The following is a 72,089-nucleotide window of genomic DNA, read 5'->3' as shown; positions in this document are numbered from 1 at the left end:
TGTGCTTGGGTCGGTTGTACAAATTTAGAAATGGCTGAGTCAACAACCATTGGCTCTGGAGTATTATTTTGCGGTGCAGAATGCACTTGGGCCTTATGTGGTTTGCTAAAGTGCGGGTTTTTACCGGCACCAAACTGCTGATTAGGCTGCGGGAAGGGCTTGTTCTGTTGACGATCTTGTGGCTTTGGATTTTGCCGACGATCTTTGTCCTCCTGGCTTCTTGCAAACGTAGTTGCGAAAATATACCTGGCATGGCATGTCTTTCGGCTTTGCCGAGAAAAGCACATCCGTGAGGTTTCGCTTGAGGCCTGAAATGAACACACGTAAAGCGTCCTCGCGGAATTTGGCACACAAAATTGTTGCCATTGACGTGTCGTACGACATATTGACTTTATTTGTCAATAAGGTGAGTTTTTCTCAACCTCATCGTAATACTGTAGAAGGGTCATGCCGCCCTGTCTTAGGGTTCCCAGCTCTTGTTCAATGACATGCATTGGTCGCTTTTCACTGAACGTGAAGTCAAGACGACTTATTATCGCGTCGAAATTAAGTACCGTGCCGAATGAGGACAGCACGGCGTCGGCAGGGCCCCTAATCTTACTTCTAATGATGATAACTGCCTGGTAGTGGCGCGAGCTACCATCATACCGTCCGAAAATATGGTAAGCGGCCGTGGCCGCCTGTCGCCAGGAGACGTATGTTTCCTGTGCACCCGCAAATTCGGGCAAGCATTTTACAGCATCTAAAGGTTCGCTACATTGTATATTATCATCTATTTGAATAGCCGTGTATGTTTTTATTTCTGCGGCCGTTGCTGGTGAAGTATTTATTGCTGCTACCCTGCCAGCCAACTCCTCGATTTGTTGTCTTAAACCCTGCTTTCTTATGTGGTTCTGAGCGGCCTGTTCTGTTAGGGCATTATTAACCGCTGCCTGTATAACGGACCTAAGTTGCTTGGGATCCATGACGTCTGTAGGAGGGAGTGGAGGCTTGCGTTTTGGGGTTGAGGCGTGGACTTGCCCTATACTCTCGGACTCTGAGTCGCTTGAGTATTGTTAAGTATACTTAAAGCTAACATAATTGAACTTCATAGCGGCCACTCCAATGGGCAGTGCTTGCCGGCTATGCACGAGCATCCGTCCAGACGCTGTGTCAGCAGTTTGGCCGGCGCGATGTTTACGTAAACTGTGGTCAACAACTTTGGTTTTGCTGGCCACAGTTAACTTGTACGCAGATTACGTGTATTTTTGAATATGTACGCAGATCAAGTTTGAAAACTGCTGGGACATCTATATCCTGCCAAATCATCATCTATATCCTGAAACAACTGGTCAAAACGTTAAATTTCCCTGGTTTCTATAGTATACAGCCCTGTCCAGTTTTTACTTCCGAAATATTCACACGGATTCGAATTTCAAAGACCTGTTTTAATTTTTACTCCCGAAAGATATGCACGGAATCTAAGTTCCTCTGTTATTTCTCTGTTAACTTCCGAAAAATCGCACGGAAACTTTTCGACCAGCATTTGGCTGACAAATTTAGATCCGCAATAACAGAAATTAATTCTTTTAAAATACATTGCGATAACTTAAAGTGCAAATTAAATTTGTACCTTATTCTTTGATGCTTTGAGAACATTGTTGCATAACAAATTTGGTTAATAGTTATATATATGACTTTTTGAAAATTATTTTGTGATGGCACCTCAGTATCGCTTCGATTGTAACCTACTGGAGTTCTGAACACTGGTTCCGAACACTACTTGTAAAAAGTTTGCAACATTGGTGCCAAGCAGCTGATTCCCGCACAACATTTAAAATACAAAATGTACGACCCGGGTGCCAGAAAACGAAGGACTTCAGCAAGCTGGGTAACATGGGCAATCAAGGGTTGGCCTAAGTCGGGTCCAATTTTCCCAGTAAGGAAAATAAATAGATCTTTGTCAATCCGGTAAGATTGAAAAAACCTGCAAAACTTTCAGTTATTAAAGTAATTTCAAAATAATGGTCACTTACTGGCGATCTGGCAAATTTAAAGTGTTAGCATTGCATCTTAAATTTCGGTTATTGCGTTTAATGTCTAACAGTTGTTGTCTTGTCAACTTGTTTTTGGTCAAAAGTTGCACAAACATTGTTTAAATCAAAGCAACAACCTTTGAGTTATTTCGGGCAGCACAGCTGATTTCCAAACGAATTGTTCAACACTTTTGTTGGTCAGTTCCATCACTGCCTTTAAAATAAGTAGAATTTGTTATTTTTGGCTATTAATGATTTTTTGACTGATTTTATACATTAAATGTGAGCACCAATAATCCACAAAGATAAGAAACAGCAGCGGGCCAAATGTTGATCAGGGATTTGCCTGGAAAACTTAGGCAAATCACAACATTTTGTTAAGAGCAGTAGCGCAGTCAGCTGTTTTATTTCCAACGGGGGTCAGGGCTTCGCTGTCGTTCGGCACGGCCTCCACGTTAATGAGGAGAGTTCCAGGTTCCAGGAGGTCTTGGCCTACCATCGGAAGGAACAGGTGCTTTGCAGACTTTACACCTGCTCCCAAAGACCGCCGACTGCGGTGCTCTGGGCGGATGAATTGTAGTCAGAAAATTTTTGTTTTGGGTCCAGAAGGACGCCAAGGTCATAAAATTTGTCTAATTCTAGTCAATAATAACCACCCAAAGTATACGTGGCATACTGTGGATTGGCACGATAGAATGTCATTATTCTGCATTTAGCGCTATTTAAGTTCAACAGATTTTCACAACCCAATGTTTGTAAGGCGTCAAGATCCGTTTGTGAGTCAGAACTGCGAAAAGTATTGCAGTATTGCAGGCATAACTTAACGTCATCTGCGTGCATAAGGACGCGGGACTTTGTCAAGACTAAAGGGAAAATCTTAATAAAAAATGTGAAAATAAGTGGGCCAAGGTGGATTCCCTGTTTTACGCCTGAAGTAACTTCGATCAGCTTAGAGACCACTTACCACTTATATAACTCGAAATCCGTGTAAGAAGATCGTTTAAAAACCCTAATAAGTCTTGCAAATGGGGGAAAAAGGGGAATAACAAATGATTCCTTCAAAATAGGTGGGAAGTCAGTAGTTTCTAAAGATAGGGTAATCATTTTGTGAAGTGTTCTGCACAGGGTCTCTGCGCAGTAGGAACACCGTCTGGACCCGGTGAGTAGACTGGCTCTACCCGTTGCAGATCTACAAGAAGGGAGCTTTCACTCAGACTCGGTCAAAAGATTAAGTTAAACTTCGATATTCCTTCTGAATAGGACTGATTAGGACAGGACGTGATTGGTGTAGAATTGGCAAATGATGGCGTTAACAAAATTATAAAACTATTTTGGATCTTCTAAAAACTGGATCCTACAAGGAGTTAAATAAACCCTTTAGCTCTGAGCGTTGTTCACGGTAAATTAGACCGAGCACTTATGTACCTTGATAAGGCAATTGTGGTCCACAATTTAAAAGGTCTGGACCTAACATTTTTTAGGCGAGATAACTCCTTATTAAACCATGGAAATAAATTGGAGTACGATGACGCCTAATTAAAACCAGATATACAAGTATTTAAGCGATCAAAGTTAGTCTTGAGAAAGCAGTGGATTCGTGTAACAGGCTTTTCAGAATTTTCCTTAAGCTTTGATCCTGAATCAACAGTCAGCCCTAAAGTTGGGTGATAAGGATCCCCAGGTTTCGTATGTGGTGACATTCTTAATAAACGACCCAAAGAATTCTGAACATGGTTCACTTGAGATAGCGCAATGTCAAGACAGCCACCAACAAAGTCATGCTAACGCTAATGGAAGTAAGATACTTTATTTTTCATCTGTACCAAGTCGCATTCAGTACATTAAAATCACCTAAGACTATTAAAATGGACTGGATAACTGGAAAACTATCAGAATACAATTTAGAAGACTAGTCGGGCTTCGACTGGGAATACTAATTGGGGGGCTGCAGCGATCAGCTCGTGATTTGTGGGAGCGTTCTGCTGCTTGCTTGTTGATGACTGCCAATACCAAAAACAAAACTTCGGCGTGGACGGACAAATCACAAAATTTTTAATTTTTTTATTTATTTTTATTGATACGGTGTTTTGTTTATCGAATATTCTCTCTTAGAGACTAACGACAAGTGGGCAAATCTTAATATAATAAATTAATTTAGTTCATTACAATTGACTATAAGAAAAACGACCCTGAAGCTTGACCTTATTGTTATATCAGTCAATAAAGGTTCCGTGTGTTTTTAATTTTTTAAATAATCATTGATTTTCAAACTATATTCCTTGTGGCCTATATATTCTTAGCTTTAGCTTAGTCCTATGCTGCGCAGTCGGTCAAGACGGAAGCGACGCTTATGTTTATCTTTGATAAACAACGCAACTTATCCCTCGCTGAGGGCGTGTGTGGTCAAATTACGTTTGCACTTGAGTGCTGTTCCTGCAGATTTGGTTAGAATTTTTCCTGTTGGTACAGTGTGTACTCTGTATGTATGCACACTACATTATACTTAGCTTTCACTTTGTCGGTTTCGTATTTAACGGATCTCACATTTAAATCTTTGTGAATATTATCATTCCGTATGTACCACGGTGACCCAGTTATAGTTCAAAATTTATTTGATTGAGCTCTTTGAATTATTTCCAAATTACCAACGCTTGCGTTTCCCCATAGTTCGGGCCAATATGTCCAAATTGGTTTAAAGACTGCACTGTTCAAAAGCTTTAAATTTCAGTAAATTTTTTTTAGGTGGACTCCGGGTATGTTAATTCAGTTGCTTGTGGAATGTTGATGAATGACAGTGAAGGACAAGTGTTTAGGGTAAATGTCAGATTTTTACACTTTTGCTTGTTTACGTATATCCGCCAAATGGCAAGCCAGGACGATATGAGCTGATGAGTTTTGCGTTGCTGTTGCAGCGCATTAAGATCGACTTAGAATGACAGTATTATCAGCAAATGTCGATCTTGTTGTAAGACTGGTTGTCCGTATATCTGCTGTGTCATTGTGATTGGTTGTGTTTACCTTGTGCTCTGTGATTTTGTCAATTTTTAATAAATTTCTAAAAGTACTGGTGTTTTAAGAATCCTTTTGGAGTATTAAAACAACCCACAGTTAAGTAGTAAAAAACTACTAAGTGAGTCACCGTAAAAAAACCGATCCTATTGGAAAGGGTGCTTCTTTAAATTCAGGCTCAGAATAGGAATCTGCCCCAATTCCAATTTTAAATACTTGTAATGAGTCTTTACCGGCACAGGGATCTGACAGGGATCATTTGATGGTTTTGGGAGATTTGTATCTCCCAGATATATTTTGGTCATCTCCTACTGACTTCCTTGTTAGCAAGCCTTTGCGTAAAAGGTGTCTTAAAACTCCCCACAAATCCCGATGCAGGAGAGCTGCATAGCAACCACGAAGGAGCCGAAAATGCCGGAGGAGTCAATGGCAACAAGGTCAAACTGTAAGCAACGGACCTTAGACCCGGGAAAAGCGGAGACGCCGTGAACTAACGGTACCGCGCTGGACATTGGACCCTCACACAGCAAGGAAAACAAGGTCGAACGTTAAATTGGCGGATTTCGGACCTGCACAAAGAGGACCCACCGTGAACTAACAATGCGGCAGTGGACCTTGGACCCGGTCACGCGAGCTGGAGAAGAGGAATAACCCGAAAAATCGAAGCGAGTGCGTGTACGCGAAACCAGTAGTAAGTTAATCAAGTTCGGAGTGTCGCATCAAGATCGCAAAGTCGAAACGCCGAGCGACGACAAGTTTACAAGGCTGAGACTACAACGCTCGTTGTTAATCGAGTTCAGGGAGTTCTTGCGTGGCTGGGCGAAGAGGCAAAACCTAGTTCTACATGCTAGGCGAAACACCTTGCCGGTCCCGACAGTGAGGTTCGCATAACATCCAGAGTCTCGGTGGAGCCGTCACCAGCAAGCAGTCGACGACGAGGAGCAGCAGTAGCAGTAGCGGAAGAGCTAAGAGGCTATATTTAAGGAAAAACCTTTACGATCCCAACATAACCCTTGCGTTATCTTGTGGTAAAAGGCAATCACCCACCATAAATTTGGTGGAACTATCCCACAACCTCTCTGAGCTAGCCTCACGATTACGTAGCGAGCCAGATACTTAAGAAATCAGGTCGTTACATCTGGAGCCCATGAGTGATTGTCCGGACCAAGAAAACAAAAGATCCAAGATGGGAAAGTCCTGGATTTATAATCTTAGGAAGGCGGATTTCGCCAAGGTGAGCAATGTTCTGGGAAGAGATCTCGCGGGCTCAGTAGAGGCGATGAGGAAGACCCTGGCAGAGACGATTGACCATATAGCAGAAGACCCGGTCGTGGCAGAGTTGCTGTCAGGTCTGGAGATCAAATTCCATTCCGTCCCAAAATTTAAATTAACCACCGCGAATGCCGAAGGTCTGATATCAAGCCTGGATATTCAAAGCATGGTAAGCGACGGCAGGCAGCGAGAAGGCAGCCGAGAGAGGAGAGAAAGCGAACGGCCACATCCGCAGGACTACGCCAAGGCTGCCAAGCAAGTCCGAGAGTGGAATTTTCGACATGACGGCAACGATAAGCCGTTGGATTTCCTGGATCAGGTGGTGTGGTCAGCCATGACCTTTGGTCTGTATAAAAACCAGATTCCACGAGCAATGCCCGAGCTGCTGCAGGGCAGAGCCCTAAAGCGGTTCATAGCCAACAACCGGCAGTGGGACAACTGGGGAGATTTTATATACAGCTTTCAAACCTATTTCCTTCCTCGAGGATAGATGGAGTTCCAGGTCAGGTAAAGGAGGCAAACATACGGAAAAAATTTTAAAGACTTCATGGTGGACAAGCAGACGCTGATGCGGCCCTTGGGAATGTCTGCCAAGGAAGTCCTAAACTTGATCAAGTAGAACAGCACGCCGGCACTCCGAATGGTTATTTGGCAGTATGAGTGTCGGCAACTGGCCACCCTGATGGCGCTGGATGAGTTCGAGGAGCTGGACGAGCAACGGAAGAAGTTCGAACTGGAGAACAATTCCCAAAAACAAAGGATGCAGAACCACCCAGTTCCAAGGACAAGGCTATGATTTGGGAATATATGATTTTGGGAATGCCTAAGAAGGTCATTAGAAAACCAACATAGGTATGTACAAATGTTTTGAAACTCCACTTACATTTTGTTCTATGATTTTATAAATTTAAAATAAAAAATAAATCAAAGCAAATCAAATATTTTTTATTTATTTTTTTGTTATTTTTGTTATTATTACAACTATTAATGAAAAGTATTATTTAGCACTGTTTTTTTTACGAAAAATAATGAATGTTTTTTCTTTTAGCATTAACAGTTTCCATAAGTAATGAAATGTTAAATTATTAGCTTAAAAGTAGAGAAGTAAATTATTAGCATTACTTATGTTAAAAGTATTGAAATGTTAAATTTATAGCATTACTTTTTCCAAAAGTAATGAATTGTTATTTAAATGGCATTAATTTTGTCAAAAGTTACGAACTGTTTTTTCATTAGCATTACCTTTGTCAAAAGCAATGAATTTATTTTACATTGGCATTAATTTTTCAAAAGTAAATAATTATTAAGCATTACTTGTTTTAAGCATTATTTTTAAGAGAAAATTAAGCTTCCAACTAATTACAAAACAAATGCAATAGGGAAAACTCTAAGTAAGATCATCGTTTGATGGAGCATAACCTGGTAGAGTAGAACAACCTAGCCAAACTTTATTAAATTCAAAGAAGAGCACGATACTTGCTAAAGGGTACCGCACTGAGACCGCGCGCCGGAAACTGGCTACTATCCTTTAGACTCTCAACCACTTACCCAGCACGACCGACAGTGTCACTCGTTTCTTCAACTTTCCAAAATTATACAAGGTTTTTATTCCATCACGTACAGATTGGTACATCCTCCCACACCTGGTGTAGAATGCCATCAATACGAACGGGTCTTTACGACCAGGTCTAACCTGGTAGAGAAGAACAACCTAGCCAAACTTTATTAAATCCAAGGAAGCGCACAATACTTGCTAAAGGGTACCGCTCTGAGACCGCGCGCAATTTCGTGCCTGGCTATCAGGAACAAGGAAGCTGACTACTATCCTTTTGACCCTTAACCAGTTACCCAGCACGAGCGACAGTGTCACTCGTTTCTTCAACTTTACAAAACTGTACAAGTTCCTGATAGCAGGAACTCTATCACCACCTGCAAACTATCGAAGCTAACATGATCTTTAGGCAACCCCAAAAGAACAAGGGCACTCGTACAGTGCAACAAGAAGGATACATCCATCCTAATCGGAAATAAATAAACATGAAAAAAACGTTCGAGTATTTCTGGATTCCGGACCGCAAATCAATTTAATATTCAAAAGACTAGTTAAAAGGTTAAGATCAGCCTACCGAACGAGTAAAAATAAGTGATTAGAACAATATCATCGCTGATCATCATTTCGAAAGACCAGGAACATTTGATTTACTGCTTGGCGAAAGACATAATTTTTCCATCAGAAGACCACAACAAATAGCACCTTACCTTAAGATTAAGACCTTACCGATTCTCCAAAATACCGAGTTTGGTGGGATCTTTGCAGGGCTACAAAAATGTTTGTTGTTTCCGAAGGCGAGGAAGCAAAGTTCTGGTAGCTGAAAAACAGGACGACACTGCGGGGAACATTTTGTAGAAAATGGGGAAATCTTGAGAAACAAGGCGTTTTCTTTTGTTAAAAAGAACAACTAGCCATCTAGCGAATAGGCGTATGTACTTTGTGGTTATACGACCTGAAGAGAATTGTACGTTAAAGCTCCAAAGGACAATACTATCTCATTGGAAAAGAAAATCATGGTGGTCACACTGGCAAAAAATTCACACGGATAAGAAGTATATCGTATTAATCACGGAAACATTAAAATTGGCGCCTTTGGTTCGGGGCCAATTGTTATTATTATTTGTTTAATTTTATTTGAATTTATTTATATCGATATCATGATCCCTCAAATCAATACTACATTGCACCATCGCAAAAAGATCCGGCAAATTCTTTTGCGGCCTCTTCTCTTTCTCAATCTTATTTTATATAAGTTGTATATGAACATCAAAGGCGACAGCGCGTTTCAGAATAAAACGCAACATAACTAAGCAGAAAACGGCAGCGACTCTGGACTTTTAATTTGGGAAGGATTGAAGCTTTCTGACCGAGACATTGGGTCTAAAAAGCATCCTCCCCCTTGGCGACTGTTTGCTATCGCTTAAAAACCAAATCCTGTATAATCCTGTTTCCATTAGCGCATTAGAGGACTTTTTAAATGAGAAAGAAGAGACAGCCACAGTTTAATAAAAAGAGCGAAAATCCCTGTATATGGTGGAATTGTAATGCCAGAGGACCAGCAGCAACGCGCTTAGTGCTGCAACTCCGTTTGGTTTGTTTTTAGTCATCTTAATGCAAAGGAGTTTTTATATATTTTTGAAAGCATCAAAAAATTGCACCTCCCTTTTCAAAAAAGCTGTTTAAATGGTGGCACTAACAAAACACCGTTTACTATCGGTATTCGGGGCGAATGACTTCTATTCGCAATTATTTATTGCAATTATTCTAAAAGTGGCACTTAGTTTTATGGAAATAATTGCGTTAATGCGCCAGTGGAATCCGGCTTTAAGACATTTAAGAAGTTACGTAACGCATACAATAACGACTCTAATGTAAGTCAGTTGGCGCCGGCAAAAAGGACCAGGGCAGTCAAGCGTTCAATGAAATCGGTGGCCCCGTAGTGTTCACTGATCTTGCTGTCAGCGAGGAAGTGATCCCGCAAGGAGAGCACATCTCGAAGGCGAAAACGGGTGGAGCCCAAGCCCGGTGAGCTGAAGAAAAAAAAGGGAAATCAGGAAGAGGGAGTTTGGACAGGTTCCGACAACCTGCTGCGTCGCTCGCGTTGCGACGCTCTAGTTTTACGGGCCGAAGGAAAAACATTCTCGGAGATCCTCAGCATGGCCACGCGGAGTGACGACGGCAGACTGGAGGTTTTTAGTTCAAGCGTAAACATCAGACGGTGGCTTGCTAGTATTTAAGAGTCTACGCCCCAGCCTCGGCGAATCACAGACAAGAGTGGCTTGCCCACGAGCCTTGCTAACGCAGCAATGAAAGTGAGAAAAAAACGGAAAGACTGAAGCATGTGCTCACTCAGGGAGCGTTCGCTGGTATCGCGCTGCTTTAGGTGTTTAGAAGACGGCCACATAGCCAGAAAGTGCAGGAGCTAGGATCGGAGTTAGCTCAGCCAAGCAGGAAGGCTTATCGGCAGAACACCCTTCACCACCACCAGGCAGCATACGCCATGGAAGAAGGTCCCGTCTCCACTGCCAACGAGCTGGCCGACGATGTCATGCAATAAAGGGCCAACGTTCGGCAGCATCACGCTCTAGTTGATTGATGGAATCAGAGGATTACAGAGCTGAGGAAGATAAGCCTAAACGCAAGGGAGTTGCAGCAGCGGGCAAGAGGAACCAATGCATTTGAGGCAGGCCGAGCGAGCTTCACCGCTCATTAGAAAAAGCTTAAGATAGCCATTCGCACAAGCAAGAAAGAGTGCTTCCTGAAGCTGAGCGACTTAGTGGAGTCCGACCCGTAGAGTTCTGCCTATAAACTGTGGTGATAAAACGGCTCAATGCTGGCAGCCGCCCGCCGTCGGATCCACAGCAGTTGCGGCATAAAGTGGAGACATTGTTCCCCAGTGGAAGCCCAGTCACCCAGTCATTGGCAGAGCACTGCACTACAATAAAGCCCCAGATTCAGTACTAAGCAGGACACTGAAACTGGTGCTGTCTGTACACGGCGCTGATCAACGAAGGTGGAAGGTGCAGACGTTCCATTTGCTCCAAAAGCCATGAAAACCCCCAGGTGAGCCTCATATATTCCGAGGACTATTCAGCCAAAAGTTTGGATTTAGAAAGTGCACGTCCACAGTAGAGGCTGTCCTAGCTGTAATTGTTACTGCCAAGAAGATTATCGCCGGCACAAGATGAAGAGGAGACTCCAAAAATTACTGATTAGTAGTTACGCTTGACATTGGCAACGCCTTTAACTCGGCCGACTCGAACCGTTCGGTGGATGCTCTGGAGTCGTTAATAATGGATAATACCTGAGGCTTCGAAGTAATGGTCAAAAAGAAAAAGCACGCGCAGAAATGAAGGCTGTGAACCTTGGCCTTCGGTGGTAGGCCTAGAGCTGGCCCCTTGCACGACTGAGGCACGATATTGACTCGCAGAGAGCGGGCGTCATAATCGACTCCGTCGAATCGTGTCGTGATATTTTTGAAGACCCGCAGCACGACTTCTTTGAGTGTCGCAGGTTTGCCAGAGGGCAACACGTGCTTTAAGAAACTGTGCAATCTACACTCTCGGAAGGCTTGCTCCCGTACCGCTCGTCGTTGGACCTTCAGGGTTGCCTTCTATTCTCCCGCAAACCAGATAATGTTTATGAATTGAATACAAAAAAAAAAATCTCAGTGATTTCGCGATTTGTGGGCGTTAAGGTGGGAGTGACTTCGATTTAAATTAAACTTGCGCTGCGTAAAAATTACCACAGACAGTCAGACGGATATGTCTCGATCGACTGGGCTATTGATCCCGATCAAGAATTTATATACTTTATAGGGTCGAAAAACGCTTCCTTCTACTTTCTTTTCAATAAATAACGTTTCTACGCAAACTAGTCCCTCAGTTTTAAAGCTATCTGCATGAAACTTTTGTGAGGAGTTGAATAACTCCCCACAGGTTAAGAAGCAAGCAGAGTAAGCGCATGCGAGGAGTGGCCTACCAGTTACCAGTTACGCGGCGAATTCGCCCGTACTAACGGTAGTGCGGCGAGAGAGAGAGTGGTGCACGGAGCACCAGACAAGGACAAGGAGAGTCCGAGAGGGACAGCAATAGAAGAGAGCGGGGGCCGTGGGCAGAAGGAAGTAACAGGACGGCACCGGACTTTGGACCCTGATATTGGTGCCGTGCGCAGAGGACGAAAGGGCAAACGGTAAAACCGTGGACTTTGGACCAGGAGGCAAGGAGACGCCGATAACTAGCGGTAAATGGAGGCCTATATAAACCGGCCGAGCGCAGTAAGCTGGATCAGTCGATTCTACAAAGTCAACAAGTAACAGTCATCAAGTGAACAAGTAACCAGTGAAACAACGTGAAGGAGCAAGTAAAGCCGTGCGGAGTCATCAAGGAAACAAGATCGCTACGTCGAGACGTTCGGGACTTAGAGCTAAAGTCTCCGAATTGAGACACAGGTAGCTGAGGTCTTTACGGCATCACACGGCTAAGTCCAGGCGCTTTGTTACAACTTCTGTCGCGATTTGAGCTTGGCATCCCACCCGGCGTGTCGGACAAAGTGAACAAATAGAGTCCTTCGACGAAGAACCGTGGGCTCAGAAGGAAAGTTGTCTAGAACTAGCTGCCTGCCTACAAGGACTGCATTGGCGAACTCCGGCGTATGCCTGATCGTCCTGCAGGAGCTGTACAAGGTCCTGGTGCGACTGGCCCGGAAGGACGCGCGTTTGTTCAGCTGGTGTCTCGAAAGGCGTATGCGTTAAGAGCCCAGCAGTCCACCGCTAGAGTCCCAGAACGGCAGCTTACCGAGTCGCCAACAAGGAGGGGAGCATGCCTACAAGGACTGCATTGGCGAACTCCGGCGTATGCCTGATCGTCCTGCAGGAGCTGTGCAAGGTCCTGGTGCGACTGGCCCGGAAGGACGCGCGTTTGTTCAGCTGGTGTCTCGAAAGGCGTATGCGTTAAGAGCACAGCAGTCCACCGCTAGAGTCCCAGAACGGCAGCTTACCGAGTCGCCAACAAGGAGGGGAGCCTGCCTACAAGGACTGCATTGGCGAACTCCGGCGTATGCCTGATCGTCCTGCAGGAACTGTACAAGGTCCTGCTGCGAATAGCCCGAAAGGACGCGCGTTTGTTCAGCTGGTGTCTCGAAAGGCGTATGCGTTAAGAGCACAGCAGTCCACCGCTAGAGTCCCAGAACGGCAGCTTACCGAGGCGCCAACAAGGAGCGGAGCTGGTCGAGATACCCGGAGGCAGAACAAGGACAACGAGGACCCCAGGACGACGAAAACGAGCGTCGAGCGAGCAGCCTATCCTTTGTATTCTTAAGCCTGCGGCAGAGAGGGTAGGGTGGAAGCGTTCGTCTAGAACCTGGCGTTTGACCCAGGGACTGCGTTGGCGGCTTCCGGCGTACGCCTGAACCGTCAGGTAGAAACTGAGCCGACGTCCGGTGCGACCGGCCGGGACAGAGTAAGGGACAGGGACTGCGGCTGCGAAAGGCGTACACCTTGAGAGCACAGTGCCTGTTCACCCTAGTCTGGGAACGGTGACGCATCCCTAATCCCTGTAACCCAGCCGAGCCAAGGGCAGCAGATGACATCGCAAGCGAAACCGGCGAGGGAGACACCACTTCGCAGTCAGCACGATCCAGCGAGGCGTTCAACGTGGGAAGGAGACGACGGAAGAACGTAGTTCTACATTATCATTACACCACCCCGGCCGAGGGTCAAGTCGGCGAATAAAAGATCACTGTGTACTCCCAATCTTCTGTGCGTTTTTCACTGATCAACAGGGCGTTCACGTAAATATAAATTTGGTGGGACGAACACTTACATCTTCTGAGCTAGCCGTACGACATTCGTAGCGAGCAGATAACAAAGAAAATCAGTTCGTTCTTTGTCATATAGTAATAGTTAAATATTTCAGAATTACGGTTTAAATTTCGTCAAAATAACATAAAGCTCCTATGGGAACAATTAGAATTAAAAAAAAAAAATTTTTTAAATGTAACTTTTGTATTTATTGTAATTTTTTTAAAAATTCTTTTTGTTTATTTAATTATTTGACAGTTCAGAATTACGCTTTTAATTTTATTAAAATCGGTAAACGATATCATATAGCTGCCATAGGAGCTCAAATAATTGAACTGCAAATCATCATAGCTTCAATGCTTTTAAACATACAGGCAAGTTAATCATAATTTTAATGTCTTCAAGAATATTTAATTTTTGCAATAGCTGCGAGGGTATATGAACTTCGGCTTGCCGAAGTTTGCTTCCTTTCTTGTTTCAAACATTCTTAAATACATAATAATGCCTAAATATTTTAATTTATTATTATTATTATTTAGCGGTTCCCATCTGTATGAACGCCGAAATATCAGAAACTATACAAGCTAGAGATTTGGGTCAAATCCTACTCCAAAGGCTCGAAGCCCGTCCAGATGAGACTACGGCACCTAGACGCCCTCGACTTGGAGGCAAACATTTTTTTGGCAATCTCTGTGCAATGTTCGGGGTATGCCAGGTCGGTAGTAATCAAGAGTCTGCGGCCCAGCGGTGTTATTATTACTGGAGCCACATGGAGTTTCATCAGCAGAGAACTATCAAACAGAGTACCAAGACACTGGAGAAGAAATTGAGTAACCGAAGTCATTAGACTAGCAGGCGGCACAAACTGGGCAGTCATAGAGGCGCTGGAAGTACCAACACAGCTTGGGAACCAGACAAGCACAACCACGCTGCTAGTCTTCAGTAACGAGTTTTCCTAGAGTGCGCCGCGTTTTTCCCGAGGTTCTCCCGGTTACGGGCTTAAACGGCGCGGCTCTACTGCGATGGACCGCCACATCGGCAAGGCCAGGTGGTACTTACCCTAGATAGTCTCTGCGCTAGGGCAGGCGCTCCGAGGGCTTTAGCCATCAGGGCAAGAGGCGTGTGGGCTCCTTCCTCCCCTCTCCATTCATTATCACACCTCTTCCCTCTCCTCTAGTTATCATGAGTTTCCCGATGTAGCGGGGTCGCCCACGTAAATACTAGCCAGTCACGACATCTGAAGCGGTATAGCCGATATTCCCCGTGGGGCCGACCAATGGCCCCCTCGTTCTGCACCAAGTTGCAACCGACAGAGGGCACAGCATAGTGAAGACGTAGCCGTATGACCCAAGCTTATTGTTATGACGTGCACTTGTCGCCGGCGATCAGCACGTAGCAAAACTTGGCGGGCTGCTGCCTTTCATCAAAGTCGGAATATTCTGAAGAAATGTTAAAGGACAGAGAGTAGACCAACTCCCAACCACTCCGGTTTCGCGGAGCACCTTAAATGGGGTCCTGGCGACCGAGTAGTTTACTACACGAGTAACGGATATAACAATTTAGATCTTCTCTTTATTTTTAAATATTCTTTAAGATATGGTATAGCTAAAATATTTCAAATCGACTAAGCCATGTCCGTCTGTATGAACGCCGAGATATCAGAATTATGCCGGTTCTGGTTATGCCTACGCAGCGCATGTTAAATTCGAAATATGATCACGTCCACTCTCACTTCCGCAAAGATGGATTTACTTGTTGGGGTTTGTGTGTTAATTGGGTCAATATCCGATTGTTCCTATGGGAGCTATAGGATATAGACGTTGGATCGACACGCGCTTTTACCCTGATCAAGGTATGCATAAAAAATACGAATTGGAACGATTCATGTCAATAGCTTATATACTGCGCGAAATATGCTGAAAAGATTAAATTTAAACCGATTTCACCATTTTGATCGGGAGTTATAGAACATTGACGTCCGATCTGCACGCGATCTTACCCTGATCAAGGTGTGCATAAAAATACGATTTGGAAAGACTCATGTCAAAAGCATTTATACTTCACGATTTTATGCGATTTCACCCTTTAGTTCCTATAGGTGTTATAGACGTCCGATCTGCAAGCACTTTTAACCTGATCAAGGTATGCATAAAAAATCCGATTGCGAAAGATTCATGTCAAAAGCTTTTACTCTGCTCGAAATATCTTCAGTTCTTCAGTTGGGATAAAGACGTTCGATCGCTTTTTAAACTTGATCTGCGTCCACATTTTTTAGGACGACTGAAAAAGTTTCAAATCGCTAGCTTTTAAACTGAGCTCGCAAACGGTATTGAAACAGATAGACAGACGGACATTGCTATATCGACTCCCCTATTGATCCTGATCAAGAATATATACGTCTATTTCACTGCGTTACAAACTTCTGACCAAAATTATAGTACCCTCTGCAAGAGTATAAAAAACACAAGCGTCAAAAATGACATTTTTCATTGGGTTAGTTTCAATGAATATTAAACAATATTTAGAATTTAATGCTTTTATGTTTTACAATTAGCTATTAGAAAAGTAATTCTGAAAGTTTGTATCAAAGTATATTCAAATCAGTTGAAAAACAGCCAAGTTATCAGTTTTTCATATGTTTTCGCTATTGTTAAAATATGAGGGTTTGGAATGAGTCCTTCTGACTGAAATTAGAATAAAAATTTGAACAACTTCGTTGTTTTTAAGATATTTGGTTACTTCGTGCTCATTTTTTTTTTGCCATTTATCTGTTTTCAAATAAGTTTGCTTAAATTAAGATTAGTTTTAAATTTAAATTTAAAACAATAATTAATATTTCACAATTATTTAACGAAAATTTTTCTTCCTTTAACCTGAAACAATTTTGTATAGCATTTTCCTCACCAAATTGGATGTGGGTATTTTTAGGAGGAAAGTCTAGATTAAGCAGCGTTAACTTCTCCAAACTTGCAGTTTTCGTTGCATATACCAAAAGTTGAGGAATCTCAAAGGCTCTAAACGTAAAAAAATAAACAAAATTCGAATCTAACAATTTTTAAAAATATGCAATAAAGGGAAAAAAAAAATTATTTATAAATTTATTTATTTTGAGCAATTATTTAAAGGCAACGTGATTAGCATTTGACAATACCTTTTTAATGATATACAGCACTTAGCTTAGCTAGTTTAGAAGTTATAGCCGTAAAAAGTTCAGCTGTTTTCAGCAATTTACCGCTAATAAGCTAGTTTTTAAATCAAAATTTTTTTGTAACGACTGCCCAACACAAAAAATTTTATTCTAGAATTCTAAAACAAGTCCTTAAAATTATTTTAAATTGAGAAATGATGTAGAAAACTTTTGTATTTAAATCCTATTTTTTGAATATGTTTTGATCGGAGCATTGGATCCAAGAAAATTTGGTGTCATTCGACTCGTATTTTGAATTAAATTTAAACTGTGTTAAAAAAAAGTAATATTTTAACATGGCTTTATGTAAGTCTTTTTCACCGCCCTTTCTCCTCAACGAATCAATTTTTCTAAGTTCTTGCATTCAAGAATTCTTATATATTTAGCGATACCTTTCGATTGGTGTATTACTCGTCAAGATCAGACCATCACACCAGATTTTCAATTCTACGGCTATATAATAGTAGTCTCCTATGCACACGCTTTCGGTGCGCATCGTCACTACATGCATTGTCGTCCATAGTGATATTGTAACGAATAACGTTAGCCGCTATTTCTTCGGCTGTGCTCGTTGGCTAATGGAGGGTGTTATTTGGTTGCGTCGAAATTTGCCCTTAAACATATTATCTCAATTTAAAATTATGGTGCTGCGACAAAACATATCTCAATTACACATAGATATGCAAGGAAACGTATATTAAAACCGGACATAACAACAAGATCGAAAGGAGTACCCACCCTGCAGTTTTGGCTTTCATGGATTAAACCATCCAGGTGAAGAACTTTTCGAGATCGTCGCCGCTACCTTCGATTTGAGCAGAGAATTCGGCGCAGCGTCAACTGCAGCGAACAATCTTTCTCTTTCTTTGTCTTATATTCTTGTGTTATTTGGCTGCACTCAGGCGGTGGCAAACGCATAATTCGCCTCTTCCTTGATTCTCTCTTCTTTCCTAGCTTTTGCGTTCTGCCGGACCCAAGCGCCGTTATAGCATAAACTGTTTGGTGGCGCAACGATTCTTGTACGCCCTAGGAGCTTGAGAGCATTATTGTAATGTATTATGTTGGGCCTAAAAATTGCGGGGGAACGACAACGACAAGGTGTTTTCTTCAGATCCAACGAGCAACAACAACCAGAAAGCCGCAATCGGTATATATATGCCAAAAAAGGAAACAACAACAAGAGCAAGAGAGCGAGAGAGATGTTAATGCTGGCAGCTGGAGTTTACACTAATCTCATTTCAATAGATAACAATCGTTTGTTTAAATTTTAATTTAGCTATAAAGATTTGTCTGCTCCCAACATACTCCCCCCGTTGAAAGTGTCCCTTTCAACCTCCTCATCTACAGGCAAAAGGCACAGCTTGTTCACTGCTCTTCGAATGTTGCCGGTAGAAATCCTTAGGTCTGCCACGCTAGATACGCAATCCTTTCTGGAATAAGGCAGACCATTCGGGCTAGCGGCCAACGCGTTGGAGGAAGATTCTCATCCTTGACGAGGACCAGATCATCTGACTGAAGAGATCGAGTTGCGAGGCGTCATTTTGAGCGTTGTTGCAGCAGGGTCAAGCCAATGAGCACAAAAAATTTGCTGAAGATGGGTCACACGTTGCCAGCCGTCCAAACGATTAAAGTTTAAAGCTGTTAATTCAGGCTCTAACAGTGCCTCAGCAGGTCCACCAAGAAAAAAGTGAGCAGGAGTCAAAACGTCTAGAAAACCAGGGCTTTCTGAAATCGAAACTAAAGGCCGAAAATTAACGATTGCTGAAATCTGACACATTAAAGTCCGCAGTTCCTAAAATCTGAGCAACGAAGTTCCAACTGTGCGATAAAAAACATGCTTGGCCAATTTTACTGCTGCCTCACACAAACCTCCAAAATGGGGCGATCGAAGAGGAATGAAGCGCCAGTCAATATTTTCAGCCGGACAAAATTGGCTAACAGCAGCAAAATGAGTGTCACTCAAAAGTAATCGAATTAGCTCCTGCAATTCATTTTATGCGCCTAGAAAGTTAGTGGCGTTATCACACCAAATTTGATTAGGCTTGCCTCGCGTAGCGCACCGAGCTATTTGTTAGGTCTTGAACAAGCTCTAAATGCACAGCCTTGGTTGTAAAGCAAATAAAAACTGATATGTAGCACATTACTGGAGGCCTGTAGTAAAAGGGACCGCAGTAGTCGAATCCACTAACTTCAAATGCTCGGGATACCGCAAGTCGTTCCTTCGGAAGTCTACCCATGACATGTTCAATAAATTTTGGCTTAGCCCGGAAGCATTTAGTACTGACAGCTCTTGCGACGCTCTTCAACCCTTCAATAGTCCAAAACTGCGCAAATTAGAAAACAAGGCACGGGGTCCAGCGTGCAGCTGCCGTTCATGAAAGCTTTGAATGATAGCCATTGTGATAGGACGGTGCTTAGTCAAAATTTAATGCCGCCTACCCGCAAAGTGCCATAATCATCCAAAACGGTTGCAATTCGTTGTGTAATTTAAATAAGCAGAATTGACCAACAATACGTTCAGTGAATGGTTTTTGGAGGAAACAAGAAATCGAGATGATCCTCTAGTTTACCATTTGATACACAATCAGCCAAAGTTTTTGTATTAAAATGTTTTTGTCCTCCACCAGAAACGACACAACCAAGGCGAGTTTTCTGAAGAAACGGTAGCCCAAGGATCAGCTTAATCTGCCTAACACATAATAAATCATTAAGCATGCTAGCTCTAATTAATAAGTCTATTCGTTGAGGCTTGTGAAAAAAGGGATCAGCTAGTTGGATATTTGCTGGAATATTCCAATTCTCTATGATCAGGGCTATACTTGGTTGATTATCAGTGATAGTAGGCGTGATGATAGTAACGCCGAATAGTCAGATGCCTGAGATTTTAAGCAAATATCGACGGTATATCATTCACTTAATACCCTTGCCTCACCGAGTCCCGAAACCAGAGATGCTGAGCCAGTCCTTTTTAGCTGTAACAGCTATGCGAAACGAGAAGTTAGAAGATGCAGCTGGGAGCCTGAATAAACCGGAACGGCTTTTTACGAATACAACAGCAGTGGACAATAGCGTAATATCAGAAGCTGGGCCTTGAACGGCAAGAGAGGTAGTTGGCAGAGAACTGGAAGCGTTAATTTCAGAAATAATGACAGAATCAGTTTCAATTTTAGCTGCAAAGAGTTTGTATAATAATGCAATAATGTGTGGAGCCTATTTCCACAAACGCGGCAATTTCCGGTTGTACAAGCTCGAGTAGGGTGCCCACTTTTTAAGCAATTGAAGCATAGAGATATAAATGTTGAAGACGCATTGCAAAGTGCACATGATAAAATGGTTACTCTGGTAGGCAACAAACAATCTTCTGCTATTAATAGAGCTACTTCTTCTATTTGTTTCCCACTTGACAATTTGAGGTACAACTCCCCATGGCATGTTGAAGGTTCTCCAGTGTTCGGCACCGATTCTCCAAAAATTCATAAAATTCCGAGGTTATTTTGTCCATGGCGGTGGACTCTTCCTAACCAGTTTGCGTGGAAAAATCTAATTTTTGCAATAGCATGTAAATGATGAAGGAATCAGCAATCTCCTGAGCTGATCCTAACGAATCCAAAGCCCGCAAGATATCCAACCCGTGAAACCAAGCTGCTTATGGCTATTATAAACAATATTTTCAAAGTCTGCATTTGCCGTTGTCTTTGCATTTGGCTTTGAGGTCCGATTTTGGTTCCCCAGCTAAGTTAAGCAAATCAATATTAAAGTAAACATCAGCTTCCGTTCGAAGCCCAATCAATTGCGCCTTTTGCGTTTCAAGTTCCCACCAAATTTTATCGGTCAGCATAATCTAATCAGCTTTTGATCTAAACATTAATTGAAGTTATAAAGTTCAAAAGGAAAAGCTCATGGCCGAGGTTCATTGGATCAGGTTAAGAAATGAAGAGGCAATATTATTTAGATCGAGACCGCGATGGTTTCTCTAGTATTAAAAGTGTCTCGTATTAATTGAGTCTTAAGAATAAAGTTTTATCAAATTATAAATTTTTTAAATCATCTTCGATCAACGAATTTAATTTACATACATACGAACAAACTTCAATGAGTTTGTTGATAAAACTAAACTGCTGAAGAAGTTTTCGTTCAGATAACTTTAAATTCCTTTTTGCCAAATATTTAATTTAACAAAATACAATAAAAATGTGCAATCCTGATTTACCTCTGCTGCCATCGGTTTCTGAGAAGATCGCTTTTCCGAAACGCAAGGCTTAGGTTTCTTTTGGTCGACTTAAGGTCACGGGCAGTAAACTAACTCTTGACAAAATTGGATCGATCAGTGCAGAGGGTATTATAATTGCAGTCAGAAGTTTACAACGCAGTGAAGGAGAAATGTCCGACCCTCTAAAGTATATATATTCTTGATCAGCATCACTAGGAGAGTCGATCTAGCAATGTCCGTCTGTCCGTCCGTCTGTCCATCTGTCCGTACGTTTCTACGCAAACTAGTCACTTATTTTTAAAGCTATCTGCATGAAACTTTAGACATATAGTAATGGGTAAATATTTTAGAATTACGGTTTAAATTTCATCAAAATCGAACGACTATAACATTAAGATGCCATGGGAACAATAAAAATATTAATAAAAATTAAATTTAAAAAAAAATGTTACTTTCTATTTTGTAATAATTTTAAAATTCTCTTTGACTTATTAATAATTTGACAGTTCAGAATTACGCTTTTAATTTTATTAAAATCGGAGAACGATATCATGTAGCTGCCATAGGAACTATCGAAAAATAGCTTCAATGTTTTTAAACATATACGGAAGTAAATAAGAATTTTAATTTTTTTAAGATTTATTTATTTTATTATTATATTTCCTTTTTGATTTAGTATTTTGGGTGCAAGCCATTGTTGTTCTTAAAGCTTGTAAGTGATCGGAGCATTGGATCCAAGAAAATTTGGTGTCATTCGACTCGTATTTTGAATTAAGTTTGAACAGTGTTAAAAAAGAGTAATATTTTAACATGGCTTTATGTATGTCTTTTTCACCGCCCTTTCTCCTCAACGAATCAATTTTCCTAAGTTTTTGCTATGCAATTCTTATATATTTAGCGATACCTTTCGATTGGTGTATTACTCGTCAAGAACAGACCACCACATCAGATTTTCAATTCTGCGGCTATATAATAGTAGTCTCCTATGCACACGCTCTTGGTGCGCATCGTCACTACATGTACTGTCGTCCATAGTGATATTGTAACGAATAATGTTAGCCGAATAACGTTAGCCGCTATTTTTTTAGGCACTATCGTTGGCTAATGGGGGGTGTTATTTGGTTGCGTCGAAATTTGCCCTTAACAATTATAAGCTCACTTTAAAATTATGGTGCTGCGAAAAAACATATTTCAATTACACATAGACATGCAAGGAAAAGTATATTTAAAGCGGACATAACAACAAGATCGGAAGGAGTACCCACCCTGCAGTTCTGGCTTTCATGGATGAAACCATTCAGGTGAAGAACTTTTCGAGGTCGTCGCCGCTACCTTCGATTTGAGCCGAAAAAAACTCTAGCGTCGTCGACGTCAGCAGAGAATTCGGCGCAGCGTCAACTGCAGCGAACAATCTTTCTCTTTCTTTCTCTTATATTCTTGTGTTATTTGGCTGCACTCAGGCGGTAGCAAACGCATAATTCGCCTCTTCCGTGATTCTCTCTCTTTTTTCCTAGCTTTCGCGTTCTGCCGGACCCAAGCGCCGTTATACCATAAACTGTTTGGTGGCGCAACGATTCTTGTACGCCCTAGGAGCTTGAGAACATTATTGTAATGTATTATGTTGGGCTTAAAAATTGCGGGGGAACGACAACGACAAGGTGTTTTCTTCAGATCCAACGAGCAACAACAACCAGAAACCCGCAATCTGTATATATATGCCAAAAAAGGGAAAAACGACAAGAGCAAGAGAGCGAGAGAGATGTTAATGCTGGCAGCTGGAGTTTACACTAATCTCATTTCAATAGATAACAATCGTTTTTTTAAATTTTAATTTAGCTATAAAGATTTGTCTGCTCCCAACATACTCCCCCCGTTGAAAATGTTCCTTTCAACCGCATCATCTATAGGCAAAAGGCACAGCTTGTTCACTGCTCTTCGAATGTTGCCGGTAGAAGTCCTTAGTCCTTAGGTCTGCCACGCGAGATACGCCATCCTTTCCTGGAATAAGGCAGACCATTCGGGCCAGCGGCCAACGCATTGGAGGAAGATTCTCATCCTTGAAGAGGACCAGATCATCTGACTGAAGAGATCGAATTGCGAGGCGCCATTTTGAGCGTTGTTGCAGCAGGGTCAGATACTCATCAAGCCAATGAGCACAAAAAATTTGCTGAAGATGAGTCACACGTTGACAGACGTCAAAACGATTATAGTTTAAAGCTGTTAATTCAGGCTCTAACAGTGCCTCAGCAGATCCACCAAGAAAAAAGTGAGCAGGAGTCAAAACGTCTAGATCGCCAGGGCTTTTTGAAATCGAAACTAAAGGCCGAAAATTAACGATTGCTGAAATCTGACACATTAAAGTCCGCAGTTCCTAAAATCTGAGCAACGAAGTTCCAACTGTGCGATAAAAACCATGCTTGGCCAATTTTACTGCTGCCTCCCACAAACCTCCTAAATGGGGCGATCGAAGAGGAATGAAGCGCCAGTCAATATTTTCAGCCGGACAAAATTGGCTAACAGCAGCAAAATGAGTGTCGCTCAAAAGTAACAGAATTAGCTCCTGCAATTCATTTTATGCGGCTAGAAAGTTAGTGGCGTTATCACACCAAATTTGATTAGGCTTGCCTCGCGTAGCAAGGAATCGCTTAAGCGCACCGAGAAACGAGTTTGTTAGGTCTTGAACAAGCTCTAAATGCACAGCCTTGGTTGTAAAGCAAATAAAAACTGATATGTAGCACATTACTGGAGGCCTGCGGCGAACAGAGGACCTATAGTAAAAGGGACCGCAGTAGTCGAATCCACTAACTTCAAATGCTCGGGATCCCTCAAGTCGTTCGGGAGTCTTCCCATGACATGTTCAATAAATTTTGGCTTAGCCCGGAAGCATTTAGTACTGACAGCTCTTGCGACGCTCTTCAACCCTTCAATAGTCCAAAACTGCTAGCGCAAATTGGAAACCAAGGCACGGAATCCGGCGTGCAGCTGCCGTTCATGGAAGCTTTGAATGATAGCCATTGTGATAGGATGGTGCTTAGTCAAAATAATTGGGTGTTGAGCGTCGTATGAAGGTGTAGAATTTTAATGTCTGCCGCCTACCCGCAAAGTGCCATAATCATCCAAAACGGTTGCAATTCGATGTGTAATTTAAATAAGCAGAATTGACCAGCAATACGATCATTCGAAGCTCAGTGGATTGTTTTTGGAGGAAACAAGAAATCGAGATGATCCTCTAGTTTATCATTTGAAACACAAGCAGCCAAAGTTTTTGTATTAAAATGTTTTTGTCCTCCACCAGAAACGACACAACCAAGGCGAGTTTTCTGAAGAAACGGTAGCCCAAGGATCAGCTTAATTTGCCCAACACATAATAAATCATAAAGCATGCTAGCTCTAATTAGTAAGTCTATTCGTTGAGGCTTGTGAAAAAAGGGATCAGCTAGTTGGATATTTGCTGGAATATTCCAATTCTCTATGATCAGGGCTATACTTGGTTGATTATCAGTGATAGTAGGCGTGATGATAGTAACGCCGAATAGTCAGATGCCTGAGATTTTAAGCAAATATCGACGGTATATCATTCACTTAATACCCTTGCCTCACCGAGTCCCGAAACCAGAGATGCTGAGCCAGTCCTTTTTAGCTGTAACAGCTATGCGAAACGAGAAGTTAGAAGATGCAGCTGGGAGCCTGAATAAACCGGAACGGCTTTTTACGAATACAACAGCAGTGGACAATAGCGTAATATCAGAAGCTGGGCCTTGAACGGCAAGAGAGGTAGTTGGCAGAGAACTGGAAGCGTTAATTTCAGAAATAATGACAGAATCAGTTTCAATTTTAGCTGCAAAGAGTTTTTATAATAATGCAATAATGTGTGGAGCCTATTTCCACAAACGCGGCAATTTCCGGTTGTACAAGCTCGAGTAGGGTGCCCACTTTTTAAGCAATTGAAGCATAGAGATATAAATGTTGAAGACGCATTGCAAAATGCACATGATAAAATGGTTACTCTGGTAGGCAACAAACAATCTTCTGCTATTAATAGAGCTACTTCTTCTATTTGTTTCCCACTTGACAATTTGAGGTACAACTCCCCATGGCATGTTGAAGGTTCTCCAGTGTTCGGCACCGATTCTCCAAAAATTCATAGAATTCCGAGGTTATTTTGTCCATGGCGGTGGTCTCTTCCTAACCAGTTTGCGTGGAAAAATCTAATTTTTGCAATAGCATGTAAATGATGAAGGAATCAGCAATCTCCTGAGCTGATCCTAACGAATCCAAAGCCCGCAAGATATCCAACCCGTGAAACCAAGCTGCTTATGGCTATTATAAACAATATTTTCAAAGTCTGCATTTGCCGTTGTCTTTGCATTTGGCTTTGAGGTCCGATTTTGGTTCCCCAGCTAAGTTAAGCAAATCAATATTAAAGTAAACATCAGCTTCCGTTCGAAGCCCAATCAATTGCGCCTTTTGCGTTTCAAGTTCCCACCAAATTTTATCGGTCAGCATAATCTAATCAGCTTTTGATCTAAACATTAATTGAAGTTATAAAGTTCAAAAAGAAAAGCTCATGGCCGAGGTTCATTGGATCAGGTTAAGAAATGAAGAGGCAATATTATTTTGATCGAGACCGCGATGGTTTCTCTAGTATTAAAAGTGTCTCGTATTAATTGAGTCTTAAGAATAAAGTTTTATCAAATTATAAATTTTTTAAATCATCTTCGATCAACGAATTTAATTTACATACATACGAACAAACTTCAATGAGTTTGTTGATAAAACTAAACTGCTGAAGAAGTTTTCGTTCAGATAACTTTAAATTCCTTTTTGCCAAATATTTAATTTAACAAAATACAATAAAAATGTGCAATCCTGATTTACCTCTGCTGCCATCGGTTTCTGAGAAGATCGCTTTTCCGAAACGCAAGGCTTAGGTTTCTTTTGGTCGACTTAAGGTCACGGGCAGTAAACTAACTCTTGACAAAATTGGATCGATCAGTGCAGAGGGTATTATAATTGCAGTCAGAAGTTTACAACGCAGTGAAGGAGAAATGTCCGACCCTCTAAAGTATATATATTCTTGATCAGCATCACTAGGAGAGTCGATCTAGCAATGTCCGTCTGTCCGTCCGTCTGTCCATCTGTCCGTACGTTTCTACGCAAACTAGTCACTTATTTTTAAAGCTATCTGCATGAAACTTTAGACATATAGTAATGGGTAAATATTTTAGAATTACGGTTTAAATTTCATCAAAATCGAACGACTATAACATTAAGATGCCATGGGAACAATAAAAATATTAATAAAAATTAAATTTAAAAAAAAAATGTTACTTTCTATTTTGTAATAATTTTAAAATTCTCTTTGACTTATTAATAATTTGACAGTTCAGAATTACGCTTTTAATTTTATTAAAATCGGAGAACGATATCATGTAGCTGCCATAGGAACTATCGAAAAATAGCTTCAATGTTTTTAAACATATACGGAAGTAAATAAGAATTTTAATTTTTTAAGATTTATTTATTTTATTATTATATTTCCTTTTTGATTTAGTATTTTGTGTGCAAGCCCTTGTTTTCCTTAATAGTGTTTCGGCATTGACTCCACTAATCCTTAAGCAACATCTACTTAAGCTCGTTCTTGGAAGATATCTTATGTTCCTGGACTTTTAACTTGAAGTGGGCCCAAAGATTTTCAATGGGAATTGACGTCTGGGCTCTCTGGAGGCGATGGAATCATTTTTGTATTGTGTAACAACCACATCTTGACCTTCCAAGCCGTGTGTTTTCCTGTTGGAAAATGAACCCATGTTGGTGGCACTGGAGTGTACATTTTTTTTAATATACATATTTGAATACACTTCAGCATTATTAGTTCCGTCTATAAAAACCAAGTCTCGAACTGAGCGAGCGAACATGCAGCCCCAAACTAAGACGGAACCTCCTCCATGCTTTACCGTTGGTTTAACATTTTTATACCCTTGCAGAGGGTATTATAATTTCAGAAGTTTGCAACGCAGTGAAGGAGACGTTTCCGACCCTATAAAGTATATATATTCTTGATCAGCATCACTAGTAGAGTCGATCTAGCCATGCCCGTCTGTCCGTCCGTCTGTCCGTCTGTCCGTCCGTTTATATGCAAACTAGTCTCTCAGTTTTAAAGCTATCTACATGAAACTTTCCCAAAAGTTGTCTTTCTATTGCAGGTAGTATATAAGTCGAAACGAGCCGGATCGGACGACTATAGCATATAGCTCCCATAGGAACAATCGGAAAAATAAATGAAAAAAAATTATAACTTTGCTGTTTTTTAATTTTTTGTTTAGTTCTTCGACATATAGTAATGGTAAAATATTTCCGATTTCCCATAGGAACAATCGGAAAAATAAATGAAAAAAAATTATAACTTTGCTGTTTTTTAATTTTTTGTTTAGTTCTTCGAGATATAGTAATGGTTTAATATTTCAGAATTACGGTTTTAATTTCATCAAAATCGGACGACTATAGCATATAGCTCCCGTAGGAACAATCGGAAAAATAAATGAAAAAAAATTATAACTTTTCTGTTTTTTAATTTTTTGTTTAGTTCTTCGACATATAGCAATGTTTAATTATTTCAGAATTATGGTATAAATTTTATCAAAATCGGACGTCTATAGCATATAGCTCCCATAGAAATAATAAAAATATATAAAATAACTATCTAATAATTGAGCTGCAAATCATCATAGTTTGAATGTTTTTTTTAGCACATACTCAAGTAAATCATAATTTAAATGTTTTCAAAAGTATTTAATTAATGCAATAGCTGCAAGGGTATATGAACTTCGGCTTGCCGAAGTTTGCTTTCCTTCTTGTTTTAGCTTCAGCTCTTCATTTGGCTTTCGTTACACTTTTTCTTCTCCATCAGACCCGAAAACACAAAATTTGCTTTCGTCACTAGGTATAACTTGCTCCCAGTACTCCAAATTCCGGTGTAAATAGGTTTCAGCAAAAGAAAGCCGATTTCTAAGCACTCTTCGGACGGTTTTTGTAGAAACTTTTGTTCCTAGGGATGTGGATATGGCGGTATTAATTTTTGGAGCCGATAAATGCGGGTTTTTCCTGCTTTCTTCAAGGATTTTCCTCTCTTCTCTGCTAGTCAATAATTTTGGACGGCCAGAACGGGGTACATTTTCCAGGAAATTTCTGGATTTCAGTCGTGAAATGATACTTCTTATGGTTGAATGACTTTTAACCTTCATTGTGTAGGTGTAAAAAAAAATTTTTTTGCGAATGTTTAACTCAGGACCCTTCGGTATTTTGTTACACCAAAAATGACGCCAAGAGTTTGGGTTTTTCCCCGAATCCCAAAAAAATAATGCGGTAGCCAAAAAAAAATACTGAACAAAAAGGATATTTGTTATGTGCAACGAACAATTTTGTGATTATCCAAAACCACAACTTATTGTAGGAAGCGTTTTCTGTTTGTGTGCTTTTTTTTCTTTTAGCCTTCATTGCAACGAATACTTTTGTGACTCGCTGTATTAGTTTAAAGTTGAATGAATGAATAATAATGGATGAATATTTTAATTAGTTAATTTTGCGATTGTACGAATATTATAGTTATTTGTTTTTGCAGAACCAGAATCCAGTCGTCGTGAAAACGCAGAAGCTTCAGTTTTAGGCAAAGAAAATTGTGCAAGAATGTTTAGTTTTATTTGTTTTTATGCAAAATTAGTTTACTTATATCTAATACTCTATGTTCTTAATAGATTGTTGAAAACGTCACGCTTTTAAATTTATACTAATTTATATTAATCTTTTCTGAATCCTTATAACCTTTTTGCTTCTGTTTTAGATCTTTTGAAATCGTTTTTGTCCTCAGTAAATTATTAAAGATAATATTTCAAATAAGGAAATTAAAACATTAAACAGGGATATCAATGAAAATTTTTCCAACCAAATAACACACAAATATAAAAACCGTATTTGGCTGGAAGAAATTTCTGTGAGAGCACCGATACAGCGGTGCCTCATAAATCTTTTTTGATTGGATAATATGGTACCTTTATTCAATATAACAAGGTGCGCTTCAATTGAACTTCCTTTTGGATTAAATTCCACAGATCCATCCTATTTAATAAGCTACACAGATATTTCTTTAAATAATACCGCGACATCTTAAAATTTGTATTATAAGCCGGATGTTCTTTTATACGACGTAAGAGACTTGAAGAGACTTGCACTGCCCTGGTAGTAGTCATAAAAAAGAATGGTCGTGCGAAAACTGGATTTGTGAAAAAGTACTGCAAGTGTTAAGAGATGACGAAATATCACAAAACTTACATTACGATGAGCTTATTCCGCCACAACAAACTTCAATATGATATGATTCGGGTGAATATGAGGTTGCTTAGCAGACTGGTCTTTGAATTAAAAACCAATTCTGACAAAATTCGAGAACTCAAAGACGCCATTTCACCAAAACATTTAGACGTACTTGTAAGTTGCATTCGTATTGTGCCCAAAGGGGATCCAATCACTCAATTTTAAAAACCCCTTTGGTAACGACCAACCTTACAACTTTAACAAAAAAAAAATGCGCCTACGGACTACTGTCACAAAAAATAAAAACGCAGAATAACAATAAAAAAATTAGTAAAAGATTTTTTAGTTTTATGGGAAACCGAAATTCCGATTTTTATAATCAAAAAAGCTTGTGAGGATCAGTCGGAAATCAAACGTTCAACACGAACTATTCTTCCAAGTTAAGAAGATATTAAAAAGCTTTTTGATTATGTCGAAAGCAAATCAGAAAAAGCTTTTTATGTATTAAAAGAAAAATTTGATTTAAATGCCTGCAACTCTTTTATTCAAAGTAAACTTATCGCCTTCAAAATTTTAATCGACGGCGATCTGGTGAAATTTAACGTCTCACAATTGAGAATTATAACACTGACGACGCCATTGAGGAATATATGGACCGGGAAAATTTCGCATCCCTATCAAAGGAATCACAAGATATTGCCAATAAATACACAAGATTAACGATTCGCGGAAAGCTGAACAGAACGGTTCCAGTGTTTCTTACGCCCTTTGATAAATATTGTACAGATATTATTTTAAAGTATAGAAAAAATCCTGGCGTAAAGGAAACAAACGTATATATTGCCCATTGTAAGCCTTTAGCAAAACCTTATGTAAGGGCGTGTCCAATTTTAAAAATGTTTGCTGAAAAGTGTGGAGCTAGGTGTCCAACGGCTTTAAGGGGTACGATGCTCATATGCATTTGGCTACGAGTACCTCTCTGTTAACGTAGAAAATATGCAAACAGAAAGACTTGCAAACTTTATGGCAGACAACAAGGATAAACATAAGAGCATATACCGGGTGCCTGTGTCCAAAATGGCGGCTGTGGGAAAGGACGATCCAGTAGATGAGTCCAGCCCTATCCTGTTTACAACTAGTGAGTAAACTTAACGGGTGCCAGATTTATATTATAAATAAATTTGATAATGATCACAATTTCGGCGTTACGATGATAACTCCACAATTTTTTCATCAAATGTGATTGTGCTGGCCCAACCATATATGATACAAACACAATTACTCAAGCACACTAGCCATGCACATTTTTTATAAAAAAAAAAAAACAACATACATAAATCAAAAAACAACTTTTAAAATATTCTATTTTGCCAAGACTTGGTTATTTTAATTGTATTATTTTAGTTCCCCATGAATTATTAACACTTATATAATAATTCGAGAGTATTAATAATAATATAAGTTGGTGTGAGGTGGAACCAGTGTAACTGAGAGAAATCTGTCATTTCAAATAAAGAGTTGAGAAAAAAAAGTGTGACCTTCTGAGACCGTTTAAAGGTTTCAAGAGCGTGGCTAGGTGGAAACTCACCTTAGCCGAGTGTGGCGCAATTGTTGTTGCGACAAGGAGAGTGAAATTATAAAATAGTAAAGTATAATTTTAAAAATGTGATTCCTTTGATAGGGACAACGGGCAACTAGTACAATTCCGACTCGCTGCGCATCTTACTAAGTAAAACTCAAGTGAAAGTAGCGAACTTTATAAGGCGATAAAACATAGAAGTTTCAAATAAGCCCGCTCGATCACACATTCGATATATCAATACTAGTCACTAGTTGTAGGGCGAGAGCAGGAGCTAATAAAGCTTTCGTCCGTTCGCTCTTGCGAATTCGCCCCGTCTCTTGCCACCTTAGCATAAGTTAGGTTCTAAGAGAAATTATTGGAATTTAGTGATCATTTGAACTTCATCGTAACCACTCCCTTTCGTCGTCGCATTTTCGCACAAGTTTTCCACAATTATCTCGAATCCTACTGCAGTCACAAGTTTCGCGTTTGTTATTAGAATATAGTATTAAATGTTCATGGTGACCCCGACATGATCGCAGTAGAGTTCGCGATTTGCTTAACAATTTTTTTCGGTGAAAAACTATAAAAATTACCAACAAACACACAAAACCAATTTATTCGTGTCGGTTCGAAAAAAAAATTAAATTCCGAAATAAATTTCGTCTCTGGAAATTTTCTGCCCTTCCTTGTGTTGCCCAAGACGTTTCTCCTGCCGCTGCAACTTTAATTGTTTAATTTGCTGTTGCCGCTGGATGGATGTAAAAAAGCATGTTGCAATTGTCGAGTCGGCCAACCACGTATAGAGTGCTAAAGGTTGAAATTGATTCTGTGGCGTTTTGTTAATTGTGTTTTGGCCCATCTTTCAACTTTTTGCATTCTTGTAAAAATGGTAGATAGTGAGCAAGAAATAAAAATTTGCATGTACTTACAACCAAAATTCTGCAATAAACATAATATATTTCGAATTATATGTGAATCGCTTTGGCCCATAAACAAGCAAATAAAATACTCGTCGCCGATCCAATTAGTGCAAACTTAATTCCCCCAATTTTCGTCGTAGTGAGCACCAATTTAGGGTATAAATAAAACAGCTGGAAAAAAAGTGCATCTGGTAAAAAGTGTAGTTCTCAAAAAATTAGCGGCAAAAACTTTCGCCGCAGTTTGTCTGAACATTTACCCGCGCTTTTACAATTTTCGGGGTATTATTCTCCGTTAGCATTTGCCTAGGTAGAGCCGCTAGCCGCGTACACACACACACGCACACCGACACCGATGCCGCTATTTCGAGTTATCTTTGGTCGTTTTCGTTCTTGATCGCTGCAGCAGTGCAATTTTGGGTCTGCTTAAACGTTTGTTCGTTTTTTTCGCTAAGTTTGAGCGTTAGCTCCCCTACAGTGCGTGCGTGCGGCGTATTACTGTCGCAGGGTTTATATAAAAAATATAAAAACCCTATTTAGATATTTTTCGCTGTACTTCTCTCGGCATTTGGCTCCCCTACACGTTGACTTTTTAAGATTATTTAACAAATAAATAATTTTATTAAAAATAAATATTTAACACCTCTTTGATACCAACAAAATAAATACAAATAAACGCAATGGCAACCAAGGATATCGAAGAGCTTAAACACCAACGATATGTTTGCATGAAAAGTATTAACCGAACGTATATGTGAATCCGATTGAGCTTGAGTATCGATTAGAGATTCTAAATACGCGAAGAGTTGGAAGAGAGGGCCGTAATGACAAAGTCATTGCTGATTTCGATTTTAAATAAGTGCAAACAAAATAATATCGAGAAATCCGCTCCTCCGGCAAATAGCCCGCCTCAATGCAATTTGCCGAGCGTTGCTCTTCCAACTTTTAGCGGAAAACACTCCGAATTTAAAATTTTCATAAGATTTTTTGAAACTTTCGTTGACAAAGACGACACCTTACAGGATATTGAAAAAATCAACCATTTAATTTCGTGTTTAGCTGGAGACGCTTTAGGAACAGTTAGGGCCTTTCAAGTTACTGCGGAAAATTATCCCAAATCCCTTGCTAGCCTAAAGCGGGTGTACGATAATGTTTGTCTTATTTTTTTTGACAACATATCGACACTTTTGAATTTGCAAAAAATTTGGCAGCCTTCAGCTACAGCCTTGAGAACCCTAATCGACACGGTCACTGCCTTGTATGACTCCTTGCTATCTATTGGGGATGATAGACGCATTACTAATGATATTTCAATACATCTGGTAATGAGCAAGGTCGATGCAGGAACTAAAAGAAAATGGGCAGAACAGTTAGATTATATTTCCACTTGGAGCGAATGTCAGGCGGCCCTCAACAGGCGATACCAACACATGGTAGCGGAAAAGGCTTCCAAGCCCAAAACTGTTCAGCAGACCCAATCTAACCCTAAGAAGAATGGAAATAGGATTTTTTCGTTTGTCGCTGCCAGGAACTCAGCTGAACATTAGATTGGAAACTGCGCTTCCTTCGCAGCCCTAACAGTTCAGCAAAGATTCGATTCCGATAAAAGAGCACCCTTATGCATTAACTGCTTAAGAAAGGGTCACACGTTAAAAAAATGCAAATCGAACAGATCTAGAGTGTGCAATTCCTCACATCACACTTTGCTTCACATATATTCCCCAAACACAAATCTTGCGTTGCAACCCGCTTCTCAGCTCACGCTCATGCAGGAGTCTCCATCCACTTCGCATGTTTTGCATGCGAATGCATCGGATCGAGTCATTCTTGCAACTGCTGTTGTGAGCGTTCCAACCAAAAGTGGCGAGTTTGTATTAGCTCGAGCGATGCTCGCTCAGAGGCTCAAAATTACAAGAGAGGACGTATGCATGAGCTTGCGAGGCATTGGTGGAACTAATGACCAAGCCACAAAAAAAATACACACGATTGAGAAGTCGCGAGTAGGGAACAGCCAGCTGTCGTCCGATTTTTGGATTATGAAAAATTTTTCTGATTATCATCCGGATCAAGCGGTGAACACCAGCGGGTGGAGTGTGCCTGAAAATATTCAGTTGGCAGATCCATTTTTCTTCAAGCCTCCATATATATATATATGCTTATCGGCGCTGATACGTTCTTTGAACTTTTATCTATTGGCCAGATAAAGCAGGGGCCTGAACTCCCCATCTTACAAAAGACAGTTCTCGGCTGGATAGTGTCAGGGAGATGTGCCTCTGAAAATAATGTAAAGGCTGAAAATGGTACATCTCAGCTGCCAGGAGGAAGCGTTGGAGTCAATTGACACAACCCTGCAGAAATTTTGGTCTGAGGAGGACTTGCCGCCCAAGGCTAAAGTCCATACTCCTGAGCAACAACTCTGTCAACAACACATCTTGACATCTTGATGGTAGGCCAAACTATCCAAGAGGAGCTGTACTCTACCCTGCTTCGGCTTTGAATGCATAAGTTTGCCTTCGCTGCCGTCGTCAAAAAGATGTATCGCCAGGTGATGGTGGACGAAGCTGATCAAAACTTCCAGCTAATAGTATGGAGACGAGACCCTTCTGAGTCCCGGAAAATCTTTCAGTTAAACACCGTTACATATGGAACTTCGCAAGCACCCTTTTTGGCGATTCGGTGTTTAATGCGGCTAGGAGAGATGGCGCAAGCAACTCAACATTATTCAGAATGATTTTTATGTAGACGATTTGTTGACTGGCGCCGGATGCGTTGAGGAACTGCAAAGTCTTCGCAAGAGGCAGGCTTTGAATTGGCAAAGTGGTTTTCACTGCCCAGAGTTATCCGCATCTGATAGCGCTGTAATGCCACTTATGGCAGAATCAGACGTAACCAAGACTCTTGGCGTGGTTTGGTTACCGGTGAAAGATTACTTTCAATTTCGGTTGGATGACTCATTCCTGGATCTTCGCGCGACAAAGCGAAATACCTTGTCGGTGCTGTAACGTACATACCTAGACGGTGTACGATACAATTATTAGTAGTATGTAAGGTTATAGGTGTAAGCGACGCATTATGGAGAATAAATATTAAGTTGAAAGTTCCAAACCTGAATGGCAACGCTAGCCGATATTTAGTAAGTTAATCGAAAATTCTAGAAAGTAAGGACAATACCAGAAATTCCGAACGTTGGGGAAGTTGGTCATACAACGATCGAGTTGGTGGTCTCTTGTGTCGGAATGGTAAGACGGGACGGACGTGCCTCCCGCAGTAATTTTCCGTGTAATCCGAAGTAACGCCTCGACCGCGCGACGGCACGCGGAATTTGGATAAGTGGGTTGATCACTGTTTTGAGGTTAGTGTACATAATATTCCTCTCCGTTAAGTAAAGACGGTGTAGCGGACTCTTAGGAGGGTATTAAAGAAATAAAACAGACTAGCAAAAAAAAATAAAGAAAAGAAGTGAAAGTGAAATCCCTCGTTTGTGATTTTTTATTCATAGTCGATCAGTAGCTTCTCTCCTCGTAGTGCATGTGACCTGTACGCGGACACCCGTCCCGTCTGGTCTAGTACCCTAGCTTCCCTCCCCGTAGTATCTGTGACCTGTACGTGGACACCCGGCCCGTCTGGTCTAGTATCCTAGCTTCCCTCCCCGCAGTATTTGTTTCCTGTACGCGGACACCCGGCCTGTCTGGTCTAGCATCCTAGCTTCCTTCCCCGTAGTATTTTGACCTGTACGCGGACACCCGGCCCGTCTGGTCTAGTATCTTAGCTTCCCTCCCCGCAGTATTTGTGACCTGTACGCGGACACCCGGCCCGACTGGTCTAACATCCTAGCTTCCCTCCCCGTAGTATTTGTGACATGTACGCGGACACCCGGCCCGTCTGGTCTAGTATCCTAGCTTCCCTCCCCGTAGTATTTGTGACCTGTACGTGGACACTTGCGCGCGGACATATTTTCCGACTGGTCAATCATACCGCCATTCTTTTCCCTTCAATCCCCCCACGTCCGACAAATTCTACACGGCTTGCGCGCCTGGATTACCGAAGCGATCAGTGACGTCACCCACCGGTCCCAATCTCGGAAAATAGTGTCCCGGCTTGGCCTCGCCCGAAGGTCCAGCTCGGTGGATTTTTGGCCTTCGCGGAAAACGACTTACGCGCCCCAATCGCGGAAGTGACCAGTGAGATCACCCGGCGTTCCCACCCTCGTGAAATCGTTCGCCTGGCTTGGCCTAGCCCAAGGTCCAGCCCGTTGGATTTTTAACTCCGGTGCAAGATACGACGCGATCAACCCCGACATCACTCTCTCTCCCGGCGTCCATGAGAACCTTCGGCGTGACCCCCGAAACGACTCATTCACTCGTTGAATGAAACTCTCTAGTCCGTTGTTTCGGTGACTTACAAATTTCTTGTAAAGGACTCCTGGATCTGACTGAGATCTGTACCCCGGCCAGAGAGCATCCTTACAAGTAGCGCCCGAGCAGGGACCCCCCAAACGACCCATTCACTCGTTGAATGAAACTCTCTAGTCCGGAGTTTGGGTGATTTGCAAATTTCCTGTAAAGGACTCCTGGACTGAGATCTGTACCCCGGCCAGAGAGCATCCTTACAAGTGGCGCCCGAGCAGGAACGCCGAGACTAGATAGAGAATCTTCCAAGTGGCTTAAAGACCCACTGAAGAGTCGGTTCGAAGACAAAACGAACCGCTCACATCCGATCTCCGGAAGGACCTAGAAGACTTGAGAAGGAAGTTAACACGAAAATTAAATCAAAGACGACAACAAACAATGAGTAACCCCAAGGAATCCGACGGTGAGTACGAAGAAGCCGATTTTATTAAGAATCCAGGTATAGGAGTCCGCTGGATATACGCTCGCCAAAAAGACGAACTCAAAGCCGACGGTACCGTCGAGGAGACCAGGAAAGCATTCGCCAGCTTCGTCAACACAGGGTCGTTCCCACAGGGTGTGCGGGACCGACTGGCTCAGTTGCAGGAGCAATATAGCAGCCCAAGTCCGAATCCTCCAGGAAGGAACGGTGAGACGGGACAAGTCACGGAATCCCTCACCATTCCCATGACTTCCGGGGTTACATCGATCGGGACTCCAGCCCGCCATCGAGGGATTCACCCAGAATCGACGGACGGCACATGGATACCGCCAGTAGACGACCGCTTACCCGCCGATCTGCAAGGGCGAGACACACGGAGCAGCACGGCTCCCACTCAACATCTGCTCCCCGAGAAGATGCATAAATGGAATTCACGGTTCGATGGGAGTTCGGATCCGTTGACTCTCATCGCCGCGCTTGAGGAAAAGATGACGACGTACAGGATAAATTCAGAGGACTTACCCCACGCTATGTCCAAGATCTTGGACATCTCGTTATTTCGAGCGGTTGGAAGATGAGATACGGACCCACGTGCAACGGAGAGGAGAGCCTTTCAAAACCTACTTGATCGAGCTCAGAACCAAGATGCAGCAAGCCGGCTATCGAGAAGAGGATGAATTGTACCGAGCATACGAAAACATGGCTCCAGAATACCGGCTATACATTAAACGCAGTGAATTCATGACTTTGACACAGTTGACCCATATGGCCACAGAATATGAGAGTGTCAAACAACTCGAGTCGACTCGACGCGAGCCAAGAATAACCATGGACAGGAACCAAGAAGAGCCTCTACTTCGCCGATCGCCGAACCCTTTCCGGAATCCGGTGAACACAATGCAGACAGCACACGTGACCCACAAGATGATCGGACAAGGAACCCACGTTGAGATTTCTGTTGGGACTGTGGGCGACCAGGAGTATTAACCATAGACTTTTACCGTCGAAATGCGTCGGAAAACAGGGAACGTCTTCGCCGGAACCCGGGTGCGGCGGAGACGAACGGAGCAGCAACTCGACCACAGTAAATCCCCCGTTAAAGTTACATGGCGGGCTTATCACAGCAGCGATAGTAGATTGATACAGGGGCATCGAGGAGTGCGATGTTGGCGAGCTACCCTCGACTTGCAATCTGAATCCCAAGCGGCAGGAGACCCTCTGGGAGAGGATTGTACCAATGGAAGGTCATGCCCTTTGGGCTGCATTCTGCCAGTGCCACGTTTCAACGCGCTCTGGATAGCGTAATTGGTGTGGAGGCCTTCGCCTACCTAAACGATATTATTATCATAAGAGCGAAAGAGGAACAGCACTTCACTCATTTCTCGGAAGTCTTCCGCAGATTGCGGGCGGCGAATTTAAGGATAAATTCAAAGAAGTTTTGCTTCTTCAAGCAGAAACTCGTTTACCTCGGCCATGTCATCTACAGTGACGGAATTCAGACTGATCCCGAGAAGGTGTCTGCGATCAACGGGCTGAAGGCCCCCGCTAACTTAAAGGAACTCCGTCAATGGATCGGGGTGGCCTCGTGGTATCGGAGATTTGTCCCTAGTTTCGCGACTATAGTGCAACCGGTGACAGGACGGAAAGGACAGGACGGTGACAGGACGGACCAGAACAGCAAGCCGCCTTCGAAGAAATTTAAAGATGCCTGACTACTGCCCTCGTATTAGGTTGTCCGGGCTTCGACCAGAAGTTCATTTTGCAAACAGACGTAGTTTTATCACAGGGATCCGAAAGTCAAGAAAAGGTCATCGCATTCGCTAGCCGCCGACTAATCCCCGCGGAACAGAACTACACGACCACGGAGAAAGAGTGTTTGGCCATAATCTGGGAAATCAGCAAGATGCGGTGTTACCTGGAAGGGTACAGATTCGACGTCGTTACCGACCATCTAGCTCTCAAGTGGCTAAATTCTATTGAGAGCCAGTTCCAATTCGACGTACGCTATCGACGAGGGAAATTGAACGTCGTGGCCGATACACTTTTTCGACAGCTTTGTGAGGTGCTACAAGGCGCTCTTGAACTCGAGGACCACTGCGACTGGATCAAAAAGAGGAAAGATCAAATACATGATGACCCCGAGAAATTCGCCGACTACATGATCGAAAACGGCCAGCTCTACAGGAACATGGGCTACCGAGCTGACTATGAGGACTACTCCCCGACGCTAAACGCCATGTTCGCCAGTGTGAATCTTGTCAAAAGTTTAAGACGGAACAGACCAAAGCGGCAGGTAAGATGCTAACCCGCGTCGTCAGTGAACCTTTCGACATTCTCTGTGCGGACTTTGTAGGCCCACTACCCCGGTCGAAACAAGGAAATACTATGCTGCTGGTGTTTCACGACGTATTCTCGAAATGGGTAGAATTGATCCCACTCCGGAAAGCCACCGCAGCTCAAGCGCAGCAAGCGTTTCGGGAACGCATACTTGGGCGAGTGGGCATCCCCCGGAAGTTCGTATGCGACAACGGAACCCAATTCACGAGCTGGGTCCTAAAAGACTATTTCACCAAGCTCGGCGTAGAAATCCAGTACACGGCTCCATATTGCCCACAGGAGAATCCCACAGAAAAAACCAACCGCACTGTGAAGACGCTGATATCCCAGCTGTCGGAAGGCGACCAGAGTTCGTGTGATAATTTGTTGCCAGAGATATCCCTCGCGATCAATAGCAATATAACGGATTCGACGGGGTAGAGCCCAGCGTTCCTAACTCAAGGACAGGAACCACGCTTGCCTGCGATGCTGTATGATGAACTCACCCCCGGATCGGCGGTCGTGCATACAGGTCCTGAAAACAAGGCGTCTCACCTCCAAGGAATCTTCGACGTCATACGAGCGAATCTTCAACGAGCGTCTCAAGACCAGGCGAGACATTACAACCTACGGAGGCGAGAATGGAGACCCACGCTCGGCAGTCAAGTCTGGCTGCGACAGCATCCCTTATCGAAAGCAGCCGAGGGATTCGCCGTCAAACTTGCTCCCAAGTATGACGGCCCTTACCCCGTTACGAAGTTCACATTTCCGCACTTGGTACGCCTGCAGCGTCCCGGAGATCGACGGCGGCAGATCGCCAACATATCCCAGCTCAAACCATACTACGCAGAAGCCACTCTAGACAGGATCGACGACAGCGTCGCCGGACTGAGTAACCCGACACAGTAAGCGGAATGCAGCCGCAGAATAGTCTAATAACCAGTCTAATTAATATTGTATAACCACTGCATAACCAGTCTAATAACCACTGTATAACAACTGTATAACCATTGTATGACCATGGTATAACCATTGTATAACCATTGTGTAATCATTGTAATAGATTAATCTATTAAGTTAATAGAAAATACTAGAAAGTACTGAATATACCAGAAATCCCGAACGCGAGAAAAAGGGATCGTGGGGAAGGTGGTCATACAACGATCGAGCTGGCGGTTGTGTCGGAATGATAAGACGGGACGGACGTGTCTCCCGCAGTAATTTTACGTGTAATCCGAAGTAACGCCTCGACCGCGCGTCGGCATGAGGAAGGATGATAAGTGGGTTGATCAGTGTTTTGAGGTTAGTGTACTTAATATTCCTCTCAGTTAAGTAAAGACGGTGTGGCGGACTCTTAGGAGGGTATTAGAGAAATAAAACAATCTGGTAAAAACATAAAGAAAAGAAGTGAAAGTGAAATCCCTCGTTTGTGATTTTTTATTCGTAGTCGATCAGTAGCTTCTCTAATCGTAATGCATGTGACCTGTACGCGGACACCCGTCCCGTCTGGTCTAGAACCCTAGCTTCCCTCCCCGTAGTATTTGTGACCTGTACGTGGACACCCGGCCCGTCTGGTCTAGCATCCTAGCTTCCCTCCTCGTAGCGCATGCGACCGGTACGGGGACACCCGGACCGTCTGGTCTAGTACCCTAGCTTTCCTCCTCGTAGTGCATGTGACTTGCGCGCGGACATCATTCCCGACTGGTCAATCATACCGCCATCCTTTTCCTTTCAATCCCCCCGTGTCCGACAAATTCTACCAGGCTTGGCCTCGCCCGAAGGTCCAGCCCGGTGGATTTTTGGCCTCCGATACGTGGAAAACGACTTGCGCGCCTGGATTACCGAAGCGATCAGTGACGTCACCCACCGGTCCCGACGCGATCAACTCCGACATCACTCTCTCTCCCGGCGTCCATGAGAACCTTCGGCGTGACCCCCCAAACGACTCATTTACTCATTGAATGAAACTCTCTAGTCCGGTGTTTCGGTAATTTACAAATTTCTTGTAAAGAACTCCTGGATCTGACTGAGATCTGTTCCCCGGCCAGAGAGCATCCTTACAAGTAGCGCCCGAGCAGGGACCCCCCGAACGACTCATTCACTCGGTGTTTGGGTGATCTGCAAATTTCCTGTAAAGGACTCCTGGATCTGACTTAGATCTGTACCCCGGCCAGAGAGCATCCTTACAGTGCCTGCTCGACTTTTCGACCCACTTGTGTCCTTTGGTCACAATTGCAAAGATGTTGTTACAGGAACTGTGGCTTCGAAAATTAGATTGCCAAAAATTAAGGTATCGCGATTCGTCAACACAGATCCAGAAGTCCGATTCAAATAAATGGTTTCGCTGAAGCTTCCATGCGAGCGTATGGAGCGTGCATCTATGTTCGTACTCAAACTGCTGAAGGTTTGAAAGTGTCTTTATTGACCGCCAAATCGAAAGTAGCTCCCCTCAAAACGAAAAACACCTCGCCTTGAGCTGTGTGCAGCTCACCTTTTAGCAGAGCTCTATAATAGTGTCAGGCCATTCCTAAATTGTCCCATTGAGAATGTATTCCTGTGGACAAACTCCGAGATCACTTTAAACTGGATCTAACCCATCCCTCGTCGTTTGTTTCGAACCGGGTTGCAGAAATTCAGGAGTGGTCGGAGAAAGCAATTCGGAGACACGTTCCCACGAAAGTCAACCCAGCAGACATAGTAACCCGAGGATGTGACGTAGAGGAGCTTACAACGTCCATTTGGTTCGTTGGGCCTTCGTTCTTGCTAGACTCAGAAAATAAATGGCCTGTAAATCAGTTTTTCGAACTGCCGGCTGATGTAATGTCGACGGAGCTACGCAAATCGGCAGTAACTCTCGTAGTCAGCCCTGAGCCAAATTATTTGCTTCAGAAAATAGATCCCTTTTCGTCGCACCTGAAGCTTCTGAGAGTGTTCGTGTGGGTTTTTCGTTTTATTCAAAGGTGCAGAAAGGTGTCGAACCCTTTTGAAAAAAGTATTTCGCCTGGATTTCGCTTTTGAGAAAATTGTCGAAGTTATCAGGGACGACATAAATAAAATTCGGAAAAATAAACCGGTAGCAACGAATATTCAAAAGGTAAACCCTTTTCTTCAGGAAAATAAATTTGATTGGTGTTCCTCGACATTGCTACGAGTTGGGGGTCGGATATTGAATGCTCCTATCCCGTACGAAGCCAAATTCCCGTTGTTGCTGTCGAAAAGCTCACAGTTCGTCAGATCCTATGTGTCATACCTGCACGTAACGAATTGTCACGCTGGCCCACGAGCTCTCGTAAGTCGTTTGCGCGAGAAAATATACCTAGTTAATGGTCAAGAAGTCTGCCGACGAACAGTTCGGTCGTGCATGCGCTGCTTTCGCTGCAAGCCGCAACTCTTGACGCAAATTATGGGGAATTTGCCATAATTTGGTAAAAACGACTTAACAATCGAATTAGGGGATCCAGCTAAAATTTCAAAATTACCTTCCTTAAAAAAATGCATTGACGTAGTCAACAGGTCTACGAGTCTTAAAAATAGAACACCTCAACAAGTTAAGTCCTGAAATGATAACCAAAGAAAAGCTGAAGTGGGCAAAAAAATATTTAAATTCTCTAAAAAACAAAAAACAAAAACAAATAGAATAGAAATAGAAAAATATTTGTTTTATGAATTTGTTATTTTTATGTTTATGAATTTAAAACTATGTAATAAATGAAAAGTAAATATGATTTTTGTTTTGTTTTAATAAATACAAACAAGATAGGAAGCAAACTTCGGCAAGCCGAAATTCATATACCCTTGCAGGTATTGCAAAACTAAATGTTCTTGAAAACATTAAAATTATGATTTACTTGCGTGTATGTTTAAAAACATTGAAGCTATGATAACGTGCAGCTTAATTATTCGATAGTTCCTATGGTATCTATTGTGACGACCCACCGTCACAAATATATAAAAATCAACGTTCACATTAAAGCTTAAAAAGAACATTCCAAATACTGGCCTTTTTTATTCAAACGCGCACCCAGAGCCAACAGCACCCGGTCACACTTATTCGACGTAGTTATCGATTGCCGATAATCATCGCCCAATAAACCCGATTACCCAAAGCGGTATTATCATCATCGTCCGATCTGGTCACACTAAGCAGCGACTATATAAGCGGAGACACAGCCCCAGACTAGGGACTTGCGTTCCGACGATTCTCGAGGAAACATCAACTAGGAGGAATACCCGGATAAGTGTTCTGGTAGTTAGTCTTGGTAGTGGTGGTGGATCCGTAAGAGATCGGTTTGAATTCGGCTCTACGACCTGGTGAGGATCACCGACGCCCGGTGTGGTTTAGGAATACGCACACAGGCTCGGTCGTGATCGCTGAGCCCGGCACGGTTTTCGTAACTCCGGCCCATCTCAGTGAGTTCCTACCAGAAGTCACGTTTCCGGCTTCCGACCCGGAAACGATACGGAATAAAACGGCAGATCGAAACTAACGACGCCCGGCAGCTCGAAACTATCGATGCCCCACATTCCCACATCCCACTAGAAAATCCAAGTAGTTCGTTCCCCTAAAACGACCCAGAGCACTACGAACCCGACGTACTCGAACGACGAGACACGACGACACCATATAACCATACTCTGTAGCGTTCGATTTGTGTTATTCTTTGGGGAAAGGGGGGTAAACCGATCAAAAGAGGAAATAAATTTCTGTCTCGAACCCTGGCCACGGCGAGCTATACCGCCTCCCAAAACAGAGTCGTTACAGTGGCGCCCGAGCGAATTGAACACAAAATGACAGTATCTTCAAATAAAAACACCAAAGATCGTTTACCCTCTTCCTCAACACAACACAAAATAATTCAATGGCAGACAAATTAACTCGAGGCTGGATAAGCCATGCCAATAAAGCCTGGAAGCGTATCTAATAGAATTCGAGGTCAAACCAGAAACACTGTGCGAGGACATGCAAAGACAAATGTCAGATTTTATAAAGAACGGCAACCACGGCGAGGAAACTATCAAACGCCTTTTAGAATTGGCTCAGAAACACGCAAGAAGCCCATCACCAGCACCTATTATTATTATTATCGGGGTGTTCAGTGTACCGCGACCTGTAAGATCTATTGTACCCCCATTCAGAGCCTACAGCTCAGATATCAACCCACTTCCTCGAATAAAGTCGAGGAGTTTTAATGGGTTGATTCTTCCTAGGAGCTCTGGTGTAAGAGTTCTGGTTCCTAAGATTGTACTTCTTATACTTGCTAACGCCGGACAGTCTGCGATGATGTGTTAAGTGGTTTCGTCCTCTATGTCGCAGAATCTGCAAGTTCTACTGCTGGTTATTCCCATCTTACCTAAGTGACTTTTCAGTCTACAGTGCCCGGTTAGTAGTCCGGTAATCCTAAGTGAATTTTTCCCTAGTTGAATAAGTTCCTTGAACCTCTTCTTGTTGTAGTTGTTTATTTGAGTTTTGTCTTGCCTTAGGCCTGGGGTAATTCTCCAGTGTTCTTGTCTCATGGCGCCTTCCTCTTTCCTAAGGTATTCTTTTATGGTGTGCCTCCCTATGCCACAGTAGGGCTCTGGGCCTATCAGGGGCTGTTCGGCTCCTAGTTTTGCCATGTTATCGGCAAGTTCATTTCCGGATATATCCTTATGTCCCGGAATCCATCTGAGGGCCAGCCTGTTTCGGTTGCCCAGTATATATAGCTTACTCTTCATCTCTAGGACTAGCTTCGAGGTGATTTTGTTACTATGTAAAGCAGTAATTGCTGCTCGGCTGTCCGAAAGGATCGATATGTCCTTTTCCTTGTATCCACGCTGTATGTTGAGCTCTGCACAACGTCCAATGGCACATACCTCAGCCTGGAATATGCTGGTGTATTGGCCAAGAGATTCGTGGTATTTTATGCGAGGCCCTACCACTCCAAGGCCCGTGCCTTGTTGTGTTAGGGATCCATCTGTGTACCATGCAATGGCGTGTTTAGCCATCGGGTGCATTTCAGACAATGTGGTCCAATCTTTCTTATTGCCTAGGTGTGCTGTGAAGTTCTGCTCGAAGATTAGTTCGGCTGTCATTTCATCCCTAGGGTGGAGTATTAGGTGCACCTCATCTAACAGATTAGTCGCATCCCTGTTATTTAGAATGAACCACTACATGTGCCCTCAGTGCTTATTCTCAGGAGTGTAGCTTTGCGTTGGATTTCAATCACACAGTGGAGTGGTGTTAGCTCCATCAGAATTTCTAAGGCAGTTGTAGGACAGGTCCTCATTGCCCCTGTCATGCATACGCAGGCAAGTCTTTGTAGCTTTCCTAGCTGGTTTTGCATGCTGGTGAGCTTAGCTCGTTTGCCCCATGCAAGTGCTCCGTAATTGAGGATTGGTCTCACGATCATTAAGTATAGTCATCGTATTATCTGAGGCCTGGTTCCCCAGGATTTCCCAGCAATTTTCCGACAGGTATAGAGTGCTCTGTAACACTTTTCCAATGTTTTTTGGACATGGGAAGCGAAGTTTAGCTTACTATCCAAGGTGATTCCTAGATATTTAACCTCTCGGCTAGTTTCTATAGGAGTTCCTAGCAGTGAGATTTGTCTCATTCTCTGTAGTTTGTACTTCCTTGTGAAAGGAACGATGACTGTCTTAGCAGGATTTAAGTTGAGTCCAACCTCCCTGCACCAGTCTAGCGTTGTCTTTAGTCCGAGTTGGATGATGTAGCAGACTGTCGCTTCAAATTTGGCTCTGGCGATTATCACGATGTCATCGGCGTATCCCTGACATTGGATTCCTTTTCCAGCAAGTCTCTCCACCACCGTCTATCACGGTAACCTCGGCTTCTTCGCAGCTGTCGTCCAGGAGTAGCTCCTGGGCCAGCTCTTGGGATGACATAGGGTGTCCATCCCCTTGGTCGTCCCCAATGTCCATGCTGGTGATGGATTGTCCATCCTGCTCCCCACTCTGCAGCTTCGGCTCCACATTCAGTGGTTCGAGGGTATCCTCGACAGCCTTACATATGCCGTCATTGGGCGTCTCTTCCGGAGCTTTTTTAGTCTTTTTCAGACCGCTCACGGTGACGTGGCCAAACCGGAAGTTGAGCTTGTGGTCACGCTCCACTATCTCGTCCCTTCCGGTCTGGTCCATCCCTACGACCAGGAGTGCACCAGCTCCGTCGTTCTTCCTGGAGATGACCTTCCAGGCGTCCGTCTCGACCCGGTTTTGGAAACCAATGAAGGCCAATATCTCCTCATTGGTCCGGTCGGAGCTCCTCGGGCAGAACAACGTGGCGTTGTAAGCTGCCGGGATGTCTGCTCCCGTGCGGGTTTCTAGGGGTACTCCCTTCCACGTCCGCAGCTGAGGTACGGCAATCTTGAGCCAATCAGCTGAGCCTTCATCTAGGCAGTCGATAATCAGGTAACCCACCCTGAAGTGGATTCCCCTGAACACGACGGGACCGCTCCACGCTGACGTGAGAATCTCGTCCATGACCGACTCCTGAAGCCCGGATAGTTCCTCTGCGGTCAGGCTGGCCGCCGGGAAACCCTCCGGGAGTATGGCCACCCTGATGAGCGTGGCTTTCTTGGCAGCCTCCGCGTAAGTCAGACGGAGTCCGATGACCGGTGGTGCCGAGCTAGAGGGTCGTCCTCCAGCGGTTGTCGACTTCTGGTTTTGGTGGGGCTGGGAAGGTATCTTCCTGGCCTGCACCTTTGCCTTTTCTGCCGCTGCTGCTGATGTGCTAGGCCCCTCTTGCTCAGGACGTCTCACTAGCCACCAGCACCTAACGGAACAGGAAACCAACCGAAAGGCATTAGTGGGACAACCGACACAGAGGAACACATCGAGGAAAAACATAAATATCTGCAAGTGCCGAGCCCGACGGAGTTTGTCGAAGGAAAACCTGGACCTAAGCCCACAAAGACAGAAGGAAATAAAGTGGCCACGATGGGAGTAATACGAAGATGGGGAGAAGAATACGACGGAACTGGAAGCCCGGAAGAGTTCATTAGTAGGTCAGAGGAATTAGCAGAGGCATACGGCATAGATCTAGATCATGCAGCAGGAGCAATGGTAATACTTCTCAGAGGCTGTGCCTTGGATTGGTGGCACACCCACCCAAACCCGATGCCGTCATGGAGCACCTTCCGGAAAGAATTCCTAGAGTATTACAGGCCAGCGGATCATGAGGAGAAAGCTATGGAAAGCATCACACATAAACACCAGGGCGAGAACGAGCCAGCGAAGGAATATGCGCTAGAACTCAGGAAAATCATGCTCACAGTAGAAAAAAAAACTGGAGTGGGTGTACCGAAACAGTCGAGTGGAGTTCAAGCGATATGCTAAGCGTGGAGAATGCCAAACCCTAGCGGAATACCTCCGACTAGCCGAGGAATTCGAGGCACTACAACCACATGGGTACACCGGAAACTCGCTTGGGACACCAACCACCAGGAAGTTACTGGAGACCACCAAGGAACCAGTGGAGACCCCAAGAAACACAGCAAATACTTAACAGAGGCGTCACAAGATCATGGGACATGAACAATAGATGCTCGCGGTGCACAGCAGTGGCACTGTTTTGCTGGGTATGCGGACAGGATGGAATACGAACAATTCATTGCTACCGCAGGAATGAAACGACGGGAAACGGAAGACGCCCATTAGATCAGAACGGGCACCCAGGGCACACACCACGTCCGCAACATCAATAAAGTTCAACGGTCGACGTCTACTAGCACAAGTCATCATAGGCAGCACAAGAATTCGCGGTGCAATTAACACAGGAGCTACACGGAGTTTTATCGGCCAAGAACTAGCCAGCAGGATAGCTAGACATTGAAAAAGAAAACAAGTAATTGAAGCCATAAGACTTGCAGACGGAACAAACAGAACGGTCACAGAGGCACTAGAAGTACCAATACAACTCGGGACACAAACAAACACAACAACACTATTAGTACTCGACGAGGTCATCGGAGACCTACTCTTGGGAATAGACTTCTTAGTACAATGCAACGCTACACTAGAATGCGGAGGCATCACAGCGAAAATTAAAAAGAAGAAGAGGAACCAACGCAGAAGCAAAAAATACAAAAGACACGGCATCGGGATTTAACAGACGCACAGATTCAAGAGACCCTCAAAAGGGAGTTAGAGATGAAGAGCCAAATCAAAGGAGTAAGTCACATTGCAAGCCACAAAATCTTCATGAAGCACGACCGCCCAATTAAACAGAGGCACTACCCTCGAAACCCAGCAATGCAGTCAATAATAAACAAATAAGTCGACGAACTCATAGCACAGAACCTCATATAACCCTCGCACTCCGCCTACAGTTCGCCAATGGTAATCGTGGAGAAGAAAAACAAGGAATGGAGGCTTTGCATAGACTATACAAAACTGAACGAGCACTCTGAGCGAGACGCATACCCAGTACCACAAATGGATCACATTCTCAACCAACTCCGCGAGGCAAAATACATAAGCACACTGAACCTGAAAAGTGGCTACTGGCAGACACCGATGTACGAAGACAGTAAACAGTACACTGCCTTTACGGTACCAGGACGCGGACTTTATCAGTGGAAAATAATGCCCTTCGGATTACACACAGCACCAGCGACACTCCAAAGAGCGCAAGACTCAGGCATCGGACCAGAGATGGAACCATTCGCGTTCGCATACCTGGATGACATAGTGGTAATCGGACGCACGAAACGGGAACACCTGGAGAAGCTACAGGAGGTAATGAGGCGACTCCGCAAGGCAAATCTTAAGATCAACACAGAGAAATGCCACTTTTTTAAGGAAGAACTTAAATACCTAGGACACGTAATCAGCGCAAGCGGTATACACACCGATCCAGAAAAGATAGCCGCGATCCTCAACATGCTAAGCCCACAGACAACGAAGCAAGTACACAGCTTCCTAGGGGTGGCCTCCTGGTACAGAAGATTCGTCCCGAACTTCACTGAACTAGCGCAACCACTGTACAACCTGGTCAAGAAGGGGACAAAGTTCAAATGGACCGAGGAGACAGAAGAGGCGACCAAAAACCTGAAGAAAGCCCTAGCCAAAGCACCGGTCCTGGCTTGTCCGGACTTTGGGAAAAACCTTTGTACTTCAGACGGACGCCAGTAATTACGGACTAGGAGCAGTACTGACCCAAGAGTACGAAAACGGAGAACACGTTATTTCATAAGCCAGTCGGAAGCTGACAAAAACAGAAAAAAACTATTCGGCTACCGAAAAAGAGTGACTGGCAAAACACTGGGGCATCCAGAAAATGAGGATGTACCTGGAAGGGTACAACTTCGTCGTTATCACGGACCACTAATCACTTAAATGGCTTAACTCGATCGAGAGCCCTTCAGGACGAATTGCCAGATGGGCATTGGCAATGCAGCCATACTCATTCGAGGTACGCTATCGCAAAGGCAAGCTTAACGTCGTGGCAGACGCATTATCCCGAATGCTCGAGGAAGAAATACACGGAGCCGAATTAGAGAAGAACGAGTGGATAATACAGAAACTCCTTGCAATAGAAAAAGAACCAGAAACATGGCCAGATTACGCATTAATAGAAGGAAAACTATACAGACATCTACCGTCATGGGCCGCAGACGAGGATACACAACCGTGGAAGCTATGCGTGGCAAAGAACCAAAGAGAACGAGTGCTACGAGAAAACCACAGCGAAGCTACAGCAGGCCACCTAGGGGTTAGGAAAACGAAGCACCGGGTCATGGCATCGTACTACTGGCAAGGGATGCACAGAGACATACAACAGTACGTACGTCGCTGTGAAACATGCCAACGGTACAAGACCTCACAGCAGCAGGCAGCAGGGAAAATGCTAACTGAAATAGCAAAAGCACCCTGGGAAACACTCTGCATAGACTTCGTTGGTCCACTACCGAGGTCTAGTCACGGCAATAACATGCTTCTAGTGATGTTCGACAAGTTCTCTAAGTGGGTAAAGCTAGCAGCCGTCAGAAAAACAACAAAAGAAATTGTATTAAAAGTTTTACGGGAACAGATCCTCACACGATATGGTACACCGAAAAAACTCATCTCGGACAACGGGGTACAGTTTACGAGTAATACGTTTAAGGCACAGTTACAGAAATGGGGAATCGTCCACCAGTTAACAGCGCCATACACCCCGCAAGAGAACCCAGCCGAGAGGGCAAATATAACAATATAAACTATGATATCTCAATTCTCCGGAACCGAACACACACGGTGGGACGACTTGCTACTCGAAATGGCAATGGCCATCAATAGCAGCAGGTCAGAATCAACAGTATACAGCCCGGCGTACCTACTATACGGACGAGAAATACGACTGCCTGGGAGTCTGTTAACGAAACCACACCTGGATCCGGAATGGTAAAGGAAACGATAGAGGCAAGGTTGCAACGCATGATAGAAACGAGCAAACTAGCACATCGGAACATGGGAAAAGCAGCACAAGACCAAGCCAGATCATACCACCTACGGAAAAGAGACTGGAGACCCAAAGTAGGAGATCTCGTATGGGAACGACAACACCCATTGTCAAAGGCAGCTATTGGGTTTGCAGCAAAGTTAGCACCGAAATACGAGGGCCCATTCAAAGTGACGGGTTTTGTTTCAACATTTATAGCGACAATAAGACATACGGCGACAGGACAAAACACACAGAGCATAGGAAACGAAGTGGCAACGTCAGCGTGACTAGAAAATCCAAGTAGTTCGTTCCTCTAAAACGACCCAGAGCACTACGAACCCGACGTACTCGAACGACGAGACACGACGACACCAAACAGTGCACAATCGGTCCTTCCGAAGCGCCGACACCAAGCAGTGCACCCAGCCACCGCGCAGCGTAGACGCCAAGCAGTGTATCCAGCTACCGTGCAATGTCGACAACAAGCAGTACACCCAGCCATCACACATCGCAACGCCAAGCAGTTCATCGAAGCATTGCGCAGTGTCAGCAGCAAGCAGTGCAACATACGGCCCTTCCGTAGCTCCGATCCCACACACAAAGCAGTGCGATACTCAACGAGCTGCGATATACTCGGCCCTTCCGCAGCGTCGATATCAACAAGCAGTACCACATTCGGCGTCGACGCCACTTATCAAGCAGAATCACGCTCGATATAATTATAGTTAGAAAACGTAGTCTTAATCAATCGTACTATTAAAATATAACCATATTTGGTAGCGTTCGATTTGTGTTATTCTTTGGAGAAAGGGAGGTAAACCGATCAAAAGAGGAAATTAATTTCTGTCTCGAACCCTGGCCTCGGCGAGCTATACCGCCTCCCAAAACAGGGTCGTTACACTATTTATATCGTTTTCCGATTTTAATCAAATTAAAAGCGTTATTCTGAACTGTCAAATTATTAATAAGTCAAAAAGAATTTTAAAAAATTACAAAATAGAAAAGTTACATTAAAACAAAAAAAATTTATATATATTTTTATTGTTTCCATGGGAGCTATATGATATAGTCTTCCGATTTTGATGAAATTTAAACCGTAATTCTGAAATATTTAATCATTACTATACGTCGAAGAACTAAAAAAAAATTTAAAAACAGCAAAGTTATAATTTTTTTTTAAACTACCTGCAATAGAAAGACAACTTTTGGGAAAGTTTTATGCAGATAGCTTTAAAACTGAGGGACTCGTTTGCGTAGAAACGGACGGACAAAAGGACGGAATGACGGACAGACGGACATGGCTAGATCGACACTCCTAGTGATGCTGATCAAGAATATATATATTTTATAGGGTCGGAAACGTCCCCTTCACTGCGTTGCAAACTTCTGACTGAAATTATAATACCCTCTGCAAGGGTATAAAATATTACCCAAATATCAGGTGTTAGTGAAGGACCAACCAGTTCAAAAGGATTAGTATCAATAGAACTTCTTTCAAGCAACTAGGCTATACCGCATACTTTTCATACAGTAGCATCAAATTTTCCTATTCCATGTGATGGAATTATAGGCATAGATTTTATTAAAAATACAATTGTCAAATAGATTTAAAACCAGAAAATGATTGGCCCATACTGAGACCAGATAATATTCCAAAAAACCATACACTCGAAAATAATTTGACAATTTTACCAGCGAAATGTTTGAAAATTACTATAAATTTATTTGCCTATATTTGACGGACCCATCTGACGACGCCATAACTTTTGACAGAGATGCCAGATCGCTTATTGACATACCGCGTTTGAAGCGTCAGTCCAAGCTGATTTTTACCATGGAACAATACACGCCACGCGAGAGTCATCGAAATGGCCGAAGATGACGATCAATTTTGGAACAAAATTATCATGTCCGATGAAGCCCATTTCACATTGAATGGGACCGTAAATAAGCAAAAAAAAAGCCACCGCGTTCGCTCGATTTGGCGCCGCCTGACTTCTTCTTGTGGGGATATTTGAAGTCAAAGGTTTACGTTAACAAGCCAAGGACCCTAGAAGAGCTCAAGGACAACATTCGTGAAGAAATAGCCGCTATTCCGGCCGAAATGTTGGCGAAAACGATGGAAAATGCTGCAAAAAGGACACAATACGCCATCAACGCCAGAGGCGGCCATTTGAAAGATATCATATTCAAAAATTGATGTAAACAAATCTACTTGGAACAAATTAAATGATTAAGATTGCCAACCGCCAAATTTTTATTTTTTTCTTTGATTTTTTAAAAAAAAACATGGGTTCGTCGAATATGGGCAACCCTGTATTAATACCAAACCAAGAAATCCAAAATGGAGTATTCATTGGAAATTCCATAGCGGATTCTAAAAACACGTTTATCCGCATTTTGAATACAACAAATAAAACTGCAAACATTCAACTAAATACAGTCAAAGTTGAACCATTGGATGATTATTATATAATTAAATCTAATAAAAATGTAAACCAAGAAGAACTCTTAGACAAACTGAACAAAAATTTTTCACCTCAGTTAAAAGAAATACTTAAAGAATTTTTCACCAAATACACAGATATATATTTGGAATAGAATCCGAATCGATACCAACAAATAATTTTTACAAACAAAAATAAAAATGAAAGATGATGAACCGGTATACATAAAAAATTATAGAATTCCCCACAGTCAAAAGGAGAAGTAAAAAAACAAGTAGAACAATTAATTAAAGACAAAATAGTAGAACCTTCAGTTTCTGAATACAACAGTCCATTATTAATCGTCCCGAAAAAATCATTACCAGATTGCGATACTAAGAATGGCGTTTAGTAATTGATTACCGCCAAATTAACAAAAAAATTTTATCATATACATTTCCACTACCAAGAATAGACGATATTCTTGACCAATTAGGTAGGGCTATATACTTTTCATGTCTAGATCTGATGTCAGGATTTCATCAAATAGAACTCGAAGAAACGTCTAGAAATATAACGTAATTTACCACGAGCAATGGCTCCAATCGTTTCACCCGATAACTTTATTGTTAATAATAGCGCCATAATATTATGGTTAATAGCGCCAAATTATTTCCAAAGAATGATTACAATTGCATTTTTAGGTATCAAACCTTCGTAGGCATTCTTGTATATGGAGGACCTAATTGTCATCGGTTGTTCAGAAAAGCACATGATTAAAAATTTTACAACCGTTTTTGATTTATGTAGGAAACACAACCTTAAACTGCACCCAGAAAAGTGCAGAAAAGGACACAAGTGTTCTGACAAAGGTATTTTGCCTGACAGTAAGAAATACTATGTAATAGAAAAATCCCAACGGACGCAGACAGCGCTAGAAGATTCGTTGCATTTTGCAATTATTACAGACGTTTTATTAAAAAAATTTCCGAATACTCACGTCAATATTAAATTTAAATGGACAGTTGAATGTCAAAAACCAATCGAATGCCTTGAAATTCAATTGATGAAACCCACACTTCTACAATATCTAGATTTTAATAAAGAATTTTGTATAAGATGCTATAAGATGCAGGCAAACAAGCGTGTGGAGCTGTTCTTACTCAAGATTATAATAACACTCAGCTACCAGTAGCCTATGCATCGAGATCGTTTACAAAAGGAGAAAGCAACAAAAATACAACTGAACAAGAGTTAGCAGCTATCCACTGGGCGATAAATTATTTTCGACCATATATTTATGGAAGACATTTCATTGTCAAAACAGACCATAAGCCATTAACTTAGTTATTTTCAATGACAAAACCCGAGCTCAGAACTAACAGGAATGAGATTAGACTTAGAAGAATATGATTTTACTGTGGAATATCTTAAGGGAAAGGACAATCATATAGCCGGCGCGCCTTTAAGATTAACTATAACAGGCATAAAAACAAGAAAAGAAGCAAACAGCTATTGCAAAAATTAAATATTCTTGAAAACATTAAAATTATGATTTACTTCTGTATATGTTTAAAAACATTGAAGCTATGATGATTTGCAGCTCAATTATTCGATAGTTCGTATGACAGCTATATGATATCGTTCTCCCATTTTAATGAAATTAAAAGAGTAATTCTGAACTGTCAAATTATTAATAAGCAAAAAAGAATTTTTAAAAAAATTAAAAAATAGAAAAGTTACATTTAAAAAAAATTTTTTTTGAATATTTTTAATGTTTCCATGTGAGCTTTATGTTATAGTCGTCCGATTTTGATGCAATTTAAACCGTAATTCTAAATTATGAAACCATTACTAAATGTCGAAGAACTAAAATAAAATTTAAAAAGTCATGCTGGTCAAGAATATATATACTTTATGGGGTTGGAAATGTCTGCTTCCCTGCGTTGCAAACTTCTGACTGAAATTATAATACCCTCTGCAAGGGTATAAATATTCAAACGAATAACAAAATTCTGATTGTCACTACCAGAAACCAAAGTAAACAGAAAAATTCGTGCGCAGGAAGAGAAAAAGAAAAAATAGATTTGCCTAGGCAACTCTAAATAAAGTATACGAAGTCATTGTAAACGACGAGGTACGAAAAGAACTGACCTTGCGAAAAACAGATTCACTATGCTTACTAAAGCATGGGAAAATAGTTATAGCAAGAATTGATGTTAGCGATCTGTACACCAATGGAATTGTCGACTTAGGTCAGTTCTTTGAAAGGCTTAAAAAGGAAGCCGGTATAGTAAATATCAGCCAACTCGAAGTGGCACCGAGCGAAAAGATCTTTGACACCATCCCAATGGAATCTTTGAAAATAATGGCCAAATATTTTATTCTGAAGTACGGTCCAATGAAGACGTTCATAACGGACATGGGAACAGAATATAAAAAATCGATAATTGAAGATTTATGTAAAAATTAAAATATCGACAGGGTAGTTGTGGATACGATCAGTCCACTACCCAAATCTGAACAAGGAAATGAATATGCCGTTACCCTAATCATAACGGACATGGGAGCAGAACATAAAAAATTCGATAATTGAAGATTTATGTAAAAATTTAAATATCAAAAACATAATTTCTACCGCACAACATCACCAGACTGTAGGAATTGTGGAGCAAAGCCACAGAACATTTAATGAGTTCATCTGCTCATACTTCATGTCTTCAATACTTCGTATAATGTTTCAACAAAACACCCTCTGCTGCACATGACTATTGTCCATATGAGTAAGTTTTTGGTAAAACTTTAAATTTACCTAAACAGTTTAATAGTATAGACAAAATAAAACCCCTATATAATTTAAATGACTGTGCTAAAGAATGTAATTTTAGACTAGAACAAGCATTTAATAGAGCCAGATTAATGTTAGAATCTCATAAGCAGAAATAAAAAATTAGCTATGACAAAAATATTTTAAATTTTTATTTAAAAATGGGAGACATAGCTGAGCGATCGTAGCTATATGCGCCAATGTAACAGAATTAAAGAACATTCAATAAAAGATTCTTGATGGGACGCCCCACAAGCTAACTTAAACTGCGGATAATTTTATTATCAATTGGGATGGATTTAAAACCTTTTCTACAATACCCATATGTTAGAGTAGTCATAAAAGGAAAACTTCTTAGAACCATGATACACGATCTTCTATTAATATATTGAGAGAACATTTTGGGGAGCTGAAAATTAACAATGAAAAATTTAAAGTCTATACAATAGCAGATCTCCCCATAGACCAAAAATCCGATTAACATAAATTTTCAAACAATTATGATATTCTAATGGGAAGGGATTATCTAAAAGGAACCCAGTCGGAAGTTAGAGAACGCATTCCAATAAAAAAAGGTTCTTTCATGCATGCTTTGCAAGCGAAAAAGAATGTAAGAAGCTATAAAGAAGCATTTTTTATGCATTCTAAAGAGTTTTTGTGAAATCGTCCCTTCCACTACAATGCATAAAAAAGCCTTCTTTTGCAATGTAAAAAAAAAACTGAAACCCGAACGATGCCGATCGTCCGATATTTCTGAGATCGTGTTTTTCACCGAAAACCTCGCTTACGAAAGAACGCAAAAAGAAGTCTTGTTTCGGAATGGACAAAAAAATGAGAAACCAATTTAATCTATTTTTCTTAATGAACAGCAGCGGCGTAAATATATTCACTTTTTATCTTTAAAAACAATATCTGAACGCTTTGTTATGTTTGGGGTATATGACTTGTTAAACTTTTCCTAAAATTAATTCTGTAAAAAATATTAATATTTAGAATATTAGAAAATTATTAATTTGAATTAGTTTTTTGTGTATTTTAATTTTAGGTAATAATATATACACGATTACATGATTTTTTTTCAAAGCGTGATTTTGTTTTAAATTATTATTTTAAATTGCCGGCGCTATAGTTTCCTCCGCCACTGTATTCACAAGGAGTAACCGAACAAAACGGTACTCTAAAAAGCAAACGACAAGAAAAAAAGGGAAACTGCAAGAATGCGCGCGGTCTTTTTAGTTTCTTTTGCATTTCTCGCCACTTGCATTTTGATTTTCATTTGAAATAGCTGGTGCCTCTGTGATTTGTGAAATTAATATATTCTTTGCGGTTTTAATTTTCAAGTAAGTATGTTGATATAAACAAACTAAATAGGAGTTCCAATACTGTTAATAAAATAACATGAACCAAACAATGGATTAATTAAAAAAATAAGTGATGTGTACCTGTGCCAAAAAAATATTAAATTTATAAACACTTATTAACAGTCTTAAAAACAGTGTACGGTCAAAACAAATGTAAAGAAATTGTTCCTAAAACTGTGTGTGGCTGTTAATCAAATTGAGCGTACACTGCAATAAGACTTGAGTTTTAATTTAATTAATGCGTTTTAAATATTATTTTCGTTTAATTCCAGAAAAACTATTTCAAAACAAAAGGTAATTTATATATATTTCATAAATTTAAATTTTTTGTTTTGTGAACTCGTTTCGTTTATTTGTGTGCTCTCTTTTTTCTCTCTTCCTTTTACTTCTACCTAGGGTGGACTTACATCTACATACAAGTAGTGTTTTTAGGGTGGACCTAAGAACACAAATTAAGTGAACGAAAATGTAAGAAAATTAAACATAAATTTAAATAATTAGACATTACATAATTAAAAAATTTAATAATTTAATTGAAAAAAGATATTTTACAAAATAAACACATATGATACCTATGAATCTCCTTGAAAAATTATTAAAATAGTACCATAATAATAATGTTACTAGAGATCAACTTGATGTAGGATATTAAGTCCAAGTTTGATAATGGAGCTTAATTATGACGGTACTAGGGACAGGGAAGGTTTTGCGTCCTACATTCATTTAAATGAAACATTATTCGGTAAGTGTTTTACAAACTTACAATCGTATTTTAATAAAATTACATATTTCCTTCTCATTATTATATTTTATATTATATTTTCTCATTATTATATTTTCAGAGTCACAAAGAAGAGACGGTTACCGCTTCACAGACCATATTAAAGACCTTCGACTGGCCTCCACTAGGGCCAAAAATAAAACTTATAAGGCTAAAAGTATGGACAAAAAGATGAGAGAGGATGAAAACGGCCAGTAGTAATACAATAAGTTTTAAAGCATGTTTATATTAAAAAAAATTTTAAATAAATAAAAATTGAAATTGAAAAAAGAAACGGTTCCCAATAGCTTTTTTGGGAACGATAATATTTGCATTCTTGGGTAAGACTATAAGAAGGCATGTTTTGGAATCATTCTTAATGTGTTCTTGTGGAAGGAATCAATATTAATTCTGTAGATGTGTTACACAATGCTTGCTTTGGAAGTTATCCAGGAAGGTTCTCGAGGAACGTTTCTAAGTTCATTCTAACAGTGCGCTGTAGAATGCTTCCTTCGTAAAGTATAAATGGAAGGGAAACCCGAGCGTTTCCGAAGTTGAAACTACCTTCCAATGGAACGAATTAAGACTCGTTCTTAGATCGGTTCCAAAAGAAGGCTTGCTTTTTGTCCCGTCTCGAACAAAAAGGAAAGGGAGCTTTCAGGGATCTGGATTGCGTTTTTCGCATGCAAAGGAAGCGTAAAAGAACGCATCCTGGAAGCGTGTTTTTTCCGACTGGGAAGTAAAGCTAAAATAAACTTTGAAGACGGAATAGCAACCTTAGGTGAAGATAATTTAATTGTCATGTATAGTGATGATGATAAGAAGGATAAGACCGCAGTTAAATGCCGTAATCCTTTATCATCAAAGAAAAAGAGTGATAAAAAAATAAAATGCCTTAATCCACCTTCATCTGAGGACAAATCTTTAAATTTTTCCATTTAAAGTGAAATTCGTGAGTGCAATGAATTCAGGTTAGATCATTTAAACAAAGAAGAAAAATAATGTTTGGAAAGTGTTTTTTTTTTAATACAAAGATATTCAGTACAAGGAAGGCGAAAATTTGACTTTTAAAAGTACAATTAAACATAGTATTAAAACCAAACATCAGGATCCTATTTATAAGAAACTTTTTTAATATCCTCAAACAATCGACGAAGAATTCGACAAACAAATGAATGAAATGATGGAACAGGAAATAATTCGTAAGTCGAAATCTCCTTACTGTTCTCCCATCTGGATGGTTACTAAGAAAGATGGTTACTTTATTGGAGGAACATAGGAAAGTATTTGAAAAGTAACGCAAAATATCAAAAAAAACTTACAAATAAATGACAACTACTTTTGCTAAGGAGGTCTGTTCATGAAAACATTAAAATTATGATCTACTTGCGTATATGTTTAAAAACATTGAAGATATGATGATTTGCAACTTAATTATTCGATAGTTCCTATTGCATCTACATTATATTGTTTTTCGATTTTAATAAAATTAAAAGCGAAATTCTAAACTGTGAAATTATTAATAAGTCAAAAATTCAATTATAGAAAAGTTACATTTATAAATACATTTTTTTTTATATATTTTTATAGTTTTTATGGGAGCTAATGATATAGTCTTCCGATTTTAATGAAATTTAAACCGTTATTGTGAAATATTTAACCATTAATATATGTTGAAGAATTAAAAAAAAATTAAAAACCAGTTTCTAATTTTTGTATACTCTTGCAGAGGGTATTATAATTTCAGTCAGAAGTTTGCAACGAAGTGAAGGACACATTTCCGAACTAGTCTCTCAGTTTTAAAGCTATCTGCATGAAAGTTTCCCAAAAGTTGTCTTTCTATTGCAGGTAGTATATAAGTCGGAGCAAGCCGGATCGGACGACTATAGCATATAGGAACAATCGGAAAAATAAATAAAAAAAAATTATAACTGCTGTTTTTTAATATTTTTTTTGATCTTCGACATATAGTAATGGTTAAATAGTTCAGAATTACGGTTTAAATATCAACAAAATTAAAAATCCGCAATGTTATTTTTTTGTAATTTTTTTCCGATTGTTCCTATGGGAACTATATGATATAGTCGTCTGATTTTTATGAAATTTAAACCGTAGTTTTGAAATATTTAACCAAAAGCAAAAGCAATGGAAAGACAACTTTTGGGAAAGTTTCAGGCAGATTGCTTTAAAACTGAGAGACTAGTTTGCGTAGAGACGGACGGACAGACGGACAGACTGACAGACTGACAGACTGACAGACTGACAGACTGACAGACGGACGGACGGACGGACGGACGGACGGACAGACAGACGGACATGGCTAGATTGACTCTCCTAGTGATGCTGATCAGGAATATATATATACTTTATAGGGTCGGAGATGTCTCCTTCACAGCGTTGCAAACTTCTGACTGAAATTAAAATACCCTCTGCATGGGTATAAACATAAACATATCAACTGGGAAATCCAACAAGAATAAAAACGGAAATATGAAGGAAGGGCTGAAGGGCATTCCCTCGCCAAAATTCAACACGACTACAACTAAAATAACAAAGAAGGAAAGAAGCTGAAGGGCATTCCCTCGCCAAAATTCAACACGACTTCAACTAAAATAACAAAGACGGAAAAAAGCTGAAGGGCATTCCCTCGCCCTCATCAAAGAAGGCATGGTTAAAATTAAAGATCGTAAGAAATAAGAACAATTATATTTTAAGTAAAAATTAAATTTGAAAGGCAAATTATATAATACATCCTGGAAGATCTAGAAGATTTGTTGAATCTATTTAATAAATTAGAAATGACCAATACGCCAAGCACAAGTAAAATGGCGAATCAAGAATTAGAAAAGCAAGCCTTTTTGACCAAAGAATTAATAAAACAGATTGTTTTAACAGAGGTAAATTCTTTAAAAAACGAAATAGAAACATTAAAAACAGAACTTCAAACGAATGTCAACAAAGTAGAAGATTATAAAATTGAAGAAGTTGACAACTTGATAAAATGTGAAGAATCCTATGAAATCATTAAATCTGTTCCAGAATTTAAGGGGAACTTGAAAAATATGTGAGTTGGAGGGAAGCAGAAAACGCTATGAGTCAGTATATTCGAAAAAGTAAGCGATATTTCGCAGCACTATCAATATTAAGGAACAAGAAAAGCAAATGATGCTCTAACCATCCACGGAACAGTCCTAAATTTTGATGCTATTTTAGCCAGATTAGATTTCATTTTTAGCGATAGAAGACCGCTACACATTATCGAACAAGAATTAAGTATTCTTACACAAGGAAAACTAAGTGTAATGAAATACTATAACCAAGTGTACAGGAAACTAACATTACTGACTAACAAAACTATGATGACATATGGTCGTAATAAGCCAATATGTTTTTAATTTAAACCGCAGGGAGCACATAATATGTTACTCAAACAAAATTTTTGAACTAAGCCTTGAGTCATGGATTAAGATAAAAACCCTCTTATTTCTGCGTAAACTTCTGACTAAAAAAGAGCCGCAGGCTTCGTCTGCCAGAACAAACAACATTGTCTGCAAAAGATTAAAATTGGCGATGACGGAAAAACACTTTTTTATACAGGCTGTTCGCTATTGGAATAACCTCCCAAACAATATTAAAACTATACGAAATGAAACGCACTTAAAAAACGTATTTAGAAACTATTTAAATGGCACAAGCTAGTTCTTATTCTTATTTTAATCTTAATTTATAATTTTTAATGTCAATCTCATTTTGTTATAAATTCAATTTATTTCTTTATGTAACTCATGTCACCATAACTTGTTAAAATGTTAAAATGTTAAATTGTTAATTATCAGTTGAGACAAATTAATAATTGGAAGTCTAATAGCAATCCGGTACAGTCTGCTCCTGAACCCATGGAGATAGGTGAATCAATCCAGTATCAAAATCGTCCTAATAATAATTTTAACAGTGGTAATAATGAAAGACATAATTATAATAATTATTATCCAAGAAATAATTATAATCAAAACCAAGCGCAAAAAACAAATATAAGCGCCACTCAAAACAAATTATCTGAACCACATCCACCGTTAAAGCGGGAACCAACTGGTTCAATTAATCAGCCTGCTCAAAAAACTATGAGAGTAAATAATATAGAAGAAGATCATTACCCTACTTGATGAAAACAGTCAAAAAAATCGAAAAAGAATTAAAAGTTTTTATTGACACAGGAGCAACATCCTGTTACATAAGAAGGGGAATTTATCCAAATTAAAAAGGCCTCCCAATTTACAAGAGAGTTTCAACCATTAATGGGTTTACAATAATAAAATATTATCATTTAATAACGATATTTAACACAAGACAAGTATTTTATGATATAGAAGGATTAGAATCCGACCTACTTATAGGTTTTAATCTTTTTAAAAAAAATAGGAGCGGTGATTGATATTTAAAAAGGGACAATCGAATATAACGAAAAAAACTACTTTACGATGAGGATAATTCTTTAAACCAATTATTGCTAACAAATGGAAAAATGATCCTTCCATTGAAAAAATATATTATAAAAAAATACTTTGAAAAGCAAAGTGGAATTAAAACAGAATCACAAATGGTGGAAAAAAGTTTTTTTAGCTTGGGATCACAGAATCCTGATCAATCAAATAGTTTGGGATCTAGAAATTCTGAACACGCCGACGTAGAATTATCCGTCAACCGTACACCCCGACGTAGAATTATCCGTCAACAAAAAAATGTATAGTTTGGGATCCAAAAATCCCAACAAAAAATTGTATAGTTTGGGACAAAAAATTCCTGAACACGCCGACGAAGAATTTTCCGTCAACAAAAAGTTAAAAAGTTTTGGAACGCAAAACCCTCAACGCGCCGACGTCGAACTATCCGTCAATAAAAAGTAACAACTTTGGGATCAAAGGATTCTGAAAGAAATAAAATAAATAATATTAAAATGTTAAATTCAAATCAAGGAAAAGATTTGGAGAAAAAAATAATTGACATAATTAAAGAGGAACACTCTAAAATAAACCTACAAATTCCTTTTAGAACTGATGCTCGGGGCGAAATAAATACAAATAACGACAGGGCCATTTATAGTAAACAATATCCCTATGCGTTATCAGTTTCAGATTTCGTTAACAATAAAATGAATAGAATAATAAATGAAATATTATAAGGCCGAGTAGAAGTCCTTACAATTCACCAGTACTGGTGGTACCCAAAAAGGGTCAAAACGAAGACGGTAGCCCTAAACACAGACTCGTAATAGACTACAAAAAAGACTAATTGAGAACACAATACCGGATAGATACCCGATGCAAGACCCATCTGTTATATTAGCCAACTTAGGAAAGGCAATATTTTTTTTCCACAATTGATTTGGAATCAGAATTCCATAGAATTATAAAGAATGACTCAGATATTGAAAAAACATAGTTTTCTATTAACAACGGAAAATTTGAATTTTTACGCATGCCTTTCGGGTTAACAAATGCGCCCAGAATTTTCCAATGGATGATATTCTCAGAGAACAAGTAGGGAAAACATGCCACGTCTACATGGACGATATTATAATTTTTTCAAACACAATCGAGCAACATTTCTCAGATTTAACTCAAATAATAGGCATTTAACAAAGAGCAAATATTTCTCTCGAAAAATCTAAATTCTTTAAATTAGAAACCTCACTTCTTAGTTACATTGTTTCTTTTAATGTTATCAAAACAGATCCTGAAAAAATTCCCAAATATACAAGGTATCCGTTACCACAAAATATTAGAGAACTTCGAAGTTTTCTAGGCTTAACTGGCTATTACCGAAAATTTGTCCGTATATTTAGAAAGGGAAAATGAAAATGTTTCTAAAAGAATATCTACAAAAGTTGTAATACAGTTGGACGATTCAGCTATACAAGCTTTTAACGAACTAAAAGAGAATCTAATAGCACAAGTTGAATTAGTTCAACCAGATTATAGTAAAAAATTCACTTTGACAACAGACGCATCAGACGTAGCTATCGGGGTGGTATTTATATTATAATATAAAAACCCGGTACAACAAATGTTGTAGCCGATGCATTATCTCGAATACAAATAAATAACATTACAAACAGTGATGTAGAACAAACAAAACAGTCAGATTCAGATCAAAACACACAGCATTCTGCTGACAGTAGTTTTGAAAATGTAATACAAGAGACCCGTAAACCGATAAATCACTTTAAACAACAACTGTTATTAACAACGGGGAGGTTTACAATACATAAGTCACTGGAAGTTTTTGGCAGGACACGACACATAATTGAATATGATACACCAGAAAATTTAATAACTATATTAAAAGAGTATATTCCACCAAACATTACGATAGGAATTCATTGTACATTAGAGGACTTACATCACATTCAATTACCCTTAAAAAAAATTTTAACTAACCCAATCTTTCTTTAAGACATAGAAAACGATGAAGATAAAGCCATAATTATAGAAGAAACACACAGTCGAGCTCATAGAGGTAAATATGAAAATTATAAACAAATCAGTAGGTTATATTATTGGCCAAACTTATTTCAAAAAATTGAAAGAATATATCAAAAATTGTGTGATTTGTAATGAAAATAAATATAACAGACACCCAATAAAAATTCCAATCGGGGAAGACCCTATTTAAACTAAAGAAAGAGAAAATTTACATATAGATATATACTACGCGCAAAATTTAACATTTATTACTTGTATAGACGCGTATTCAAAATAATAAAAGAAATTCAAAATAAGTTAAACATTGAAATTAAGGTAATGGAGCTACTTCAACAATTTCCCTAAGCAGAAGTAATCATGACCGATAACGAACCTAGTTATACCTCGGCCCATTTAAATCTTTTGCACAAAGGTGTGGAATTACTTTGCATTTCGCAGACCCAAGACTTAGTACTTCAAACGGACAAGTAGAAAGAAAACATACTTGACATTAACAGAAATAGCTTGCTTCATAAAAGAGGAGTTTAATTTAACTAATTTTTCCGAAATAGTTATTAGAGTCGCTCAAAAATATAATCAGAGCATTCATTCCACAACAAACGAAAAACCATTTGATATCCTATATAATAAAATTGATCATGAAAAATACACAATCTAGAATGTTAGAAACATATAATGAGAACAGAAAAGAAAAAGATTATCATGTAGGACAAGTTGTTTATGAAAAGAAACATTGGGAACGAAACAAACTTAAATCCAGATATAAAAAACAAGTTGTAAAGGAAAATTTGCACTACAAAATAATAATCAACAATAAAAATAGGATTATTCATGAGATAATATTAAATTCTAATATAAACAACAATTTTTTATTATTTTTTTCTGAAAAATTTTTTTTTCAGTACTTATACTCAACCTAATACTTTTAACAAGTTCTGAAATAATTGACTATACAAGTCACGAATACTTATTATTTAATGACAATAAAGACGTATTGATGTACGATTCATACGCAGATTTATTTCACATAACTAATTTAAGTTTTTATGAAGAAATAATTAACACGGAAACCAGATCTTTGACCAAAACATCAAAAACAGACATAGAATGGGAAATTTCAATGGACTTGGAACTCATCAAATTAACTTTATCAGAAATAATGCCAAAAAGACAAAAAAAAAGGAATTAATGAAATAGGAACTTCATGGAAATGGATAGCAGGTACTCCTGATCATGATGATTTCATAACGGTTCAGAACAAAATAGACAGCCTAAATGAAAACAACAACAAGCAATTCACAATAAATTCAAAAATATTTAATGAAGTAAAATATCTTACTGAAAGTTTAAAAAATGTAGTTTTCAACGAGAAAACAATTTTACGAAAACATCGTTTGCGGTTACTTACATTTGACTTACAAAAATTTATTAGATACCATTATCTTAGCAAAAACAAAAATTTTTAATACAAAAATTTTGAACGAGAATGAAATTAAAGAAATTTACAATCATGAAAAACAATCTGACCTAATGGACATATCAACTTTCAAAATTTTATTAAGTAATGATTTACTTGTAGTTTACATAAAATATCCCATGATTAACGGTAAATGTAACCTTTACAAAACAAGAGCTATTGCAAAATCCGATAGAAAGTTGCCAATTGCAAAAGCAAATATTACCTAATGACTAATTGTAAATTAAGTTTTGAAACTAATTGTTTTATAAAATTATTAAACGGCGAAAAAGCCAACTGCTCTAAAATAAGAGAAATTAATAATAAAATAGATTTCTTACAGGATGGTGCCATTTTAATAACAGGAAGAAATATAGTAGACAATTACTAGTGACAAATAGTTTGCATATCAGTAAACAAGGCTTAAATCAAAAAAAAAAAAATTTTTTTAATGAATACTTATTCATTTCATTGATTTAATATTAAAGTAACAGTAACTATATAATGGAAAGAAAAATTTAATTTAATTAAATAATTAATAAGATCATAGTGCGAGGTTAATTTACGGTTACTCTCTCCCTGTCAAAAGTTTTCTTAAATTAGTTTTTGATTCAAAAACAAAAAAAAATAATGAAACGTTTATAAGTGCATATATAATCCAATGTCAAAGCAGGAATGCCTTGATTTCTTTTCCAGTCTACCTGCGTCGGAAGAACGATCGTCCGCCGAGGAATCAGCTGTGTGAGTTGTTTTTATCTTTATTTTAATTTACCAGAAAACAAATGAAAATATATGTGCCAGTTAAATCCTCATAACCGATAGAACAAATATCAATGCCGAAAATTTAAAACTAAACCTTGGCATGAATTAAACCAAATAAAAAAAATGAATTCTTTGAATTTACACTGAGAGATACTTCTTTGATAGAAATAATTAATATTAATAAAAATAAAAGTAAATACCCACGAATCACTAATGAATGATGAAATAAGAATGAGTATTAATATTCATAAAATAACAAATTATTGAACTTCCCTTCGTTGCTCTGTAACCGAGAGTGGTTACTGAGCCGCCTGAGCTGCTGAGCTGAGCTTAGTGCTACGAAACTTTACTATCAATTTCTGCTTTAACGGGTTTTATATCCACGCCCCAATGGACCGTTGCGTTGCGAATATACCAGGGGGCCCCAGTTATTGTTCGCAGTATCTTTGACTGTATTCGTTGGATGATCTCTATGTTGCTACTGCTTGCGTTTTCCCAGAGTTCAGACCCGTACATTCAGGTTGGCTTTAAACAAGAGTTGTAAATACTTTGTAAGTACTTTGAGTTCCAGTGGCAGGGGTGAGCGAGAATTGATGAGCCAGTGGAAACTGTTGGCCTTGAGTTTTAGGGAAATCTTCTTCGCTTCAATGTGCTTTCTCCAGGTAAGCCGCCTGTCTAAGTGGATGCCCAGGTATGTGACTTCGTCGACTCGGGGGATTTGTTTTTTGTTTAGGGCTAGTGGTGGGCAGGCTGCCCGATTGAGTGTAAACGTAATATGTTTGCATTTTTGTTCATTGACTTGTATGCGCCATTCTGCAAGCCATTTTTCTACGGACCCCAAGGTGGTTTTTTAAATACGCTGTTTGCTGTTTTTGGACATTTTGAGCGACTGGCTATAGCTGTGTCATCAGCAAAGATGGATAGAATTGTCTGACTGCTTGTGGGACTGTCAGCCGTGTGTAGTACATACAAGATCGGTCCGATTTTGTGGTTGGCGCAGAAGAAGTTTTGCATCTGACAGTAAATACTCTGTCTTTAAGGTAAGATTCAAGTAATTTGTGGGTGTTTTGTGGTAGGTGAGTCTTGATTTTATGAACCAGACCGTCAATCCAAACGCGGTCGAAGGCTTGAGAAACGTCTAGGAATAAGTCACTGGTGTGTTCTGAGGTGGCACAAAAGCAGTTTTTCAAATAGCTTTGATAGGCACGGAAGTAGGCTAATGGGCCTGTAGGACGAGAGTTGGGATTTGTCTTTGCCTGGTTTTGGTATCATTGTAATAACAGACTTTTTCCATTGTGTGGGAAAAAAGCCCCATTTAAGAATTGAGTTAAATATGGTGGTTATGCTTTTGACTGCGCATAGAGGCAATTCAATTATCGTTTTAGGCGAAATTAAATCATGGCCAGAGGCGAATATGCTGGCCTTTTCCTCGTCACTACCGGCCCACCCACCTGTTGGTGATCGAATTAGAAAATCGGATTCTATTGGTGGATGAATGTTTGTGTGCGCTCCCCAGAGTGGAAATTTGTTGCTGGTGGGCGAAAGTTGCGCTATATAGGCACGTTGAGTCTGATTCTTTTCAGTTAGTAAGGCTTAAGACAACTTCCAGCAAGCTTCTTTAAACCTTTGTTTAGTGGCTGGGGAGTGGTGTGCCTGCCAGTCTCGGGGAAGTCGCCGCTTTTCTTGAAAGAGCGACTGGATCTGTGTCTGAGAGTTCGGGTGTAGAGTGCTTGGCAGCTTTTATACTTTAGCCAGTTTTTTGTATTGGATGTCAGAAATTGTGGATGTTCAGATGGACAGAGTAAAACAGGCGAGTGGTCCGATGACAGTTCCGCCAGGGTTTCAACGTGTATCAGCCTGGACGGCACTCTCCTACAGCAAAATCGATAATGTCTGGTTTTTTGTTCGGATCTGCTGGCCAGTATGTGGGAGTACCTGGTGAAACAAAATCTAGCTTATTACCGGGTTTGATAATAGCGTTGTATAACTGGCGTCCTTTGGGGTTAATAAGACGAGAGCCCCAGTAATGGTGTTTCGCATTATAGTCACCGGCAGCTATAAAACAGTTACCCAATGAGTTTTAAAAGCCTAAAAGTTAATTCTCTGAAATATTAAATCGTGGGGGACAATACACAGCCGATAGGGTTACTGGACCGCTGGTTATGTTGATTTGTAGGGATGTGGCCTGTATGTGGTTGTAAGCAAACGCCTCCAGAGGGTGATGCCAAATGCGCTGTTTGATAAGGATTCCGGTGCCTCCGTGAGCTTTGCCGTCTGGGTGGTTGCTCGCATAGAAGATGTAGTTTTATTGGTTAGGTGTGTTTCTGAGAGGAGCATGATATCGATGTCCTGGGTGTTTAATAAATGTAGAAGTACAAGTCTGTGCTGCGAAGCACCGTAAGCGTTCCAAAAGCATGTTCTTAAGGGCTCCATTTAAGTTGACTTCTGTTTGATTAGGAGTTCCATAAGGTTGTTCTGGTTTCGCACTTGTTCCTGGAGGGTACCTTGCATTGAAAGCATGATGTTCGTGAGTGTAGCTAAAGTAGCTTCGATGCTGTTTTGTATTTGTGGAGTGTAAGTCTGGTTTTGTTGGTTATAAGGTTGAGTTGGTATTTGAGCGTTTTGCTCTGGGGGCGGAGTATATTTTGGTTTTGGTAAAGGCGGGTGGGGCTGTAATGCTTCGGGCTGAGCGGTTCTTGTAGGCGACAATCCAGGGTAAAGAAGTGCAGCCGCAAAAGTAACTCCAGGACTGGTTTGCGAAGGAATGTTAAAAATGGCGCTTCTGGTTGAGTCGGCTCTTGATCTCTTTATAGACGGGGTATCCCCTGTAATTAGCAGTGTGGTTTCCACCACAGTTGCTACATTTTCTAAGTGCTGGGTCTTCTTTGTTACCCGTGAAAGCTTCTATACAGTGCAGGTCGCCACAGGCAACACAGACATCCCCTGTAATTAGCAGTGTGGTTTCCATCACAGTTGCTATATTTTCTCAGTGCTGGGTCTTCTTTGTTACCGTGCAAGCTTCTATACAGTGCAGGTCGCACCAGGCAACACAGACTGGTCGCAAAGTGTAATAACTTTTTGTGTGCCCAAACTCCTGGCAGTGTGTACACTGTACCGGGCCGTTTGTTTATGCGGCTCCTCTACGGTTATTCTTCGATGGAGTAGGTATTGCAGTTTGTATATGGGGTGCACTGCGTTCTTCCTCAGAGTAGTCGCGTCTGGTTTGAGTTCAATCTTGAAGAGTGGCTGAGGAATTTTTGCCCTGTTGGTTATGTTCATTACGTTATTAACGTCAAAACCATTTTCATTAAGTCCTTCACCAATATCAGCTGCCGGGACGGTTGACTCGATACCCTTTATTATAACTTGAAGTCCTTTGCTACTTTTGAGTTGGTAGGTATAATAATTAACACGCTCACTGTCCACGAAGTTTGTAACAGAGCGGTAGTTGGCTTCATTGGTGATCTGGAGCTTGGTTTTAGATATCTTACCTCTTTTTAAAATAGTAATATAAAAGTTGTTTTGCCCAAGTTTATTAATTAGATCTGAACAATTTTGATATCTAATGTACATAGGTGGTGGCTTTACAATTCTATTGGCTTGGGGTGGGTGACCATCATCTTTTTCGAGCTCGCCAAGTATGGCAAATTTGTTTTCACAAGTTGCCTTTGAAGTTTTCGTGAGTTTACGTACGTACCGATCGATCTCAGTCTGTACAAGCGTAGATTTTGAGAGCTCTGCAGCAGATGCGAGTATTAATCGCGATGCCAAAATCGGCCACGCATTGTTGTAGTCGATACGACAGATGATAAATTATGCATCTTTTCGTCCGGTTAAATAACTAGCTTTAGATATTGTCGCATGCACGCTCAATTCTGATCCTATTAAGAGTAATACATAGACAGTATCAAGATCTGTGCGAGCAAGACCTCCACCCACCCAAGCCGAGGAGCTAGTGCCGGAATACATATCGTGCCCAGCCAATACAGATCCTTGAAATCATTTAAAGTACTTTGCACTTTAGCCGAACGTTACACGCCACACACAGAACATTATTATTCTTACTAACACAGACGTTTATTTGAATAATCGGACTACTGACATGACCTGGACAATACACTAGGCAAATCATTAGTATTATTATTATTATTATTAGTATCGGGGTGTTTAGTGTACCGCGACCTGTAAAATCTATTGTACCCCCATTCATAGCCTACAGCTCAGATATCAACCCACTTCCTCGAATAAGATCAAGGAGATTTAATGGGTTGATTCTTCATAGGAGCTCAGGTGTAAGAGTTCTGGTTCCTAAGATTTTCCATCTTATACTTGCTATTGCCGGACAGTCTGCGATGATGTGTTTAGAGGTTTCGTCCTCTATGTCGCAGAATCTGCAAGTTCTACTGCTGGTTTTTCCCATCCTAAGGTATTCCTTTATAGTGTGCCTCCCTATGCCACAGTCGGGCTCTGGTCCTATCAGGGGCTGTTCGGCTCCTAGTTTTGTCATTTTATCGGCAAGTTCATTTTCGGATATATCCTTATGTCCCGGAATCCAACATATTTAGATTACTCTTCACCTCTAGGACTAGCTTCGAGGTGATTTTGTTACCATGTAAAGCAGTAATTGCTGCTCGGCTGTCCGAAAGGATCGATATGTCCTTTTCCTTGTATCCACGCTGTATGTTGAGCTCTGCACAACGTCCAAAGGCACATACCTCAGCCTGGAATATGCTGGTATATTGGCCATGGGATTCGTGGTATTTTATGCGAGGCCCTACCACTCCAAGGCCCGTGCCTTGTTGTGTCAGGGATCCATCTGTGTAAGATGATTAATTCGGCTGTCATTTCATCCCTAGGGTGGAGTATTAGGGGCACCTCACCTAACAGATGTGTTGCATCCGTGTTATTTAGAATGCAACCACTACCTGTGCCCTCAGTGCTTATTCTCAGGAGTGTAGCTTTGCGTTGAAGTTCAATCACACAGTGGATCGGTGTTGCCTCCATCAGAATTTTTAAGGCAGTTGTAGGACAGGTCTTCATTGTCCCTGTCATGCATACGCAGGCAAGTCTTTGCAACTTTCCTAGCTGGTTTTGCATGCTGGTGAGCTTAGCTCGTTTACCCCATGCAAGTGCTTCGTAAGTGAGGATTGGTCTCACAATCATTAAGTATAGCCATCGTATTATCTGAGGCCTGGTTCCCCAGGATTTCCCATTAATTTTCCGACAGGTATAGAGTGCTGTGTGACACTTTTTCAATGTCTTTTGGACATGGGAAGCGAAGTTCAGCTTATAATCCAAGGTGATTCCTAGATATTTAACCTCTCGGCTAGTTTCTATTTGTCTCATTCTCTGTATTTCGTACTTCCTTAAGAAGGGAACGATGATTGTCTTAGCAGGATTTAAGTTGAGACCAATTTCCCTGCACCAGTCTAGCGTTGTCTTTAGTCCGAGTTGGACGATGTCGTAGAGTGTCGCTTCAAATTTACCCCTGGCGATTATCACGATGTCATCGACGTATCCCTGATATTGGATTCCTTTTCCAGCTAGTTTGCTGAGAAGCTCATCTACTAGCAGACTCCATAGAGCAGAGACTACTCCTCCTTGCGGACAGCCT

General features: G+C 40.6%; 2 protein-coding genes across 2 annotated transcripts; one reads left to right on the top strand and one right to left on the bottom strand.

Moving 5' to 3' along the window:
• The first annotated feature begins 38,824 nt into the window (after positions 1 to 38,824).
• Positions 38,825 to 39,423, top strand: LOC128253440 (uncharacterized). Its single transcript, XM_052981829.1, has 2 exons — positions 38,825 to 38,930; positions 39,020 to 39,423. Exons 1-2 carry the CDS (start codon positions 38,825 to 38,827, stop codon positions 39,421 to 39,423), a joined length of 510 nt encoding a protein of 169 aa, XP_052837789.1.
• An 887-nt stretch (positions 39,424 to 40,310) lies between these two features.
• LOC128253439 (uncharacterized) lies at positions 40,311 to 46,534 on the bottom strand. Its single transcript, XM_052981828.1, has 3 exons — positions 46,336 to 46,534; positions 45,863 to 46,164; positions 40,311 to 40,335 (listed from the first exon to the last, which is right to left on the bottom strand). Exons 1-3 carry the CDS (start codon positions 46,456 to 46,458, stop codon positions 40,311 to 40,313), a joined length of 450 nt encoding a protein of 149 aa, XP_052837788.1. The 5' UTR covers positions 46,459 to 46,534.
• Positions 46,535 to 72,089: the final 25,555 nt, after the last annotated feature.

The sequence above is a fragment of the Drosophila gunungcola genome (assembly GCF_025200985.1).
Source record: "Drosophila gunungcola strain Sukarami chromosome 2L unlocalized genomic scaffold, Dgunungcola_SK_2 000008F, whole genome shotgun sequence".
Taxonomy (NCBI): domain Eukaryota; kingdom Metazoa; phylum Arthropoda; class Insecta; order Diptera; family Drosophilidae; genus Drosophila; species Drosophila gunungcola.
Note: the sequence above shows the minus strand (reverse complement) of the source record. Positions and strands in the feature narration are given on the sequence as shown.

Bases quoted from the DNA above. Each gene is read 5' to 3' on its own strand.
- LOC128253440 (XM_052981829.1), top strand. From the start codon at position 38,825: ATGATCGAAAACGGCCAGCTCTACAGGAACATGGGCTACCGAGCTGAC. The intron at 38,931-39,019 runs GTTTAAGACGGA...CGGACTTTGTAG, and splicing joins CAGTGTGAATCTTGTCAAAA to GCCCACTACCCCGGTCGAAA.
- LOC128253439 (XM_052981828.1), bottom strand. From the start codon at position 46,458: ATGGACGAGATTCTCACGTCAGCGTGGAGCGGTCCCGTCGTGTTCAGG. The intron at 46,165-46,335 runs GTACCTCAGCTG...GACGCCTGGAAG, and splicing joins CTGATTGGCTCAAGATTGCC to GTCATCTCCAGGAAGAACGA. The intron at 40,336-45,862 runs GTCATCCCAAGA...TACCCTCCTAAG, and splicing joins CAAGGGGATGGACACCCTAT to AGTCCGCCACACCGTCTTTA.